General features: G+C 43.8%; 1 protein-coding gene across 2 annotated transcripts; it reads left to right on the top strand.

Moving 5' to 3' along the window:
• The first annotated feature begins 27,852 nt into the window (after nucleotides 1-27,852).
• igfbp5b (insulin-like growth factor binding protein 5b) lies at nucleotides 27,853-43,708 on the top strand. 2 transcript variants are annotated; one of them, XM_034109832.2, is made up of 5 exons: nucleotides 27,853-28,521; nucleotides 35,143-35,205; nucleotides 39,123-39,337; nucleotides 39,544-39,663; nucleotides 40,604-43,708. In XM_034109832.2, the coding sequence occupies exons 1-5, from the start codon at nucleotides 28,188-28,190 to the stop codon at nucleotides 40,739-40,741; spliced, it is 870 nt and encodes a 289-aa protein (XP_033965723.1). In that variant the 5' UTR covers nucleotides 27,853-28,187; the 3' UTR covers nucleotides 40,742-43,708. The 2 variants fall into 2 exon arrangements, with proteins under 2 accessions (XP_033965723.1, XP_033965724.1); XM_034109833.2 differs by lacking the exon at nucleotides 35,143-35,205.
• The last annotated feature ends 25,134 nt before the right edge of the window (nucleotides 43,709-68,842 follow it).

Below are 68,842 nucleotides of genomic sequence, written 5' to 3' on the forward strand. Positions count from 1 at the left end.
CTTTGCGTCCGTTTATGAAGCTGAAGGAGACTCGGTGCGTCACTGTACGCCAGTGGTTCTCAAACTTGTTCTGTCATTCCCCACTTTGAACAGGTGGGACTTTTCAAGCCCCACCTGTTCCTCATCGCTCCAATAAAATGGTAGGCCAAGCTTAAAATTGTCAAATGTATCGTTCTATAACAGGGGTCTCCAACTTTTTTTAGGATGAGGGTTACTTTCAAAAAATAAAACAAGTCGTGAGCTACTTTTACTCCTCTTTTTTGTTTTTTTGCAGTGTATATATTTAGCACATTTTAACATTATTATATGCTACCTTTAACCTTTGAGTGCTGTTTGGGTCTGTGGGACCCGTTTTCAGTGTTTACTAAAATAAAATGTATGCAATTTAATTATTTTAACCTGCTTTATTTGGTGGTGGACGTCACATCCTCGAGGGTCCGGGGGCATGCACCCCCAGGAAGATTTTTTTTAAATGTTGAAGTTGAATGCATCAATCTGGTGCACTTTGAGCTAGGGCTGCTCAATTAAATCGTATTTTAATCGCAATTACGATTTTGGCTTGCAACGATTATGAAAACAACATAATCAAAATAAAACGATTTTATTTATTTTTTAAATAGGTTTTTCAGTTGAATTATACTTAAAGTTCAGGGTAATCAACTGTTAAAAACATACTTTTCAAATTATTTTCTTCAATAAATTGATGTTTTTCAAAGTAAATGGTGAATCGTTTTTAATAATCGTGATATCAATTATTGACCCAAATAATCGAGATTATGATTTTTGCCATAATCGAGCAGCCCTACTTTGAGCCCAACATGAATTTATGGATACAGCTCTCAACACTCAGATGAAAGGGAGCTGTATACTTTTCAATAATCCAAACATCTTTAGAATATGATCACAACAAATCATTTAAACTTGTTTATTCTTATCTTATGTTACCTAGTTAGCATTCTTTCTTTTTATTTATGCATATTTGACTAATCACTCCCCTTTTAAACTTTTTACTGTCCTATAGTACACATTGGAATGATTTCTTACTTTATTTTGTACAACTTTATTAAATAGATAAAGGTGTGCTCTCTCTCTTGCTCTCTCGCTCTCTCGCTCCACATTGCTTTTCTTCCCGACTGCAACGCTGTTGTGTGTGTCTGTGAGAGCGTTTCACACGTGTGTATGAGAGATTTTTACCAGTGGCGAGCCTGTCTCTGAGGGCCTAAGATATTCTACAAAATAATATTTAAAAACATTAAAACAAATTATATTTTTCTTTATATATTTTTTTTAAATATGTTTTTAGTAATATTTGTCAATAGTTTTACCAAAAATAACTTGATTAAATTGTATTTAAAATAACATTTCCAAAGAAATAAATCCTTTCAATCTGCCGATTCAGTTTCTGTTTGAATGTGAAGGGTTAAATGAAAGAAGCTCCTCTCTGCGAGTCTGTGAAGACAGGAGCTGATTGGACGTCCAGCTATGCATTCACAGAGGGCCAGCTATAGTAACTGAACGAGAGTAATGTCAAATGACAGTAGAATTAACCAATCATATCTTCCCTCTAAATGGGTGGGCTTTATTATCGCGGACTTTATGACAAGTTCCGCCCACTGTGAAACGTTTCTTGTTTCCATAGCAACAACAACTGTCAACAGCGTAAACTTGCCTTCAAAATAAAAGCATGCCAAATTACACTTAAGACATACAACTGCAACGAAAGTAACAAACACAATGCAATATCCTTTTCAATTTCAAAGAACACAAATTGGGTTATCTACAGGTGTTGTTTTGTGTGGTAGAGGGTCGCTTTTCATTGATACGTTGTGCACCCCGGGCGTGCCGTAGTTTTGATATTCCACCAGTGTATAAATAATAAATAGATGTGGATTTTTAAATACTTTTTTTTTTTTCGCAACCCACCTATCACATCTCTGCGCCCCACACTTTGAGAAACGCTGCTGTACGCCAAAGGACCCTGACCAAGCGTCGCTCCTGGACGTTCAGGGAGTGAGACTGTTTTGTTGTAACATGTGTAATCTGAACGTTACAATGTGTTTGTATTTATATTATTATGGGTCCCCTCGGGAGGTACCTGATTGGTAATACAACCATCATGGTGCTACATATTTGTATCATCATTGTAATATGCAAGAGTAAGCCTACTGTATACCTAAGAATATATCTAGGATTAAAAGACTAATTGTCACGATCTGTCTGTGTTTTATTTTTGTCCTGTGTAGATCTGTTTTTTTGGTTTCCTGTTTTAGTTTGAAAAGTGTTCACCCCCCGTCTTGTCTGTTGCTTCCTGTCTCTGTGTTCCCTCCTGTCTGATTACCCGATTGTGTTCACCTGTGTTTTCTCCTTCCTCATCACCTGTCTTGTTTGTTTGATTATTCCTGGTGACACCTGTTCTGTCGGAGGTCCAGCCAGCTCCGAATCCTGTTCAGTCAGAGGTCCCACTGCCACCAGATCCTGACCCGCCGGGGGTCCCGCCTACACCATGTCAAGTTATGTTGGGGGTCCCACTGACACCTGTTCCGCCAACACTGTGTCCTGTTCCGCCGGCTGTCCCGTCGACACCAGCCCTTGTTCCGTATGGGGTCCAGTCGACACCAGCCCTTGCTCAGTCCGAGGTCCCACTGACACCAGCCCATGTTTTTTTTCCGTCTATGCCTGTCCCGTTGGGGGTTCCGTCTACATCTGTCCCGACGGCTCCGGTTCCTGTCCGGCCAACACCAGTTTCTGTCCCACCGGGTGTCCCGCCATCTCCAGCTCCCAGAGCTCCCGATCCCTGTACTCCTGCTCCGGTGATCCAGCTGACCCTGGAGGGGCCCCATCGTGGCCTATGCCATCTCCCTGCCCGTCCTCTGGAGCTGTCCCGGCGCTGCACTCTTGCCCGTCCTTGTGCCCAGCCCCCTGAGTTGCCCAGCCGTGGCCTTCGCCCTTGTCTCCGTCCCCCTGAGAGTCGCCGCAACTGCCTTCGCCCTCATGCCTGCCCCCCTGAGTTACCCCGTCGAGGCCTTCGCCCAAAATACATTTCTGACCTCCTGCTAAATTATGAACCATCCAGATCTCTCAGCTCTTCAGGGACTGGTCAGCTTTCTGTCCCCAGAGTCAGAACTAAACATGGTAAAGCAGCGTTCAGTTATTATGCTCCAAATATCTGGAACAAACTCCCAGAAACCTGCAGGTCCGCTGCAACTCTTACTATTTTTAAATCCAGGCTGAAGACTTTTATTTTTGCCGCTGCTTTTAATTGAACTATTCACATCTTAAACTGCACTGTAACTTTTATTCATGTATTTTTTTCTTTTAATGTTTATTTTATTATCTTTGCTTTTTACTGTCTGTTTTTAAATGCCATTTTCTTAATGTCTTTCATTTTTGAATTGCCTTGTGTTGAAAGGTGCTATATAAATAAACTTGCCTTGCCTATACCTATATCATCATTTATTGTGGCAAACATTGGATCACGATTGTTGGTGTGTATTCCAGGCACCATGAGAAAAAACAGTCTTTAATTATTACAGAGACAATAAAGAAAATGTAATGTTCATGTCCTAAAATGACTTTTTTTTCTCATTATCGCAAGACATACTTTTCTTGTTACTGTTACATACCAACTTATCTTATAAAAACAATGTTTCACCTCGTAATGAGATAACGAAAAACATTCATGTGTGGCTCTAATGAAACAAATTGGATACACTGACAGTAACTAATTGTTTAAATGATTTTGTTTTCCATGCTTCGGGTCAGATGTGTGTACTCTGTACGCTGTTATTGTACACCGTAGAGGGTATTGTCTCAAGTGTATTATGAAATCACAGATCAGTTGTCCATTATAACATTGAGGGGCATTGGGACCTATAGTAGCAAGAGTAAATGATAAGATTATCACAATGTTGTCAACACAACCCAATCAAAGACCAAAACCAACAATGTTGTAGCCTATAATTCAATCACTTCTTACTTAAATTTAAAGGCTGACAACGTCCTTTTTTATAAAACGTTACTCAATCAGGACTAAATAGTGCATTTATTGGGGACTATTTACAGCCATGGATTACTTCACATTTGGTGCAGTGTTCTTTGTAATAAAGGAACACGTTTTTGGACAACAGATTCTATGGCACAGAGAACTATCATGTTTGAGTACGCAGAAAACACTTATGTTTTCCCCTGTGTATGAAATGTTCTATATAAATACTTTGTACAAAATGAACTTTGTAGATTCTAACTGGTTTAAATTGTTGGAGTAATGATAGGAATTGTAATATATCACAGTTAAACAGATATAATTTACAACTCTTTGCACCTCCAGTTTAAACTCTTCTGGGCTGTTTTCTGTCAGCCTTGTAAGCAAAAGCTGCCTATTGGTGATAAAGCAGCACATACAGTCGCCTCCCTCCCTCACTGCTGATCTATGGTCTGCTCCTGAACACAGAAACAGATGTTCTACAGGTTTCCCCATTCCCTGAATGGGACCTTTTGTTGGGAATAAAAAAACGGAGCAAGTGTCCACAGCAGGTCGAGGGTCGGGTTAGGCAAAAGGCACCAGGTTCCACAAGTCTTGACCTTTTTAAATGAGTGCAATGTGATACAATGCATGGGTCAGCAGTCACATGCTGAAAGCAGGCCCACATGTTGATGAAGACCCCCTGACCCCCACTACTCCATGACGTGTGGCGACTGAGACTCTGCTGGGATAACAACCCCCCGAGGCTTCTGGGTAATTAGGGGACCCAATCAAGCAAGATTGCGAGGAGCCTAGTTTCGACATTTCGTTCATCTTTGATTTACAATGGGAATGCTTTACTAGTAAATAATAGAAGATGAATACTGAACCAGCTCCAAGCACGAGTCTGTATAACATTTCATCGCTGTAATTTGACCACCAATTAATTGAAGGCTCTACAACCAATGTTTTGCAAACAAAGAGACATTTTGGATCATTTCATACTTGGCCCCGGTCTTGTTTCTGACCATAATAATTTCCCTTTAGAGACATCTATTTGGCTTCCACTGTATTAAAATCGATGTAATGTTTGAATTACAGTTTTGGCTCAACTCGCAATGGTTGTTCGGTTGAAGGTTCTCAACTCTCATATGCATTCATTAAGGCGGAATGATACTCACCACTAATAAGGGACTCTGAGATGACGTATGACAAATGTTTGGTGTCTGGTGACAAATCTATTGCGTTGAGTTAAGGCTGAAGCAGAGCAGATGCACTGTGGAGAGTCCAAAATAGCCCCACCACGCTGGAGGTTTTTCTGCCTTAATAATGTCAACACCAGAGCCCTAAGAAAACCAGATGGAGCCACTTTATTTGTTGGACTGATTTCGCCTTCTCGAGTTTATCTCCAGCAGTTCTCATAGCGGAGAGGGAGCCTAGATGTTGGGTCCGGTCAATGTCGTAATTTATGAAGTGCTTTCAAAACCAAGGTTGCCACAACGTTCTGTGTAACAAAGCACATACATGCATGATAACAACATCAGACAACACTGCATACATCTCGACTTATGAGGCCACTTCACCCTCTTTCTTTCTCTGAGTGGAAACATGTGAGAGGAGGATTATTAAGGTGCCCAAAGATCAGGCAGAAATATTTTACCAGGAATGAAAGTTGGGATCATTTAAACCTCTCTTTTTCATTATCTAATGAAATTGTAAGAACACATTTACTCAATAGAAGCACTTTTATTTTACTTTTGACGTACTTCTATTTTATGCTGCTGTATTCACTCTTTCACATATTTATATGTTACCTTTAAAAAATGAAAATGGGTTTTCCTTTTCCGTTAGTGTAGGTTTTTGTGCATGTAAATGGTCTGCAAAGGCAAAAATCTGAAAGTTTCCTCCAGAGGGAGTTTCTCTCAGCTCCATACTGTTTCAGAAATAATCTGAATAATGTGGTTTTGAACATGATATGGCATTTAATCCCGGCAGCATTTGGCTGTATCTGGGTAGAATTCTCCTGATAAAATACCAAGCATAAGCTCTTTTTTTGTATATAAAGCTTTAGACCCAGAATCAGCACTTCTCTAACAGGGATGAAATAGAAGGGTAGGAGGCATGGCTAGAATGGGTGATCTGTTTGGTATTTTGAGCAAAACACTTCATAAACATGATTTTTATATGTTTTTTATATATCGGAGACCTATAATATATGCCTAAAAATAGCATAATAGGAGCCCTCTAAAGCATGGGAGGCTGTGGCTCAGTGAGATAGGTTTGGGAGAGGTTTCTCCCATGTTCCCCTTTAAACTGTGGGTTTTCTCTGGAAGTTTTTCCTTGTACGATGTGAGGGTCAAAGGACAGAGGGTGTCGTATTGTCATACTGATATTCTGTACAAACTGTGAAGACCACTGAGACAAATGTAACATTTGTGATATTGGGCTATATAAATAAACATTGATTGATTGATTGATTGATTGATTGATTGATTGATTGATTGATTGATTGATTGATTAATTGATTGATTGATTGATTGATAGTCCACTGATCTTCGGATCAGGGGAGAGTAGGTTTGAGTCCCACTTCAGTCAGTATGTCGTTGTGTCCCTGGGCAAGACCCTTCACCCCAAATTGCTCATGTGGGGATTGCCCACAGTATTGAATGTATGTATGTCACTTTGGAAAAAAGCATCTGACATGTAATGCAAACATGTCACAATAGAGGCACAAAGTACGAATATGAACCTGAAAGTGAGCAAAAGATGTTTTCTTTAAAGCAGTGACTACTGAAATCCCCCTTGTCCCGTTACAGATGTTGTTAGCAGTTACAACAAAGAGACATTTCCCATTTCCCCTGGCCCATTAATCATTTCTCGACCCCTTAGATTTACCTTGTGACCCTTTGGAGGTTCCTGACCCCTAGGTTTGTTACCACTGAGCTAAACTTTTCACTGTAAAGTTCACATTGTGGAATTTGTACTATAACTTAACTTTGAGCACTTTTTCCCACTCAAAACCAGAAGCAGGTGTGTATCTGAAACACATGTTGACAGATCGGAACATGTGGCCCACAGAGAGCCGTACACATTCTTTGGCCCCTTTTTTTAATCATCCAGTTTTTATTTTAGTTGTAAAAAATAAAGATCAATCCAAGCTGACCCAGGTGAAATCCATGGACATACTCAAGTTAACCATAAAGTTAATGGCAGTGTGATATCATGCATTGCTAAGAGCGGAGTGGGACTCACTTTAAGCATAGGGGGGAGGGGTCAATGTCGAGGAGTCAGAGAAGGATTTGGGACTTCACTGCAACTTGTCGCATAAGCATTTAGGCAACTGCTACTGAAGAAACATTTTAATGTTCTGTAGCTTTTTGGAAACTTGGAGAAAATATTGGTGGTTCCAATACAACCACAAACAAATAAACAGCAAAGCTTGGTAGTTGACAGTCCACTCCAAAACAACAAACACATATCCCATTGACAAATGGAAATAGACAAGCAAAACAATCTGAAATCTGTTAAACTTGTAATAGGACTCCGTAGTCACAATGTCTATAGCCTCAAGACAATAATAACAAACAGGAACTCTGACTTACTACACCAAGTGATGTTTTATTTTCTTCAGATCCTTGTTTAGCACTTTCTTAAGGCTAAACTCACCGGGGATGTTGTTGTTTTTGTAATAAATTATTCACACGGAAACCTTTTCTTTGCAACAAGGTTTCTCAGAGCATTCGCAACATGAATAAAGGCAACAACCAAATCACATTGTGAAGAATGGAGATATTAACATATACTATAGTGTTAAGGATTAATAAAACGTATTACAAATTATTACTCCTTTCGACCTTGAAAAAGGCAGAGAATACAAGATCCAATTATTACATTTCAAAATAAAATTACCATGCCTGCCATAATGGATAATTCCGATGGTGAACATTTAGCATTTTCGTGTTGTGTGTGTAAAAGCTTTTAATTTTATAAAAGCCGGTAAAGCCTGCTCTCAATTATTTGATGCCAACACTCAGAACGACACACTTTAAACGTTTTTTGCCACCTTGTACGCACACTTGCCAAAGCATTAATTTCACGTATTTTCAGTATGTAGTTATTTCGGTATAATTTTGAGAGGTATTACAATTAAATAATGACAAAATATAGAAATGTTGTTGGTGGTATCAACATGGAGATACGCCCCGCCTCCTCGCCAGCGCTCTAGTTTGTGTGACCAAAGTAAACACAAATGCAAAATACACTTGTGCGAATAAAGCGATCAAAATCTTCCATTCGCGTCAGGCGACCTCACACACCTTAAGTGCTACGTACAAGAGTTTTGTTTTATTAGCCAAGGTTTTCAGTCTTGGATTGAAGATGTGTAGAGTTCCACCGTTTTGGAGCCATGATAGCAAACGTGTGATTTTGTTATTGGACATATGGGCCTTACTCTCAATGAGGGACTAGTGAGCCGATTGGTTGATGCAGAGCAAGGTGCACGTGCTGAGGTGTATGATTTAACCATGTCCTGGATGTGGAATCTTTCAGTGTTTCTTGTTTTATGAAATGAAATGTGTTCAAAACATGACTATGACGTCCACTGTACACACATCAGGTCAAGGTGGGACTGGCCACTCATTGGTGAAATCAGCCTAACCCTAGTTTGAATTGGTGTGGACAGGATGGAACAGTACTGGCATTCCTCCTTCAATCCGCCTCTAAGCCTGGCACATATCTTTCCACTTGTCCTCACTATCACCATACATAAATATAAAGAAAGGCTAAAAACCCCAAGACAAGTCAGTCATTCAGAACCAGTAGGCATCTTTCCATGTTATAACTGTATTCAGCGGAACCTCCGCAATCAGAAATCCATAATTTTTTTATCAGATACATTTGAGAAAAGCAATATCAGACAGGCGTAATAATTAATAGAGCAGCAGAGGTCATTTTAAAGGTCTGTAATTAGAATTATAACCACAGACCCTGAAGTCTCTAATGTGATATGAATCTTAAATCCTGTGTCATTATTTCGGCAGTCCTGGAAAACCCAACAAATTCATCTTTCCCTAATTATTGTGTTAGGTAGAGGATGTTCAACTCGGAGAGGAATGCTGAACTCAGTGCAGCAGTCAATTGTGCCTCGAATTATATCCTTCAGACACTGGATCCAAGGGATACTTTCTGCCTGAACAAACACTCCGAATCAAAGTCATGGCCAATCCCATCAGTCGCACATAATATATCTCCCTCTTCCCCTCACTTGCTTTCTGTCATCGTGGAATGTATGCAGTCCCTTTTATTCCAAGATAGGACAGTGTTCCCTCCTGCAAATACAGTATGACTTGTGTTTACTTTGTCATAATTGAGGGTGTTTCACCGTAGCCACGTCGATGAAGAATGCAAAACTCCACGCTCATTCTTAACAAAAACAATAAACCACTTCCAGGTACATGCATACGTAGAAATTCGTTTTTTTTTTTAAACAGTGTCTCTGCACTGCCAGAGGCTTCCTTGTAAGCTGGTTTTGAAAATGAATGCCTTTATGTTTTGGTTTGGACCCACTGAATAATTTGCTATGTAATTACATACTCTGCAAAAGCCTCTGTGTCCACTCGGGCCCGTTTGGGAATCTCCGTAGCACTGCACTCATAACCAGAGCCTTGACCAAATCAAAACTCAAAACCACTCTCTAATCAGAAAACTGGAAAACACACATCCAGAGGCAGAGCTTTATGTCTGCAGTTTGCTAAATACCCTTACACCAACAATTGGGGTGTAATTTATGATTTGCAGCTTTGCCAACCCTTTTTTGTTTTTAACGCGAGGCCCTGCACAACAGCACTCGGCTGAGACGCTGCAGTCTGAGAAGGAAACATGTCCCATTATTACTGCTGGCAGGGGTTTGCTGAGAGAAATGACATCACGCTGCAGTAGAGTTATCTCTGTGGCTGATGGGAAGCACATGCGAATTTAAGACCGGGATAACTGCTGTCAACCTTTGTCACACAGGTTTAAGCACGATTGAAACAAGGGTCGATCAAAATGAATGCTTATTGGTCAGGTGGATGAAAGATCATTCAATCAATCACAGTTTATTTATATAGCCTAATATCACAAATATCACATTTGTCTCAGTGAACATAGAATATGAATATGACTATGACTATGAATATGTACTTAGACCCTCAAATCGGACAAGGAAAAAGAAAAAACTTCAGACCAAACAACAGAGGAGGGATCCCTCTCCCAGGACGGACAGACGTGCAAATGATGTTGTGTTTAAATTAAAAGATAATACATTTACAACATGGGTAGTCCAAATGCTTGAAAATGAATGTTTCTAAAAATAGTAAGATGAATCCAGGTGGATGTCAACAATCCTATGGGATCCATCAAAGAAGTAGCAAGGTGAACATCAGGTAAGACTACAGCAACAGGCACAGCCAAGACTCGTGTCTCAAATAACCCTAAAGCAGTAGAAGAGAGAGATATACGGTGAGGTCAGTGGATGGGGAATCAGAAACAGATTTAAACACATCTGAGCCCAATAGAGGTAGCTTAAATGCACCATTCAATTGGGAGGTTGCACAATGATCAGCCTATTGGTTAGGTGACCATGTGTTTCAAATTTGATATCAACATTGATTATAACACACAAATAACTACAGGCAAGTTACCACTCCATGTGCATTGGTCATCCATGTTTATCATTTCCTGTTTTAATTGAACATCACATTTAGAGACGTTTTTAAGGTTGGATATAATGTTTTCCATTTTGCGATTGCGCTAAATTGTGCCTGTAAGATATGATTGGAATCTTACAGAAATTACATTGATAACATAGTTAAGTGGAAATCTTAGTATTTATTTTATTGAATGACAGTTGAGGCTCTACCTTCCCTTCCTCACCTGACCCCATGTCACTAATAGAAGAATATTCCCATATTCAGTGTTAAAATGAATCCTATACTTTAGTTGTAAATGCAGAAATGCAGTCCAGCTGTTCGTAATGGCCTCCACATGTCAATTTGATGTAGTTTTATCAAATCAACTTGACATCTGCTGTAAAGTTGGGAAAACACAAACAACTTTTATAATGTGTCACAAGCAGGTACAGAGTTTCCTTTGCTGGATGTTATAAAACAAAAAATAACAAAACACGGTAGGAAAATCATGTAACTAGCTAGTCTATATACATCAATAACTAGTGTACTATTTAAACACAAGTTTTCTGAATCATACCCTCACTACACGTGTTCAAAAATCACAAACACACCATTGATACTGCTGTTGATTAACACATGTAAACTGGATGTATTCTTAAATATATCAGACTCTGGGATTATCTAAATTCCACTCACTGAATCACTTGCCTGTTGAAAATCAGGTCTGTTGTTGATTTGTCAGTACACTGTGTAAACCTGTTAGAACTGAGGTTAACCATTTTTAGAACAGTGCCTGTGTAAACAAGGTGAATAAACCATAGACTGTATATATAAACCTATGATATAAACACAGAAAACACGTAGTCTTGGATTTATCCTCATACACAGAAATTACAATTTAGTCTACAGTGCAAGCAAACTTAACTACACTATATTACTTTTTACTTTTTGTGAGATTGTAACATCTTCCCAACAACACTGTCTATTACCTGTATTAAATACATATGTTTAAATGTATTTTTAAAACGGCAAACAATACATTGAAAAGAAACAAGTACACATTCATGGGAAAAAAGAGTAGCATCATATAAAAATAAATAAGTGAAGAGAGTATTGAAGAAGCAGTCAGCAATACAAAATAATAAATTGTAGAAAAGTGTATACTGTATAGCACATAACAGTGATTATATATTCAACAATGGCGAACCGTCAGGGCCTTCAAGGTATTCAGAGCCCTGGGACACTCAGATAAAACAAACAAAACATCGATTTAATTATATAAATAAAATGTCATAACATGTATATACAGTAAGATGAATAAATGAGAATCGTATCTGTGTTGTTGATCTGTAATATTACAGTGTTACGTTGATTTGTTTGTCCTTCTCAGACCATGCACTACGCATTTCAGTGGTTTTGTGTTAGAAAAGAAAGCAACCAATCAGATCTTGTTCTGGGTCTCTGGGTAGAATATCCTTCAACAAGGTATTCTACATCCTTGATCGAATGCCCTGGCCGTTGCACTGAATGAGAGCGTACGTTTGGACTGACAGTTTGATCAACCAATCATATATTGATTTGTAGCCAATGGGCGTATTCTTTCAGAGTTTCCCTCGGCTCCAGGGTATTCTAGAAGGCCCGCTAGTTAACTGGCTCGAGACAGAGTTATCTAGATAAATGCCACGAAGCAATTCATGCCGTTTTATTGTTTTTAACGTTGAAATGACAAGTGCAACAGGTGAAGATGAAGTTGTTGCGGAATTGTTGTGAGTACCCTATTCAAGACGACAATTCAGTGAAAAGACGGACATTATAATGCCGCGGAGGGGGCGGGAGGGGGGGACTGCGGCTGGGGGTGTGTGTGTCTACAGAAGGTCCAGTTGTGATAGACACGCTTCGCCACTGATCTTCAACAATGGTGTGGTACAAGTCTGAACATTGTATAAATAAATATGAATGAAATATAAGATTTAGCAACTGGATGTGAGTAAAATAGCCTACTGTTTCCTACAGGTCAGGCAGATAACAGGGTAACCGTTTAGCAGGGCTGCCAACACTCACGCATTGAGCGTGAGAGTCACGCAATTAACCCATATCTCACCGCACTCACGCCACACTTGCCTTTCCTCACGCTAAGTTTTCGTCCAAAATAAATGTATATAAATTAGGGCTGTCAAGTTAATGCGTTAATGCAAAACAAAATTAACGCCACTAATTATTTTAATTAATGCGATTAACGCATGTGTATTTTTTGTCCTCTGCCGCCCCGTAGTTTCAGAGCACATCGAGTTTAAAATACCATCTACAAGCTGATGCTGACAGCCCCGCTCCTGCCGCCCGCTTGTGGCAGACCACACTTCCACGCTCACCGGCAGGCACCGACTGGCCATCTGGAGGACCGGGAGGGTGTGTGTATGTGTGGCCCGAGCGAGCGAGAGAGAGACCTTACGTGCATTGTTGTTGTTAGCATCTGGTGCTAGCTAGCTGCGCTAACGGATATAAGGAGCTGTTTCAATGAAAACAGAGGAGCGACATTTCGCCGAGCACTTGACTTTATGCAGGAAGCCAGACAGCGGGACATTGTACGAAAAGTCAGCACACTCAGCACGGATAGTGCGCGCAACATGATTGCAGCGTCCAGGCAGCTCCCGTTCGAGCATATGCCTTGAGTTGCACATAGCTCCAACGATCCATCACAATGTCTCTCTTTTCACACACACACACACACACACACACACACACACACACACACACACACACACACACACACACACACACACACACACACACACACACACACACACACACACACACACACACACACACACTGTATTGTATTATTGTATTGTATGAGAGAGGTTCCAGGTTGAAATGAGGCGGATATTTGTAATGTTCAGAGGTTGTTATGTTTAATATTCATGAGAATATTTGTCATTGTTCAAATGATAATAAACAAACATTTGCATAAAGCACATTTGTCCACTCATATGTTGATAAGAGTATTAAAAACTTGAAAAATATTCCTCTAAGGTGCATTTAGAACAGATAAAAAATGTGCGATTAATTTGCGATTAATCGCGATTAACTATGGACAATCATGCGATTAATCGCGATTAAATATTTTAATCGACTGACAGCCCTAATATATATATAAAAATAAAGTGAAGGAACAGCAAACCGAGCGGTCTACGAAATGAGACTGTCTTCTGACTTAATTCAGTAAAGTTGGAACGATATTGGGAGATTCTGATTTCACGGATCAATAACTCATGAACAAAACGTTATTCAGACACAAATGACGTCTCCTAAGTACCGTGGTAAGGTTGACAACGAACTACAGTCTCATTTTGATCAAAAAAAGCCAATACGCGCCGTCTTCCGAGCTGGACACATTACATTGGTCTCTATCCGCAGCCGGAGAAGAAACGAGTGCTCAGGGACCGTCTGCAAAGTGCAACTCCGAAAAAAGAGAATACAATAATATTCAATCACTATTATAAAGCTTATTACTACCAAACTCACCACACACATCAATAGTCTCCTGGTGGTCATACTACAGCAGAGAGTTTTGAAGAATATGTTTTTGAATAATTTTGGGGAATATTTATTATGTAAAATCATCTTCAATAACTTTACTATCATACTGTATATTTCTACCAAACTCACTAATTGCATTGTTGTTGTTAGCATCTGGTTAGCTAGCTGCGCTAATGGATATTAGAAGCTGTTTCTAAAACAAGGAAAGGGAGAGCTCTGTCCTGTCAGACTGAGAGAGATAACTACAGCTCAGTGAGGTAAGGGACTCTGAGTGTTTAGATAGTTAAATTTAGTCTAGTTATCTCAGTGGGTCTCAAACATTTTTGTCACCATTTCTGAGAATAAATGAAAAATAGATATGAAATACTATGTGACAGTAAAACAAGAATACAGTTTAAAAGGTGAGTGATTTGTAACATATCCATAAAGAAAAATAAAATCTGTTTACAGTTCTGTTTCATATGGGTGTTGAGAGATGGGTGCTCTCAAAGTGCACCAGATTGATGCATTTAACTTCAATATTAAAAAAAAAATATTCCCGGGGGAGCATGCCCCGGGACCCCCCTAGAGGAGGTGAGGACCCCCCCCCCACTTATAAAATAGCACTTACACCTATATGCCATTGTATATTCTGTGAGCTGATTATCGAGCCTTCATTGTAAGAGTCGCGGTTACACTGTGTATGTGCGTATACCACTATAGCGCCCATTAATGGGAAACCCTAGTTTGTACATGTGCAATACATTTGTAACACTGTACACATGAATGTTTCTTTTTTCGGTTCACCAAAAAAAAATCACTCCAAGCTGAACTCAAATGTTGGCAGCCCTGCGTTTAGTAGTAATTAACCTACTGACAAAAGCTCCACTTTTGTGGAATCAGCTTCCAGTTTGTGTTCGGTCGGCAGACACCCTATCCGTTTTTAAGAGTGCGCTTAAGACCTTCCTTTTTGATAAAGCTTATAGTTAGGGCTGATTAGATTCAGCCCCTAGTTTTGCTGATATAGGCTTAGTTTGTCGGGGGACATCTTACTTCTTCCTTCTCTCTGTCTGTACCTGTGTACTCTCATGTTCCGATTAACCCAGCTTCCCCACATTTCTTTTTGGTGTCTATCTACGCTGGGATCCGGAGTCCTGGCTGATCCTGAGTCCCGATCTGAGTCCTGGATTTCGAGTCGTGGCTGAACCGGTCTCTGTGGTCCTGCCTAACTCTCATCATACTACTTCCCTGATGGCTCCCTCAGGATTGTTGACATCCTTGTGGATTCATCTTCTTATTACAGACACATGCATTTCCTAACATTCGGTCTATATGCTGTAAAATGTATTATCTCTTCGATTTACACACGGCATCTATTGCACGTCTGTCCGTCCTGGGAGAGGGATCCCTCCTCTGTTGCTCTCCCTGAGGTTTCTCCCATTTTTCCCTTTAAACTGTGGGTTTTCTCTGGAAGTTTTTCCTTGTACGATGTGAGGGTCTAAGGACAGAGGGTGTCGTATTGTCATTCTGATATTCTGTACACACTGTGAAGACCACTGAGACAAATGTAACATTTGTGATATTGAGCTATATAAATAAACATTGATTGATTGACCGTCCCCCCAGTCCCCCCCCCACTCTGCATTGTATCTCCACTGCTTCATTGGAGTTGCACCTGGCCTGCAGCTCCCGCCAGCTAAGCATAGTGAATGTTACAATTATTAACTTGTTGTTTCTCGCAGCTGATTCTACTTTGACCGATTGTATAACACCTGCCATGGTGAGGAGCACACAGTTACAGCACATCTCAGTTATACATTCACCTCAATTTTGGCCGGCAGATAGGTGGTTCTGATAAATCTGGACAGCTGTGACCTCTTGACCTGCTGGTGGGTCAATCATTCATTACACACGTGCTGTGAAGCCAAACCAACTTAATTTTTGGGCTGGATTTAGAGACAATGTGAATAAATTAATGCAGAATATAGCAACACATAAAGCTACAATGAAGAGCTGGAACATGCTCACACAGAATGCATTTGATACTTTTAGACAGTGCAGATAAAGATGATTTAAGACGTCTTAAATCACATGAATGGGGAAATAAAAGTGGAAACTGATAAAAGGGTCAACCTGCAAACCTCTTTGATAACTCTTGTGATTGCCACATTGCTTATTCTGTGATGTCACTGTAACCCCATATATCATCTTTTCAGCTGGCTAAGTAAAATGCCTATGAATGATGTCAGAAACTACACAAATAACACCCAACAGATGGCCGCTCCCTCAACAAAATGGGAAAATTAGTCAAAGATGTTTCAGAAAATGTTTGCAGCAGGGTGAGTTTGATGCATATTTTCCTTTGTGTATAATTGCATGTCCATGAAATCTTGAAAAAGCTGTCCTGCTAGCAGCATTGCTCTGTGGAGGGCAATGTCAGTCCAATGTAGTGTTAATTTCTCCAGCTATTTTTTAATTTAGTTTTAGTCTTAGTCCTGTGTTAAATTTCCTTTTTGGTTTTAGTCATATTTAGTCACCTTCATCCTGTTTTTATTTAGTCAAGTTTTAGTCGACTAAAAGTCTGAGCATTTTAGTCTTATTTTAGTTAAAGAAAACTAATTATTTTAGTCTACTTTTTATCAATGAAAACTGAGTCTTTTTTAGTCATCAGATTATATAGAACATTTCAGTCAAACTAGTCTAGCCAAAACTAATAATTTGTCATTTTAGTCAAACGTATTTCACAATAAGATTATCTTGTCCTTAGTTGATGAAAAACACAGGCTGAATGATTAAGAATGCAGCTTTGCAGAGAGTATCTGGTCAGGTTTGTGGTGTTTTTACCAGCTGTGTTATGGCCACATTGCTTCCCTTCTGATAAAACAATGCATTCGCTTTTTTCCCCGCCTCATTGTAGCGAAAATGGGCCCAAATATCACGTTGTTTCTTTCTCCCAAGCAGTGGTGGCTTTAGACTTTTTCGTTGTCAGTAATTTTGACGGACAGGATCGTACAATTTCCTTCATAATCCATTATTATCCGTCGAGTACACAATTTATCAATCACTCGCGCTGACGGGGGAGTATTCGGTTAACGCGAGTGCGACCACTGCTCCCAAGCCCTGTTGTTGCCATTTTATTTTCTGTTAAATAAGGTTAGTTAGACCATGAGTTAGACCCGAGTCTTCCTGACAGTTCATATGTTGCCGCTGCCCGGTGTAATTCAAATCTACCGCCGCGCGCACCGCAGACACACAGCTGCTGCCCAGCCGCAGCACCGGAAATGGAACTGCTGGGAGAAAAACTGACTATCAGAGATGTAACGTTATCTTTGATAATATTTCGTTTCCTCATTTTTCATCAACGAAAGTAAAGAGAGATTTTGGCATAGTTTTTATTTAGTAAACTACATTTTCTGTGTCCTGTGAACGAACAGGCTATACAAAAGAGAAAAGTAGCAGATACAACCCGTTTCGTTCCCGTGTAAACAGCACCTAAGGGGAACAAGGTAAACATCATACCTGCTAAACATCAGCAGATGTACTATCCTCCTGCTCAGCTCTAACTCGCCTACAAGCATACACACTGAGCCTGGCAGATCACGCTCAGTTAATCTGTTTGTTCTGCTCTCCAGCTGAGTCCTGGTTCAAAGGTTCTCCTCTCTGCCAGCTTGTCTCCCACCATCCAAAATGCCATTCAAACCCAAAGGTTGGCACCAGAGGTCGCGTTAACCGAATATTTTCCGTCTATGACCATTTTCTTTTAACAATGACGGAAAAATCTGAAAGCAGTCCGTCATTTTGACGGATTAGAACAGTGCCAAAGCTTCCCTGGCAGCAAGGCTCCAGTGTTATGCCGTGTTATTATGCATGCCCTCCAAAAAGGAGATGATATCGTTTCCAAACCTAACTTTGCCGTACAGATCATTGAAATGTCTGAGTGCTTTACGCTGTGGCGCGCTCCCGCGAGGTGCAGTGGCACCAGCGCTAACAGTTCACGAGCGCCACCCCCCTGTCCCCGTCCCCCGTTGACAGTTCACGAGCGTGCTCCCCCCCCTCCCCCCCCATAATGGATTGTGACGGAAATGTTACGATCCTGTCCGCAGCGAAAATCTAGCGCAACCTCTGGCACACCCCGAATCAAAGCAGTTACCCCGAAAGCTGATAGGTTGGCTACCATGCAGCACCTGGCACATGTTAGCATGGCCTGGATTGAGGTAACATGCTAGCTTTAGCCTCAACAAGGAATGACAGGAACCCTACAGTACATTGTTTTCTCTAGACCAGGGGTGTCAAACTCAAGGCCCGGGGGCCAAATCCGGCCCGCGACCTAATTTTATGTGGCCCGCAAGAGCTTGCAAAGAACATAATATACAATACAATTGGTGTAATTGTTGAATATTTACTTTAAATTATTTGCCCTAGATTTCTGCTTTCAGACGTAGTTATCTAGGAAGATATTACCAGAACTGATAATAATCCAATGCAGGGCCAACAATGTAATAGAATACATTATTTCATATATATTATATATTTACATATGTATAATTATATATAATTAAAATTACAACCGGCCCTTTGAGTGCAACCATAATGCTGATGTGGCCCGGGATGAAATTGAGTTTGACACCCCTGCTCTAGACTGTAGACATGTTATTACATTAAAATATTTTTTTTATAAATGCATTTGACTGCTTTCTCTCAATTTCCACCTTGACATTAGCTGTTAGCTATTTTTAGATCTTAATGTTAGCTTAGCACTTCTCATATTATATATATATATATTATAGCCTACTGCCGATTAGTGAGGATTGTTTTGTTTTACTGTGTGTGTAGGTTTTGGCCTTCATGCTCTCTTGGAATATTGCCAGTAGAGGAATTTAGTTTAATTTATAGTAGAGGCATTTTAATGTTGATCTTAGTGTAAGACATTATAGATAAGAGCATGAGCTAAATGCCTAAACTGACAAATTGGGGACATTGTTTGGAAGTGTTTAAAGAATACTCAAGGCGTATTTGATGTGGAAATTCAAATATTTGTAAGTATGATTACTCACTTTTGACCTGCCCCCAGGCTCACATTCACACATACACACCCTTATAAAAAGACATTTCTTTAGTCAGGTTTATTGCGTTAAGTGGCCTGCCAATAACACGCATGAGGAATAAGATGGGGAAGAGAAAATGTAGCCGAAAGTAAATCATCTGTGGCGTTGTAAGAGTGAAACAGCGGGGAGGAGAAACCACAAATACATCACCTTTTAACAAACCCCAACGTTAGCCATTTTAAGCTAAAGGGTTTGGCCTGGGACCAGGCCACAAAGCAAAACCATCCCATAGTGCATTGCTCACACACCGCTCATCTCTTCGGTTTCATGCACATGTTTGAATGGGCTTTGTTTTGGAAATGCCTTTAGCCAACCATACATTAATAGACTATAAAAAAGACCAGCACTTGTGTAAGGTTTTACACTTAGCGGCCAGCTTATCTTCATCTGCAGAGTATCCATCGCAGCGCTCAGATAAGCCTCCGCTCCGCCTCACCTTACAAGATCCTGCAGGTCTTCTCATGGTCATATCGAGGTGATCGCGGGATCACCTCGGTTAATGGAAACCCGCAGGGCGCTCGTCACCACAAAGTTCACCGTGCTGTTGACAATGCCTACAGCAACACTGTCAACTGTACGTGGGTGCAATCCAAGTGGAAGCAAGTCTCACTATTTGGGGAATTCAAAACTTTGTGCTTGCTTCCAAATGACCACAACATTAATTTCTTGTTTTTCAGAATTGCAATTGCTTTTATTGAGCACATATACAGATAAAACCACAGACTGACCATTCCAGCTTATAATGAAATTATTTGTTGTCAAGTAATGTGGATTTGTAATGTTTCAAGGCTGATTCAGAATCCTTTGGTATTGGAGAAGTAAATGGCTCATTCCTTGTAGTGATTTTTAGACAGCTCAGTTCAGCGGACATTCGTACCACAAAAAGTAAATGTTTTTATTTCTGACTGAGAATAAAAGACTGTTAAATCTTATAATGGCATGCATGCTATTTCAAATTGCTTCATTGAACCCCAAATAAATGAAATGATTTTAGGTTTTCTGTATACAGCAGATACATCCACTGATTTACAGAATAAAACCGACCTCGTCCATTATTTCTCTAACTCAAAGCTCTTTATAAGCTTGGTGTATTATATAAATCTCTTCCTTCCTTTCTTTACTTGCTCACTCCCATTTAGACTTTCTTGTATCTTTCTCATGCACATGACTCCACACAGTTTAAATGACAGCGGAGTGCTAACAGGTTCGTTCCTGGAGCCATGCTGTCTGGTCTCAACAGATATACACAACACCTTTCTGTGTGTGTCCTTGGGAAAGGCACTGTTTGTGTGCCTGGGAGTGTTTGTGTATCGCGCACTCCTCTTGTGTATGTAGAATGACGACTTGACAAAGTGGAACAAGAAAATGTACAAGCCCCATTCTCTGGTGTTTGTTATTTTCCATCTATGCGGAATGCAAGGACATAAGACTCATGCCCACGCAGACATACACAATTTGTAGCACTAAGTGCCATCTTTAATATGCAACACACCCACAAAACCAGCATTGTATGTGATCTCTAAGCAATGTGCAAACAATACTTGTTAGCATTTAGCTAAACAATATACAGATAGTGTCCAACAATACTGACTGTATGCCTTGTGTACCTTAAATGATAAGAGATGCACAAAATAGAGGCAATTAGCTTTCCAAATAAAAATGGGTATAGGGTTAGGAACATTTAAAACAGAAGATACCTTACATTACAACTGCTTAGGTATTTACATCCAGGTCAACCAGCCTGCTGCCTTTATTACCTCTGTAAAGGATCGTTATGTCTTTGTTTCGGTGGTTTGTTTGTCAGCAGGATTATGGAAAAAACTACGGCCAGAATTCCATAAACCTTTTTTGTAGGGTATAGCATGGGCCAAGGGAGAACCCATTACATTCTGGAGCACATCCGAATCACGGGGCGGATACACACACTATTTTTCACTTATGGAAATGGCCTTGGTGAAGTTTAAAGAGTGCCCTTACAGTCTTTTCCTTCTTCTGTAATTTCAGGGGAAAATGTCATAACTAAAAGTAAAGGCTGAGGTGCAATTTACTTCTGCAGTGATGAACTTCCTGTACATTTTCCTGTTTATTACGCACCTATTAAACCACTACATAATACTCAAAAAAAGAAAAGGGTGAGGGTATTGAATTTGTTTAGATTCATTATTTTTACGAAGCCTAAAACTAATTAGAATCAGCAATATCCTCACAAAGAGTTGAACATGATTGTGTCCACTCTGACGTTCTGGAAAAACCCATAATTGGAAGAATTGTATGCACACAAAAAACAAACAAATCCGAAACTTCTGTTGTATTACCTAATAAATTGTGGTCTATATTTGTTAACATGAGACAACTAACATGGCTGCTCAACTCTCAAGGATTCATTTACCAAGCAATCTAACCCTAACCCGCCCTGCACTGGCTCCCTGATCTCAGAACCCAATTCAAAATATTGGTCTTCACATATAGAGCTGTCCATGGCCAAGCCCCAGCCTACATTAATGACCTGATCGACCCTCACAGCACAACCCGGGCCCTGAGCTCCTCTGAGCAAGGCCTCCTAAGGGTGCCCCGAAGCAGGCTAAAGACCAAGGGTGACCGTGCCTTTGAGGCGGTGGCCCCAAGGCTTTGGAACAAACTCCCCCATGAAATAAAAGCCTCAAAATAGATTTTTAAGGGGCAGTTAAAGACCCACCTCTTCAGACAGGCCTTTGGGTCGTCGGAGGAGGTGAGTTAGTAGCTGTCGTGCATTGGTGTTTTATCCTATGTATTACCTGCTGTTGTTTTATGCCTTTTATTCTACATTTTATAGTTGTACTGTGAATTGTACTGTAAAGCACTTTGTACATCCGTGTTGAGAAGGGTGCTATATAAATAAAGTGTTACTTACTTACTTATAATCAGAGTATTCAACCAAACCAAGCAAGTTTTATATTACAAACAGCAGCGTATCCTAAAAATTACAATAATATGTTTGCGATTTTGTAAATAATTGATGTCAACATTTAGTGCTGTTGGCTGCTCTTTAGTAGTTTAGTTTGCCCTTATTTGTTTTTGTTGCTTCTTTCGGGGCTGGAGGGTCTGGTATTCCAGTTTTCACAGCTTTGTTACGTTGTTTAGTTTTAACTGTTTAGTCTACGCAGGGGGAGCTCTGGCTCTTAAGCTCCTTAGCAGAGTTGGGTGTAACACGTTACAAAGTAACGCATTACTGTAATAATATTACTTTTGTCGGTAGGAGTAGTGTAACGCGCTACTTTTATAATTCAGTAATCACACTACAGTTACTCACTAACATTGCCCCGACACGCGTTACTTCGTTACTTACTAAAATCAGTCATAATCAAACCTCAACAAACACCTGCAAAGAACACATGCTAAGGTGAAGCTAACGCACAGCTATTTGTTGTTTGTTTATATCACGTAGTCTGTTCTTCTTCTCTGTTTTCCGGTTGTTGCCTGTTTTGAATGACGAATACACACTACCGCCGCCTGCTGGTAAGGAGAGTTATTGCCACTCACGCATGCGCAGTTCGTACGTGCTCGGCTGAAGTCTTTGCGGTGTCTGGTTCCAGTGACCAACACGCAGGAGAACACGCCGACACAACAGCGTGAGCAGAGATAGACTGCGCAAAATATACAGATAGCAGGAGACAGAGGACAGCCATGGTCAGATAGGAAAACATTCAGGATCTGGATCAGTCTTATGCGACAATGGAAACTGAACTAAAGAGAACATTTGAAACTTTAGCAGTCTGCGTGATCTGCCTGCAGGGAGGGGCGGGCTGGCCTGCGAGTAAAGTAACGAGTTACTTTATGTAGAGAGTAACGAAGTAGTGTAATATATTACTTTTTTTTAAAGTAACGACCCCATCTCTGCTCCTTACACACCAAACTGACACCAAAGAACACCAAAGAACACGTCCCGACGGAACGTCGCCTCACGTCTCCTGCGTCTTGGCCATATTTCGCACTGGAACACACCGCAAAGACTTCAGCCAACGGCCAAGTTGCACGTACGAACTGCGCATGCGTGAGTGGCAATAACTCTCCTTACCAGCAGGCGATGGTAGTGTGTATTCGTCATTCAAAAGAAGCAACAACCGGAAGACAGACTGCGTGATATGAACAAACAACAAATAGCACGTGCGTCGTGCGTTCCATTTTCACTCTACAGCGAGAAGCTCATGGGGCTTTCCCGAACCTGTGTCGAGAGCTGGAGTCAAATGAAATCTCAGATTTGCCTTCTTAATAGTTTGTTTGAGTCCCTCACTTCCGTTTCGCTTCTCATGCACTGATTCGCTAGCTGAACAGCCAATCAATTTCTTTGGCCAACGACCCGGCGGCGGAAGGTGTCGGCACGGCCAAAAAGACACAACGGTGCAGTACACACCAATCTGAGTAGGGCGACACGACGCTCATTGACGGCCCTACATCTATCGACGCCGAAAATTGGCTCGGTGTGTAAGGACCTTAACTCCCCCTTGTTTGGCTGGCCCAGGCTTCCCTTATCTTTTTGGCCAGTCCTCCAGGCTTGCATAGTTTTGATTTAGTTTGATTTAAATGTTATCATAAATAAGAGTATTTTGTAAACAGTCTCTCGGGTTTGGCATCTCAAATATGTTGCGGGTCAGAAAGCTGAGCCACAAAGGTTTTATGTTGTCTTTTGGTCCTCACAAGTTTCAATGCAGGGAGTAAAGTGCCCAAAAACTATAATGTGTCCATTGTCTTCACACTATACCTTGTACATTGATATGTCATTTAGTCGGCTATTTCTTGCACACTCAATGTTAATATTACAGTATCCTTCTTATTGTTAGATTGGCCCTTCATAGCGTAGATAGTATTCAGAAGTATATCTTTCACTGTCAATATGTATATATTTGACACTGTTTTATTTTATATTTTGAGATGTTTAGAGGTTATGTTAATGTCGGTTTTTTCGTACTTTTTTTCATTTTCACATTGTGTGTAATGCCTTGTTTACATCTTGCTGTGACGGAAGTAATTCCCAAATTGGGATCAATAAAGTGTACCATATCTTATTATGTTTTATTTATCTTATAATGTTGCAAGATTGAAAGTTAGTCTAAATGGTAACACTTGTGAGACTCGTTTCCCCCACAACTTATTAATTGACCGTTTGATGCCAATGCTCAACTTTTACCAACATAGCAAGAGTTTCGTAAATTGAGGGTTTTCATCTAGACAAGAACAAGTAAGAGTTTGCTGTGTTGGAGCTAGCAGCTAACGGCTGATGTTGTTTTTCTGTGGTTGCATTGTAGATGACGTCACGGCTCCGCCTACACTGCGTTACTATAGTTACTGCCCCAGCTACTAAACTGTAATGGAAACGCAGCATAAAGTGAGCCTGGCCTAACTACGCCTAACTACTTACTAAACCGAGTGAGGCCCTGCAATGGAAATGCGCCATAACATTATGATGTAACTAATTAAGCATGGGGGAAGTTCAATCATAAATCCCCTCCACTGTGATTCATTCACAAATATTTCTCTCCTCATCACTCTCATTAGTAATTTTATCATCATTTAATCATCAATAATTTGCACTTTTCCTATGATGACAGAATAAAACCGAGGGATGGGCGGATGGATTAATGCGTGCACAGATTCTTGGGGAATTAAGATGTCTCATTGTGCAAATAAAGAGAAGAGACAGGAAAATAACACTGTGTCCTCGAAGTGAGTGACTACACGATGAGTACTGTTCATCCTCAACTGGAGCTTGAACCGGGTGGATAGTTTCCTTGTAATTTGTCATCCTCATCCACCGTCTCATGCCCAGCTAGAGGATGCACCATTAATCCACGCTGCTTTAACGCCTTAATCCCATTCATTATCGCTGCCCAAGTTCGGCCAAAGTAGCTCGGCTTTACGTCTTAGTTTCGTTGTCGCTGGGTTATGTCGCTCCTGTTGGTTTTGGAGGGAACACTGACTCACCACAAGTCATTTCGGCCTGGAGTTTAAACATCACTCAGGGCACTCTCTGCGGCTGCTGGATTCATTCGTGACCTCGTTTTTTTTCTCAGGATCTGTCCCCTTTAGTGTGAAAAAAGAGTGTCCTCTCCAGATGTTAATGGCTGAATGCAAAATATGGGAAGTGATGAAGGCATGCAAGGGAAACCAAAAGGAAAAGACTTGGAAAAAAAGACAGTCCAGATATGTAAATGGTGGTTATGGAACCGCTTCGACATCCTCTGCAAACCGAGTTTTAAACAATCATGGTGTAACGGAACCGCTCAACATGTGCCATATTAAAATTGTGGTGAAAACAAATCACATTTCTGCAAGTAACTCCAAAGAAATTAAAAAACGCCCATGTGAATTACATTTCATGAAAGTGACAGTGTGTAATTATCCACTCACTAATTCCAAAGAGAACATTCTTTGGAATAAAATCCTTCAAGAAGCTCTATTTTTAGACAAAATCAACACAGTGCTATATTATGCTATTACCGCTATCATTTACTCAGAGCTGTAAGAAGTACTCAGATCTTGTGCTTTAAAGTGGACCTATCATGCTATATTTGAAAAATATATTGTAGGGCCATACCTATACAAAACATGTCTGTGAAGTTTTTTGCTTAAAATAGCAAACAGATCACCCATTGTAGCCATGCCTCATGCTGCTCATACCCCTCTTTTACAGCCCTGTTCCAAACAGGCTGATTCTGTGACCGTAGCTTTAAATGGAACGGCTGTTGCTGCTAGCGTCACGCAGCTTTCCAATGCCAAGAGAGTTTTCTACCGGGAGAAACTCAGCTAAACGCTGCCGTGATTAAATGCCACATTATGTTCCCAACCACTTCAAGCATTATTTCTGGGGGGAGAGAGAGAGAACGCTCATGAACTGTTAGCGACATATCAATGATTTGTACGGCAAAGTTAGGTTTGGAAACAATATCATTTCCTTTTTGGCGGGCATGCATAACACCGGAGCCTCGCTGCGGGGAAGCTTTGGCGCTGTTCTGAGTTTGTTCTAATCCGTCAAAATGATGGACTGCTTTCAGATTTTTCCGTCATTGTTAAAAAATATCCGTCATAGACGGAAAATATTCTGCCCTGCAGTATACAAAATCATTAAAACTAGCTGCACCTTTACCAGCTTTGATAACACTTTAATGATCAATCATTATAAAACATATCATATATATTATTCTGAAATGGGCCAATCTGTAAAATAAATATTTGTGGTACTAGAATTAAATGTTGATGCTAATACTTGTACTTGAGTAACATTTTGAATGCAGGACTTTTACTTGTAATTGAGTATCTCTACACTGGTACTTTTTTTTTTTACTTAAGTAGAAGATCTGCAAACGTTTTTCACCTCGGAATGTGTCCTTCGTATATCAGTTAGTGTGTGTTCCTAATATATCAGTTAGTGTGTGTTCCTAAGTATGCAAAGAGGACATGTGAGTCAGCTCTTCTGCAGCTTATCATTGCTAACAGTGCCTTCTAGTGGTCGTCCACTGCAGTAAATCCTCTCTCTGTGGATCCTCAGCCTCAGCATGGTTAGACAACATGATGACTTTCAGGGAATGACCGTGTGGCCGTTTATCAAGCCGTGAGTGGACAACCAATACAGTTTCCTGACACTGCGCTTTAACTTGAGGAAGAAAAATCTGCCCTGAAAAAGCTGAAGAGACGGGAATAACAGCTCCCATCCAGCGTTGATTTAGAGTGCATATGTGGGGCAAGTTAGAACACACGCTGAAGCAATCAGGCATTATTCTGCATGCAGGCTATAAAATAATAGAGCCCAGTTGCACTTAAGTTGTCAGGCTGCTGCTTCAAATCTCAAAGTTCGTGACATGTTTCTCCCCCCCCTTTCTTTCTCTCTTTCTTCTGGCTCTCTCTGTATATGTGTGTGAGAGAGAGAGAGAGACAGAGATACATGTTGGTGGAGTTCCCTTCTCACTACATTTGTAAAACAAATTATGTCCAATGGAAGCAACAGGTGCAGGATTTAAAGGTGACTTATAGCCCTGAGCAGGCATGTTAACCAAACAAAAAGCATGGAAAGTGTAAAAAAAAAAATACACATATGGTCATTCCGGTTCTTCTTTTTCTCCAACCATGGATAATGGATAAGGATATTTTTGGGATATTTTTTGATGCAGGCAGGGGCTACTTAGGAGTTCTCTCTTATGCATTTTACCTTTGGGAAAATGGTCAAATTATTATAAATTTGAGAAGTAATTATCATTATTCTCATTATTTAAGCTGCTTCTCCAGGAGAATAATCCCCCTTGTGTAGAAATAAGCGTGTTTGACTTGTTGAAAATATAATTTCTTGCAGTGTGACGCACTTGAAAGCTCTACTATGAATAATATGAATCTACAGACAGTGGAAGCCTGCAGATTGGTCTCTATGCTGAGATGTGTTCACGATACTTTGTGTTACTGTTGTCTCTTGCACCTCGGCATCAGTTGAGCCTTCAGGGTGAAAGAGCGATCCTCCTGCTGCTGAAAAAAAGAGCTGGCCGCCTGCCAAAGAAACAAGTGCCTCCCTTCCCTGCTGTTTAGCGTATTCATAGTTAGGGGTTTGGGCTCGGCTGTTTTTATAAAGGCAAGGCAGCGCTTCAGTTGATCAGTCTGCTCAGGAAACTTCTGCTGGAGAAAGTACTGGAGTCCAAAACCTGAAGAGGAGAGAGATTGTGTGCAGAGTATCCCTTCTCCTGCAGAGGACAACACCTTGGAGAAGAAAAAAGCACATATTTGACTTTTTTTGCAGAGTGCACTGCAGAGCCTGTAATTAATGTTTTTGAAACAGATAGCAACACTCTTCTTGGATAAAGACTATTGGCTTTAGCTTTTTTTAAAAAATCGGATTATCTGACAGAGGCATTGTGCTCATTAGTCTACTTTCCCCCCATCCTCTTCGCATTTGAGGTTTTATGCTAAAACTGAAGAACAATGTTTCTGAGTTTCTGTCTCTTGGTGACATTTATATTGGGGCTGTCCGGGTGCTTGGGCTCATACGTGCCGTGCGAGCCGTGTGACCAGAAGGCGCTGTCCATGTGCCCTCCGGTGCCCGTCGGCTGCCAGCTGGTGAAGGAGCCGGGCTGCGGCTGCTGCCTCACATGCGCCCTGTCTGAGGGGCAGGCGTGCGGCGTGTACACCGGGACGTGCACTCATGGGCTCCGCTGCCTGCCTAGGAGCGGGGAGGAGAAGCCCCTGCACGCGCTGCTCCACGGCAGGGGAGTGTGCACCAACGAGAAAGGATACAAACCTGCGCACCCGCCCATAGGTAAGAGCGCACCGGACCACCGTCTCCATGCATGCTCCGGATCAACTTGTGCAGCGTAAAAGTGCATCATATTATGGGATAAATAATGCCACTATCTAGTTTTTTTTCATCTTAAAACGTTATTATTTTGCAGATATTACATTTGTTGTCATGTGGTTCCCTTCTTTCTCCATGCTGTCTGTCAGAGCGCGTGTTTGACAGATGGTTTGAGGTGCCATATGATTAACTTTTATCCATTGATTAAACTGGCTGCAGGAGCTTATTCCGCCTCAGAAAATGCACCTCAGGTTCATCATCAAGCTGTAACCCTGTTGATTTGGTTGTCGGTTATGAATCATCACATTAGAAACACACAAGGTGGATAAATAGTCCGGGTGTGCGCACGGTGTTTGTGGTTAATCTGTTGCGGGCGGCTGGTCGCTTCGCTGCGGGTAAAACGCATGAGGTGTCCCGGCTGATTTGAGCCTTTGGTGGGGGGCGGCGGCTGTCAAACTGCGGTCTACAGAGACCCAGGAGATCGTAGCTGACAATGATCCAGAAAATATTTCCATGTTAAAGCAGAGCCGATCATTACACGCATTTTTCTCAAGAGGTTTGTTATCCTGATGCCAAAAAAATGTCTAAACACTTAATGAAAAGGTGTGATAGTGTATTTATATAAAGGATATTAAAGGGGAAATTGTTGGAACCCTTAAAGTAGAGCTCATTCTGCTAATTGCCGTCTTTTTAATATCCACTCGTGTAACAAGTGTCTGTCAAACCTCACTATGTTTCCATCCCCGCGCCAGAGCGCATTAGGTTTTTTTTATCTTTCATTTCTCGCCTTTCAAATATCATTCGCACCTTGAGACATGCAGTCTACGGAGGCACGACACGAATACAGAGCGAGTAGATTGACATTGGAAAGAAAGAGGTGCCTCTGCGTAGTTGAAGCTGAATTCAGATCAGATAGGTCTGCAGGTTACCCTCAGAGTCGGATTACCTCTACATTTGTATCAAATCAAATCAAGTTCATTTATAAACGATTTTTGGCCGAGCCAAAGTGCTGTACATATAATAAAAATAGCCTACAGTAGAGACACTTTACAGCAAATACAACAGCACAGATTGTTCAGAATATCAGTATGAGAAAAACGACACCCTCTGTCCTGTATGCGTGAGAGAGACGCGGGAGAAAGACATGGAGATGTTCAGACGGAAAGAGTGGAGGTAGCAGCTTTGAGTGATTTAAGGCATTTCTCGGTGTAGCGGAGAGCTTCACTGTCACTCAGACTTTTAGCAGCTTGTCAACAAGTAGATAAGTAGGTGGTAACCACAAAGGGTTTGGCGACATGCCTCATTCTATAAAATGGGCTCATTTTGGCTGTTGACAGTCATTAGGCCCTTTGCACCCATGAGCCGAACACCTCTCCTTGTAATGCCATTACAGCACAATGATGTTTGTCTGGGACTGCCATTCTTCCAATTGCTCGGAAAAATACAAATGACAGCTAGCAAAGCTAAAATTAACTGATCATTCCCAGTTGTGTGTGTGTGTGTGTGTGTGTGTGTGTGTGTGTGTGTGTGTGTGTGTGTGTGTGTGTGTGTGTGTGTGTGTGTGTGTGTGTGTGTGTGTGTGTGTGTGTGTGTGTGTGTGTGTGTGTGTGTGTGTGTGTGTGTGTGTGTGTGTGTGTGTGTGTGTGCGTGCGTGCGTGCGTGCTCGGGTGTGGCTGTGCATTGTGTGTGATTGTTGTGAATGATGACACCTCGGGCAGCTTTGTCTCACTCCTGCTTTGCACACACACACGCACACGCACACACACACACACACACACACACACAGAATCTGACTTCTTTGTTGGCCCTCAGAGGTAATCAGAGCATCTTTTCATGCCTCTGGCGCTGCATTCATTGCATGGGCGCTCAGTCACAACGCAGTGATTCAGCAGAATGCCTCTGGCCCTCTCTGTCTTCCCTCTAGGGCCTTCTGTCAAGCAGCTCCGCCCGACGGGTACTGGTGAGGTGAGCTTCTGGTTTCCTGTGGTGTGGGGTTGCAGCTGTCTCTGTGTGCTTTACCAGCTGAGCAAAGCCAAACACAGGGAGGAGGAGCTCAAGTGTCGCAGCCTACTAAATATTGACTGGGGCAGCGAAACAATGGGAGAGAGGAATCTTTGCTATCCTACAGCCCTAACCCCCCTCCCTTCTTCACTTGTAGAAGAAAGAGCCCAGGCCATTTCTCTGTGTCCCAGCAGTGCATTAATTCACGTTTTGCTCTTGGACTATGAGCCCAGGGGTTGCTTAGATTGTAAGGCTGTGGGGGCACTCAAACTGTGTTAGCCCCCTTCGGGTGAATCAGACCCGGGAAAGCTTGCCAACAGATATGACTTCATAGCAGCAGGCCCCTCGTCCTTCAAGCTTCTGAAAGGGCCCTATGTTTTAACGGATTGCTCTGTGCCAAGAAACAAAAGATGATTAGGGAGTGCATGGTTCCAACTCAAGAACACTCCACACATACGGGCAGAAATACTATGCCCCTTATTAGCATTGCAACCGGAAACCTGGTGCCTTAACTGACAGCTGTAATATTTTACATTTGTCTTGGCTCTTTACATGTGCATTTTAAACTTGTTGCCAGACAGTTTTCAGACACATTTCCATTGGTATTTACAATCAATCGAGCACATCAAGCGACTGCATACTTTTCAAGAGAACTCTACATATGTATGGCCACACTGCCTTGTCATATCTAAGCAGCATACATAATCGCTTGTCATCACTTTAGTTTAGAAAGCTTTTTAACATTTAGAACCACCATCTGCTTTTTCCATGTCTGCAGCCTCACCGACGCAGCTGGTTATTGCGTCGCAGCCGAGAAACCGAAGCCATTGGTAAAACGCTGATTTTCTCCGACCATACACTCGGGCTAATGACAACCAGCCACCGTGCTCCGGCCCCTGTGGGCGTTGCGTACTCATACAGACATGCCACATTAGATATAGCCAGGTCACGTGTGGCCCCAGCTGCCCGACAGCTTCATGACGGGCTCATGCGAAAGGAAAGACTGTATGTGGCTTTTCATCCGTCTCACCTTGAACATCTGAGATAGCGCAGTGAAAGCTTAGCATGCTGCAACTGATCTGTTGCAGGTGCTTGGGAGAATTATTAGAAAGGTCACTTTGTCGAGGACTTCAAGATAGAAAAGAAGCATGCAATTGGTGTAAAATGCGACGCCAAGAAAATAAAGAGGACCTGGTTCCTTAGATGTGACATTGATACCATTGTATAACTGCTTTTGTCTGCACATAGCATTAGGTGCATGGCCATAGGGTGTACAGCAGTAGAGCTGTCGCTGGCAAACGCATAACCTTTTTGGCACACTTGCCTGATTTCTCCCTGTAAAACTTTACAGTGGTATTTGTACAGCTTATTGGTCACTGACACCTAGCCTGCTGGTGGCACCAGCTGTGGAAGAAATCAGCACTCACTGTAGTCTTTCTATGCTATAGAAGCATGTGATTCAATAAGCACAGGGATGGCCTCATGCTGGGCTCACGTGTTAACCTGACCTGAGTACTGTAACCCTGCAACCAACACCTTAAGGGCTGTTCTACAAAACTAGTTCCAAAAGCCAGGCTTTCTTTGCCTTAGCTAGCTCGGAGATATCGGGAGCAAGGATCGTTGGTTCTTCGATCCTGATTGCTGCCTACTTTCGATTTAAAACAATAAAGTCATTATTTTACCACTTGATTGTCCCTCATTGCCTCTCGTTCATTTCTAACGTACGAACGCATATTCGTCAGCACTTATACTTTTAAACAAAGTATCAATAGACTAATCCCTGCAAACCAGGACTACACTGATGACTGTTCATCTGGGTACAAACATCTAATCAGAAGGCATGGGGATGACGGGTTCATTATCATTATCGAAAGACTCCAGGTTCCATTTCAGCATCAACCACATGTCCAGAGTATCTCAAGGTCAGAGCTTGGTCCGATACTTGCTACTAATTGATTCATGATTCATTCACAATTTTGCCAACTTTGAAGCCATAGTCTCCCTTCGCATTGGCAAACAGCACCACAAGCACAGGGTACAACACTTTAAATGATGCATTCTCTTGTTTAGCTTGCCAGATCTTTCTCATCTAAGTGCCCAGAGTGACCCTTAGAAACCATCCGTTTGCCAAAGTCCAAAGATGGCAAACATGCTCTTGGTCATTAGCATGCACGCTTGAGAAGAACTTTGTAGAAACCAGGCCAGGCCAGGCCAGGGCATCAGTTGTTGAAAAGAGAACACAGTTGTTTCCTGGACTCTAATCTAGGTCCACTCAGATGGCACATATTCATCAAGCTAACGTTCGCCATATCCAACACTGTTGGTATGAAGGGCAACCGTGGTAAAAGTCTCCATATTGAGGCAAGGCAGGATTGAAGGCAAGACCTAAAAGTTCTTGTAAATTACAACCAGAAGTTCTAAACTCTCGCCAAAATATATATATTTGTTATGCCACTGTAGGGATATAACATTGTTGCACCCAGCAATTGTGTTGTGGTGAAGTTGACCCAAAAAGAGGTTGTGTCCATCCATGTTACTTTAAAAAAAAAAAAAAAGACATTGCTAGGAATGTACAGTAGAATTAATATGCACCTCTCCCTGATTATGTGATTTTCACATGACCGGGTTGCAACATGAACCAAGCTTTTATCAGCGCAAGCTGTAAATCAAATCAAATCAAGTTTTATTTATATAGCACATTTATAAACGATTTTTGGTGGAGCCAAAGTGCTGTACATATAATAAAAATAGCCTACAGTAGAGACACTTTACAGCAAATACAACAGCACAGATTGTTCAGAATATCAGTATGAGAAAAACGACACCCTCTGTCCTTAGACCCTCTGTCCTTAGACCCTCACATCGTACAAGGAAAAACTTCCAGAGAAAACCCACAGTTTAAGGGGAACAATGGGAGAAACCTCAGGGAGAGCAGCAGAGGAGGGATCCCTCTCCCAGGACGGACAGACGTGCAATAGATGCCGTATGTAAATCGAAGAGATAATACATTTTACAGCATATAGACCGAATGTTAGGAAATGCATGTATCTGTAATAAGAAGATGAATCCACGAGGATGTCAGCTACAATCCTGAGGAAGCCATCAGGGAAGCAGCATGGCGAGACCCAAGGCAGGACCGCAGAGACAGGTTCAGCCACGACCCGAAGTCCACGACTTAATCCAGAACTCAGGATAGAGGATCCAGGACACAGGACTACAGCAAGAGGATCAGCCTCGACTCCGGATCCCGGCGTAGATATAGATACAAAACAAGAAAAAAGATTTGGCTGGGTTAATCGGAACAAGAGAATACACAGACACAGACAGAGAGGGAAAAGGTCATTGGATAAAAGTTATTCTTGATAACCCTCTAGAAAGATCTCATGAACTTCCCCACTCAATCTATCAAGACCCGAGCAGTTCTATTAGATATAGATAAGAAACAGAGATAGGGAGCACAACAACCTATCTCTTCGTCAGATGCACTCCCCCGCTTATCTAAGCGACTCTGTACCCCGTTACCCTCTACAAGGCCATAGACCAGCAGAGGGAAAATGGGGGGTGGGTAAGGGTAAACAGGTCAGAAAGTTTGCTTTCAGCATTTCCCTCTTGGAAATATTTTGCATCCTCTCATAAATCCTGTTTTGTGATTTACAATCCTTGAATTGTTCTTGTTGCTATTTATACCGTGCATTCAGAAAAGCAGGAAACCTTTTGATAGCAACAAACATATTATGTGTGCACAATACCATGGGAAGAGTTATTTCCTGCATTTTTCAGAAGCTGCCGGAGACCACGCACTGGGTCCAACAACTGAGATTCCATGGCAACAAAAGTACATGAGGGTCAAAAACATAAGTCCCTTGCAGTCGGGGGTGATCAAAGATGCAACTCATGGACACAGCATTTGATGAAGCCCATATGTTCCTACATCTCCAACTGGTTTGGAATAGTCTGTCTTCTCATGTAACCAGGCTTTGTGCACTGTTGTCAGATGTGCACAGGGTGTATCTTATCTGTCATGAAAATGAAACTGACCATCCATGTAGGGACTCCAGAATTGTTACTGACCTTGTCATTGTATCTGCAAATTATTCTGCTACTGAAGAGTTTTAGCAAAGTTTACATTTACCCCATGTTTCAAAAGCCTCTAGGACCTATATTCCTTTGGTCATTGGAACTTCACTTTTGTGCAGCTGTGAATGCATCCTCTGTGACTTGCACAACTCTTCTGGTTTGTTCACACCTCCCTTTCTGCTCTAGAAACTGCAGGGCTATCAGGCCATGACCTTGCTTTCAAATATTAAGTAGCGGAGGCTGTCTGAGGCGGAAGGATGGTTTACTCATGCTTCAAGTGACACAGGCCCACAGGCTCATTTGTTCCTACATTATCTTGTCTTACCCCCTGTTGAGATTAATCGGGACATCTATTCAACCGTCTCTTATGTCTTGTAAAGATGTAATATCAGATGCAAGCGCACTTAATCAAAGGCAGGGTATAACAGTGTTGTAATGGTTGGAAGAGGGATAACGAAAGGTGGGATAATCTATTGTCTGGTAATACTTTTTTTGCTGTATTGTTAGGTTATGGAGGAGAGGAAAATCTAAAGACGAGGGAACTTATCTTTCATGCCTGGACTGTTGCCGGTAAGAAACTTGGAATACTCATGAAGCATAATTGTGTGCAGATGTTAATTTTTAAACAGAGAAGTATCAGGTGCACCTCCTTTGGCTACTCTGCTCCTCTCGTCCTAGTGAAATGTTTAGCCTGAGCAGAGAGGGGAGAGAGATAGCAGCTCAGCTTTGGGCTCAGCTGAATGGCAGAGCTGCACATGACTCGGCTCACTTGGCTCCTGTCCAGCGTCTTGGCTGAGTTTCAGGAGTTAAACACAGACCCTCTAAGCCTCGTTTACAAGCTGGGTACCCTCAGCATGGAAAAACTGAGTTTTTGTGGCTGCGCCGGAGAGCCTACTTCAGAAAAGATGAATTTGGTGATTTTATGAGTGTAGGAGAAAAAAAGTCAAACATCATTGTCTTCAGAAAAGCTGCTTTGTTTTTAAAGATCGAGACAAAAACCCTTTTTCTGTCCTTACACCATTCTAAACGTGAGTGACTTGTAATATGATAGAGAAATAGATAGGTACAGATATTATTAATCCCAAATTGGGAAATTGTTTTGTCAGAGGAGCATTTTGACAGTTAATGTACAAGAATTACAGAAATGTCTGTAACAAAAGAAACTCATATATTCAGAAGACTATCTAAACACTATACAATATACAGATTATAAGAATACTCTCAAATATACCAATCTACTCAACATATACAAATAGTGTACTTTATACATAAGAAAATAGTTTGCAGTTTTTTTAATTAAAAGTAAAATATATCCTGTGAGGTAAGGTGGATAAAACTGATGTGGCACGGCTGGACCTTTATTAGTCTGGCCATTTATATGCTCAAATTAGATTACAAATGAAGCAAGAATGCATGTAAAAAAATAACGCCGCAAATATTTTTCAACAGCCAAATATGTGGCATTTTAATCAAGCAGTTATTGGACTGGGCGGCTGAAATGAAGAGTTTTTCCACAGTGGTCACAGCCCCGGCGTGCATCGGAATGCTTGTTTGACGTATTTATTTATAGCGAGTAATAGCCTCGTACTCTGAGCGGGGGAGACACAAGGACATATCTAAACACAAACCAAGGCCTGCCAAGTCATGAGTTGTGCGATTAATTTCAAAGAGACGGCAGTTCAGCGCAGAAGCCAAAGACCCAATTCTGGTAATCACCCTGCCCCCCCCCCCTCTTCCCCTCCCACAGACTCCAGACGCTCATGCTGTGTCAGGCTCTTTGAACATCAGTTTCACGGAGCCCGTGTCCTTGTTACGTCTCAGTGCCTTTCTCTATGGTGGCTGTGTACTAACAGGCCAGTCAGCAAAGTAATGGCAACAATCGTATTACCCGTGTTTCTCTTTCTCGTCCGTATACAAGTATGTCTCTCAGCAGCAGTTGGCCTATAGTCAGTAGCCAACATTCCTCTCTGGTTCAGTGCGTCTGGCCGTGTGCACCACGGCGGGTTTCCTTGTCAGATAAAAATAACCAGGGTCATCCACTGGCACCGTGGCTTCAGCCAGTTGGGGCCTGGCAGAGTCCCCACAATAACTCTGTACTTATGGTACAGCTAAGCCAGGGGGGGGGGGGGGGGGGCGGGGAGCTCAGGGCTTCTTTCTGTGCCCTCAAAGAACCTCTGGTTGGGGGTCCAAGATTAAGAGGCTGAGCCCCAAACATAGGAGTAGGGGGGGGATAAAGGACCTAAACCTGTGAACATCCTATCAAGAGACTATAGTGCCCCCTGGAGGAGCTGATCTTACGTCTAAGAGGCGCATACAATGGGACAGAAATGTGAAAGCATTTATATGAGTCCACGGAGCAACTGGATTTTCCTCAGCTTGACATTTCAATCAGTGTAATGTGGGCCACGTCGCTGCAAAGTTACCACACTCCGAGGCCTAAGTCCCTGTTGCAGTGTTCCAGATCACGTGTTAGCTAATCTTCCAGATACTCCAATGCAACATATGATGCAGTTTTCCAAAGTTGACATGTCATTACATTACATGTCATTTGTTAGACACTTTTATCCAAAGCGACTTACATACATTCAGTTCTGTGGTCAATCCCCACAGGAGCAATTTGGGGTGAAGTATCACCAGGGAGGGAGTTGAGCAGGTTTCACGTTTTAAATAGTTGGGGATTTATTTTGATGCTCAGTTAGGCTGGGCCCATCAGGTGGATCAGGTATGCTCAAAGATAAGCCAGCGCCTGCATTTCCTGCGTCGGCTCAGGGTTCATGGAGTGGATACATGCATCATGTTAATGTTCTACAGGGCAGCAATTGAGTCTATTATTCGTTATGGCATCACAACATGGTTTGGTAACTTGTCAGTTCAATCTAAATCACAACTCCAGAGCTTGATAAAAAGGGCTGGAAAAATAATTTGCATGCTTCCACCATCCTCTCTTCAGGAGGTATTTGAGGAGATGGTGAGAAAGCAAGGCCGTAAAATCACATGCGACCCCAAACACATCCTGTATAGAGAGTTTGAGTTGCAGAAGGTATAGATTACCAAACTGTAAATTGAACAGGTATACGTTTTCCTTTGTTCCGCTGTCACTCAAGCTGCTGAACAGTCAGAAACAATTGTGATTATGTTGTTGGGAGGTACAATGTTTACAGTGTAGTTTGTGCAATCGAGAAGGTTAACTAGGGGAAGTGCATTATGTGTAAATAGGTATGGACACAATAGGGATGTGTGCAATCTGACAGACACTATGCATAGGTGCAATTTGATTATGCATGTGCAATAGGGAAAGTTCTGTACCTGTATGTTTCTTGTTTGTTTCTTTGCCATGTGATATGTGATCTCTGTTCTGTGTCTATGACTGATTGACCTGAATGTTTTATGTGTATTATCTCGATGCCCAAAACACATTTCTCCTAAGGGAGACAATAAAGCTCTATCTTATCTTAAGTGTCTCAGGGACACAACAACATGCTGACTGCAGTGGGACTCGAACTTGCTATCCCCTGATTCGAAGTCCAGCACACTAGCCACTGAGCAACAGCCTCATAGTTGTAGAGATATGTATGCTTACAAATATTTGATATATCTGTGTTTATGTGCGACCTTAACTGACTTTAAGACCAAAAGGAAATCTCTGTTGTTATGGATGCAGACCAGCGCTGAGTGGTCTTACATGGAAGGACGTTTTGCATGACTTTTCAGATGTTTTAAGAGGTAGAATAAGGAGATTGGGAGGTAAAACTCCTGTGTGAGCTGTAGGAGTTCATCAGATGTCAATGTCCCCTCCTCCATAAACAAATGGCAAGCAACAGTTGGTGGCACAGACCCTGGGAAAAGCACCAGAGATTTATGGTAGAGGACCAACTAGCTGCAGAACCTTTTCTAAATTATGCAGATAGCATTTTTTTTAAGTGACTGTTAAACATTGTAAACATAAATCCTACATCAACATTCTACTGGTTCCTCGTAATACTTAATTACAGGTCTATGATGACTATAATTAGTTAAGACATTATCCTTTCCAGAGACATTTTTCATTCCTGAATTTTATGTTCTTGTTCAAATAAAATTGTAAGACTTGTTTCATCATGAAATAATGACGCTAGGGATTAAATAAACGAACACAGGGGAAATTCCCAGCAAAGTGGGGAACAGCTCTATTTTAAATATAGATTTAAGGAACTTAACGGTGAGTTTGGTGTTAACCATTTTCATGGCTCTAGTCAATTACAAACTTACATTTAGTCATTTGTGTTTACAGCTTATGGAGATTAACGTGAGGCAGTTTTATTAAATCCATTCAAACCCCTTTTTAATTTCCAAAAGAGGGCAGGCATAACAAGCCAGCCAGTGGGAAACACTTTTCATATTATGTGTTATACACATATTAACGCAAATGCATTAATGTAAAGCTGAAGCTTGGTTGTGGGTTTAAAACTGTGACATTGATTGACCGTTTTGTATTTGCTCTGCTGCAGATCGTGAGTCTCGGGAGCATGAGGACACCATTACCACAGAGATTACAGAGGAGCTGCAGCCTGCTAAAGTGCCACTCCTTCCCAAAGACATTGTGAACAGCAAAAAAGTCCTCGCGCTGCGCAAGGAGCAGAGGAGGAAGCTCGGCAAGCAGCGCTCCATTGGCTCCCCCATGGACTACTCCCCTCTGCCCATCGACAAGCATGAGCCTGAATTTGTAAGTTTTCATTGTCAGTTTGAGCCTTTATCATAATGGTGTACTGTAGGTTGAACTACTTTGCAGACTCCTAATAGTAGTATCTTAGCAATGAACACCTTCATTGTTATATCTATAAGTGCTTTTAATTTGAGTTTTGAATTACTAAGGGTTTGTTTCATCCCCTTTGCTCACTATTTGTAACCCAAATCTGTCTTTCCTCAAAGGGTCCATGCCGGAGAAAACTGGATGGGATCATTCAGGGAATGAAGGACACTTCTCGTGTAATGGCCCTGTCTTTGTACCTTCCCAACTGTGACAGAAAAGGTTTCTTCAAACGCAAGCAGGTGGGTTTGCTTCAGAAAAGTCTTTACACTTAGAAGGCTTTCCAAAATAGTTTGGGATTTTGCATCGATATTGTTGTCTTTTTTTTCACCCTCTTTCCAAGTACTGTACCTAAAAGGTCACACCAGCATTTACAAAAAATGTCAGTTAGTTTGCTTGCATTGGCAAGCAAAATAAATTAGCTAAATTGTTTGTTCTATTAACTGTTGGTCATTGACCTGTTAGAAACCAGTCAAGGAGCTTCTTACCTTGTTAGCTGGCTGATAGTTTGCTTGCAAGCTACTGTAGATTTAAAGAGCTTTTGTGGCCGCCATTGTGACTAACTAGTGCAAACATGTTGGTTAGCTGGCTAGCCTGTTAGGTACAAACGTTTAAAAACTAGCAATTCAGGAAGTAACTAAAGCCACATTTCCACTGCATGATATGACTTAGCTTAACTTAACTCCACTAGCTATTACATGGTTCACCATAAGCAAAAGTTGTCTATACTCCCTATTACTTCTTTGCTACCATCTCAGTCCAGTCTCCAAGCAAGCTTTGTGGATGCCAGATGGTGAAGTTTAAAGACTGCAGACCACCAAGTCAAACTTCACTGGCTCAACCAGGGCCAAAACTCGCCAGTTCTGAATAGCCAAGTTACCATCAATAGTGATTGGATTGAAGATCTATTAAAGGCCGTTTTCATGGAGCACATCTATAGCAGGAGTAGCAATAGCAATAAGGACATAATCCCCAATAGAAAAAAGGACCTGGCACAAAAAGTGAGTTGAGTCGAGCGAAGCAAAAACCATTCAGTGGAAACGCCATATATGCTACCAAGCTACTAGCAAAGATGTGCAAATAAACTTTGCTGCACCATTTTCTAGATCTTTACCCTTTGCACGTTTTCTAACATTTTCACCTCACTAGATCACAACTATAATTTTGTTTTCTGTCCCACAGTGCAAGCCATCCCGCGGACGCAAACGAGGCATCTGCTGGTGTGTGGACAAGTACGGCATTCAGCTCCCCGGCACAGACTACAGCGGCGGAGACATTCAATGTAAAGACCTGGAGAACAGCAACAACAACAACGAGTGAAAAGGGGAGGACCACCCTTGACCCCCACCCCCCCGAACCCTAACCACCACGTGACCCAGGGCCCACGCCTCCCCTCTGTATCACATCTGTATGCTCCGCCCTCCATTCACTTCAAGATTTTTTCAAGTTGAAAAAAAAAAAAAGGAAGAAAAAAATCCAAACGAAAGAACAGGCTGAAAAAAAGACACCTGTATTTGTTTTCTTTTATATTCTTGTTTTGACCAAGTACTCATCTCTGAATGAGCGGAACAGTCCCAGAAGATTTACTCGATCCCTTGAATCTTGCCCATGGGACCCCTTTGTCTGAGGCGGGTCCCCTGGTTGCAGATCAATGAAAATATATGCACATTACGGAAATATTTGTATGGAAGCTGGGGGTTTCAATACTTGTATGATGTAAAATTATCGCAAAATCATTGTGAAGAAAAAAATGTATCAGGCACATGGGTTGAAAACAGATCCGTTTTAGACTGTGCAACATGATGCCACTGTGGAACTGAAAATTGGCAGAGTAATTGGGTTTTATTTGAAAAGGAACAAATAATAGATAGGGATATGCTGTAACAGTTGACTCTATCTGGGTATGTGGTTTTGTCAGAGCACTTATGAATAGGGGAACCTGCTTAGATATGTATAACTTCACAAAATGATGCGTGCATGAATGCGTGGATGTGTACAGTGCGTGCGTGTGGTATGTATCCGCCTGTGTTGGTGAATGATGGAGTGAGCCTACTATGAAAAGAATGTCCTTTTTTTTTCTTTCTCTTTTGTTTGATTTTGTCACAACAAGTATTGATAGCGCTTGAAGTAGTCTCGGGGCTGGCCTTCTCTTTAACCGATGTAAAGTTTTTCTCGGGGACAGTGATTGGTGGAAACAAAAGAGTAAAGCAGATGGTCACAGATGAACCTATGTTAAGTGGCTCTTCGACAATGTAGCTAGCCTGATATGCCAACTGTGCCTATTGAAACAGACACTGCCATGCAGGGCGACACAGAGCTCAGAGTCGGGCCAGTTGCTTCTCTGATCCAGTTTTGTGAAGTGTAGTTTTGTATGGTTTTTGTTTGTGCTGTTTTCTTTGCCTTCACTTTTGAGCCATGTTCCTTATCAAGTGGTTTCCCCTCAGTACTGCTTCTACAGTGTAACCATGGTGTATTACTTTTAAATATAGTTATTGAATGTTGTTTTTTTTCCTGTAGAAACATAGTATGACAACAATGTAATTGTGCTTGGAACAAAAAATATGTTAGCCTGTAAAGAATTTGAATAGGTCCTTGTAGCCTTGTCAGGAGAATGACCCAGAGTCTTTAGACTACAAGGCGGTCAAACAAACTAACACTCTGCAACCCTTTGCTAACATGCTTCCATGCTAAGGCTATATATCTAAAGGGAGCATGATTTAAGTAGAAAGGTTACAGGTTATAACAGGGTCATTAAGTAGAGTTGTTCTCTGTGTGCAAGTCACAGTGCCTTCCTTCATGCAAATACATTTAAATAGTGACGTGAAAGTGACATGGATATCAAACGGGGCAATTTCCTCTTTAGGACAGCCAGCCTGTGCCAGGGCTGATACAGCGATCAAGAGGTCTAGGTTTTAGTTCTGGTTAGGAGAAGAACAATGAATGTCCTGTAAATGGCGTCAGCAAAACATAGCAAATCCATTAGTAATCTTTGTACCTCGGGGCAATTCTGGATAAGAATGATGTTTGGGGAGATGCTGTGTTAGCACACTCAGTTAGCCTCCCTTAACTCTTTCTTTGACAACCAATAAGCTATGATTCTTGCTTTTTTCATGTAAATGCCAATGTATATGATTGCCAGAGAGGGGAAGCCAATGGATGTTGAATCAAGTATTTCAGAAACGCTATGTACATCCTCAATGGCTTCCGGTTGTGAATATTTTATCAAGGTTCTTTGCCCCACTTCCAACACCAAATCCCCACTACCACTTTCGAAAAAAGAAAAAAAAAGCAGCTTGCACTTATTTCAGTTACTCATTATTGATATTTACACACAACGACGTCCTTAGATGTGGTATCATGAAGTTGGTGGAACGGAAAAAAAGTAATACAAAAAACAGCCACAAAAGCTAAATGTTGGGTTATCTTGTGCTTACCTTTTTAAAGGTGGTGCTTTGAGGTGATTTTTGTCGACAGGGGCTGTGCAGCCCATGCCTGGGACCTCCAATACAGCAACATCCTTTAGGGAAAAATAGATTTAAAGTAACAAGCAGCTAGAGATGTTCTCATGGCCAATTGCACAGAGAGTTGAGATAAAAGAGACGGAGGGGAAAGGGAAGAAGAAGAGTGAGCGCCATGGGCCTAGCCAGTTCCCCAATATGGGGTCACCAATTGCATGACATTAGAAACAGTTAGCAGGACAGTTGACAGGAACCACGGAAATCTGGGGAATACAATACTTTAACTAGGAAATATCTGGGACCATTCACTGTCCGGATCAATCATCTGTGTGAATACTTCAATGTTCCATGTGTTTCTTTAATCTGTTGTTTGGATTGCAGGTGGAGGTTCAGGCTTAAAAAAGTATAATAATGACTTCCTGTTCCCCACGCCTGTTTGCGAGTAGTGACTTCCTCAGGTTTCTCCTACTTGGTTTAAACTCATATTTCATACTTTTGTAGTACAGTAACAACAATACAAAACAACTTTTTTCTGAGTACATAACACTTTCTGGATGTAATGGGTCAATACAATTGGTTTTCATAATTTGGTGATCACTGGCTTGTAAAACGGACCCATCGGTGGCAGGAGGACAGTGGGAAATAAAAATGGTCAGTATTTGGAACTACATAAAACGAATAAGAAAAAAAAAAGAGGAAAAATCTCAAATTATTAAAGTGAATATCACTGTGTAATATTTATTCAACTTGTAATTTATGTACTCTTTTAACCTTTGTCTTTGTTATGACAAAGCATTTATTTAAATAAAGTTATGTATTCATTTAAGAACTCTGGTGAGGTTTCTTATTTCTGTTGGTGGCTTTTTTTCAAGACGGGCCACTGAAATGGCTTGAAAAGTACAGTTTGGAGTACAATTATCCTGCTAGTAAGCACTGACTAATCTCTGAGGCACGAGCTGATAAACCTCTTAGACATACGTCTGAGACACCCAGGCTAGCCCACAAGGATCTCATGCAGCATGCAGGATGTGACTTTATAAAGCCTCGCCCGAGGGCAAGTCACCTGGTTTTCAACACCATAGTCAGAAAAGATTGCACAGGAACAAGGAAGTCATTTAACATGAGTTTGAACTTCAAGGGGGGGGGGGATAACATCTACTGGGACCAGCTCACTATTCAAATGACTAGGAAGAAGGGATTTGTAGCCCTGGGGGGAATTCATCATGTTATGGAAAACCTTTATTACAACTTAAGGCAGAATGGACTCCTCTGAGGCACGTCCATTCATAAAGACATGCACTAAAGCCTAAAGTGCATACATAGACACAAGGTGTGTAGGCAGAAAAGCTGTAGAATGTCTGGTAACATAGCTATTGATGATATGGTAAGGCTAAGGTAAACCCACTCACAAAGCCATATGTTTGCAACAGTGCATTAAGGCCATTGTAGGCTTGGAGAAGAATAATTGCAGATCTGGGGGAAGGGTTTCATATTTTTATAAAAAACTCACACATTTTAGAGAAAACAAATCTAATATTCTCAAGGATTGTGGTGAAGTGTGTTTCCTTGAGAGAAATACACAAATGTTATGACATTCATATCAGAAAAGTTTTGTCGTTTTTACTTATATTAATCTATGAAAATATACAAGTTATAATAATTGAATTTACACTCTGAAAGTTATCCCCCCACCTTTGATCCTTTAAAAAAAGCACCAACAAATGTATTACTCTATATATCTGTTTTACATATTGTCCAAATATCCATTTAAAAAAACATGTTGCATGTAATGTACAATATACACAAATGATATCAGCTATCTATTTTAAATTCCTTCAGCATGCATAGACACTCTAACCCTAAGGATAACATTTGGAAGGGATCTAGGAATCTTTGTGTGCATCTCCACAGGGGGATGTCAGGTAATTTTTCATTCCCGTATGGATTCCAGGAAGTGACAGAGTTGGACTTTTCTTTTTGGGGGGCCACTAAAGTCTTTCCCTGGGGAGCTCAGGACTTTGACCAACTCCAGATGTGGGTGAGTGCAGCGGGGCATGAAAGGGTGGAGGGCCCGGCAGACCCTGAGCAGCGAGCAGATCAAGGCTGCCGTAAAGGTTGTTGTGGTGTGCGTACATGCAGAAGGGAGGGCACAGACTTTGACTTCGGGGGAGAAGGAAACATGTGTAGAAGATTTGATTTGCGAGGCAGTGAACATGACAATTACTATTTGCCTTCAAAGAAACTGACAACTGCACTTAGGACTTCAAAGCATTTATGCCCCTTTTATGACATAATTAGGCCAACAACGTCGGATGGCTCCATCTGACATCGACTCACGCACCTCACTCCTTCAAAACCCCAGTCCAAATGCCACGCGGACCTCAACTTTTCTCTCCCCTCAGAATGTCTGTAAATATGTGAAAAACAAATGCTCAGTCTGTAAAATCACATGCATCAGATTTGTAGATTGTTTCATTTGCTTGTGCATCGTTTTGCCCGTGGCCCATATCATTAAATGTGACTTTTAGTAACAATGCGTTTCAAGACATGGGGGGTGGGGGGGAATTAATAAAGTTGACCATCTACTTCAGCTTTGGTAAAATGAACTTACCAAAGCTGAAGTAGATGGTCAACTTCATTCATTTTCTTTCCGTTTTACTGATTTTAATCGCTATACGCTGCTCTCTCTCATCTCCTCTTCACTTCTGGGTGAAAACTACACTTTTCGCGTCACACGTACTTACAGTCAATCAGCTCTCTGAATTATGAGATGACGTTTGGAAGGTATGCCAGCAGTATGCCCCACTGGTGATTATTTTTTTGCCGCACACATTGAATAGAAAAATACTCTGAGCATGCACAGTGTAGTTTTTACAGCAACCATTCATTTCTACAGCAGAGAGAGGGGCTTGCCCCACATTGTTCAACACGGCTCAATAGGCACACTGTGGACACTAATTGGAAGAACTCAGACTAAAACAGCAATATACAGACGAATCAGATGACTAAACATGATCTTGAAATACATTTTAACTAGGGCCGGGACTTTAACGCGTTAATTAAGATTAATTAATTACACAAAAATGAACGCGTTAAAAAAATTAACGCATTTTAATCGCACAGCGGAACGTTTCTCACTGGATGAGTTTCAGGCGTACCGATTATACTGGAGCACCAACTAACGTTCATGACTTCAGCATGGGACTTCAAACAACAACAAACCACGGTGAACAATAGTCAAACATGAACGAACAAGCTGATGAGACCGCTTTGGTCGGCCCCGTGGATGAGAAATTTTGTTTTAAAAAACGGACGGATGGAAGCGTCGATAAGAGCACGGTTGTGTGCAAATTATGCAAAAAAGAATTTGCATATCACCGCAGCACATCAAGCCTAAAGTATCACCTAAATGCAAAGCATGTAGCAGCTAGCGTGGACGTTAGCCCGACTCCGAGTGCAAGGAACCACACCCTGACCCAACCCACACTCAACCAGATGACTGGTTTCAGGGCCAGGATAAGTAAGTCCACATCTGAGAAAATAACCAACTCCCTGGCTCACTGGATTGCACTCGACTGTAGACCACTTGGAGTAAAATCCATGTGAAAATTGCTTCTCACTGTTCTCAGGTCAAATATGTATATTTGATTAAAAATGCGATTCATTTCGATTAATTAATTACAAAGCCTCTAATTAATTAGATTATTTTTTTTAATCGAGTCCCGGCTCTAATTTTAACATATATATTTTTTGCCTATTTTTTGAATTATTATTTGCATTACTTTCTGCTGACACTAGGTGGGGCTGTCTACAAACATAAAAGGAGCGTTTACTATGAGGAGCCGTGTAGGCCAAAATTCAAACGAACCTCGCACACACACATTACATTACATTGCATTTAGCTGACGCTTTTGTCCAAAGCGACTTACAATAAGTGCATTCGACAAAGAAGATACAAACTTGAAGAAAACAGAATCATATAAGTACATCAGGTTTCAGAGAGCCAAAACATTTCAAGTGCTACTCAACTGGCTTTAGATAAGCCAGTCCTTTATTAGTATATACAAGTGCTTTGTTAGTAATTGTATTGCTCGAAGTCGAAAGAGATGAGTTTTTAGTCTGCGCCGGAAGATGCTTTCTGCTGTCCTGATGTCAATGGGCAGCTCATTCCACCATTTTGGAGCCATTTAGTCCCTCCTCTAGTCCCTCCTTTAGTCCCTCATTTAGTCCCTGCTCTAGTCCCTGCTCTAGTCCCTCCTCTCGTCCCTCCTCTAGGTCCCCTTGCGAGTCCCCTCGTGAGTTCCCTTCTCTAGTCCCTCCTCTAGTCACTTCTCGAGTCCCCTCTCGAGTCCCCTCTCGAGTTCCCTCTCGAGTTCCCTCCTAGTCCCTCCTCTAGTCCCTCCTTTAGTCCCTGCTCTAGTCCCTCCTTTAGTCCCTCCTCTCGTCCCTCTTCTCGTCCCTCCTCTAGTTCCCCTCGCGAGTCCCCTCTCGAGTTCCCGTCTCTAGTTACTCCTCTAGTCCCTCCTCTAGTCCCCCTCTTGAGTCTCCTCTCGAGTCCCCTCTCGAGTTCCCCCTTGGTTCCCCTCTCGAGTCTCCTCTCGAGTCTCCTCTCGAGTCCCCTCTCGAGTCCCCTCTCGAGTTCCCCCTTGGTTCCCCTCTCGAGTCTCCTCTCGGGTCCCTACTCCGGGTCCTGTCCCGTTGGAGGCCCCGCCGACTACTCTCCTGCCGGGGGTCCTGCCAACCCTTTGTCCTGTCCCGTTGGAGGTCTCGCCGTCTACTCTCCTGCCGGGGGTCCTGCCAGCTCCATGTCCTGTCCCGTTGGAGGTCCCGCCGTCTACTCTCCTGCCGGGGGGCCTGCCAGCTCCTTCTCCTTTCTCGTCGGAGGTCCCGCCGTCCACTCCCCTGCCGGGGGTCCTGCCAACCCTATGTCCTGTCCCGTTGGAGGCCCCGCAGACTACTCTTCTGCTGGGGGTCCTGCCAACCCTTTCTCCTGTCTCGTTGGAGGTCCCGCCGTCTACTCCCCTGCCGGGGGTCCTGCCAACCCTGTGTCCTGTGCCGTTGGAGGTCCCGCAGAATACTCTTCTGCCGGGGGTCCTGCCAACCCTATATCCCGTGCCGTTGGAGGTGCTACCGGGGGCCCTGCCAGCCCCATGTCCATCACCTGTCTCGCCGGGGTTCCTGCCAACTCCTGGTCCACTTCCGTGGGGGATCCTGCCGAAGCCTGTCCGACCGGCTCCGGTTTCTGTCCGGCCGACACCGGGTCCTGCCCGGGCTCCGGAGCTGTCCCATCAGCGCTTTCCTGCCCGGCCTCCGGATCCGGTCCGGTCGACACCGGTTCCTGCCCGGCCTCCGGAGCTGTCCGGTCTTCGCCCTTGAGCCCGGCCCTCTGAGAGCCGGAGTCTTCACCCTCAATCCCGGCCCCCTGAGAGCCACGGCCTTCACCCTCGATCCCGGGCCCCTGAGAGTCACGGCCTTCGCCCTCGAGCCCGGCCCCCTGACTTTCCCGGCCGCGGTGGCCTTCGCCCTTCCATAACCCCCACCTTGGACTCTGTCTTGCCCCCGGGCCGTCCGCCCGAGTCCCCCTTCTCGGCTTCTACCTTGCCCCCGGGCCGTCCTCCCGAGATCCCTTCCGGGTCCTCCGCGGTGCTCCTGGGTTGTCAGCCCAAACCCGTCCTCCTGACCCCCTCCACCCACCCTGGTGGCCCTAGTTGTATGTCCCTCCTCCGGTACCCCTCCACCCACCCTACTGGACATTGTTTTTTGGACGTTTATGGGACTGTTTTAGTATTTTAGGGACGTCTGGAATCCGTCCCTTGAGGGAGGGGTTCTGTTACGATTATTCTGTTATGTCACGTTTTCTATGTCTTGGTTTGGGTGTTTTGCTGTTCTCCCCGTCATGTTTTCCTCTTGGTATATTGTCTGGTCCTTTTCCCTGTGTTTTTCCTCCTGTCGTTAGTTACCCTGGTGTGTCTAATTTCCTGATTGTTTTCACCTGTCACTCCTTGTGTGTCTCCTGTGTTCATCAGTGTCAGCCCCACCCCTGATTGTTCCCACCTGTGTCTAGTTACCCATCCATCCATCCATCTTCTCCCGCTTATCCGTGGTCGGGTCGCGGGGGTAGCAGTTCCAGCAGAGAGCCCCAAACTTTCTTTTCCCTGGCGACATCAACCAGCTCTGACTGGGGGATCCCAAGGCGCTCCCAGGCCAGCGAAGAGATATAATCCCTCCACCTGGTCCTAGGTCTACCCCTTGGTCTCTTCCCAGCTGGACGTGCCTGGAACACCTCCCTAGGGAGGCGCCCAGGTGGCATCCTAACTAGGTGCCCGAACCACCTCAACTGGCTTCTTTCGACGCGAAGGAGGAGCGGCTCAACTCCGAGTCCCTCCCTGATGACCGAACTTCTCACCTTATCTCTAAGGGAGACACCAGCCACCCGGCGGAGGAAACCCATCTCGGCCGCTTGTATCCGCGATCTCGTTCTTTCGGTCATGACCCATCCTTCATGACCATAGGTGAGGGTAGGAACGAAAATGGCCCGGTAGACAGAGAGCTTTGCCTTCCGGCTCAGCTCCCTTTTCGTCACAACGGTGCGGTAAAGCGACTGCAATACCGCTCCCGCTGCTCCGATTCTCCGGCCCATCTCACGCTCCATTGATCCCTCACTCGAGAACAAGACCCCGAGATACTTGAACTCTTTCACTTGGGGTAAGGACTCATTCCCTACTTGGAGTGGACAGTCCATCGGTTTCCTGCTGAGAACCATGGCACTTCACACTCGGTTGCGAACCGATCCAGTGAGTGCTGAAGGTCGCAGACCGATGAAGCCATCAGAACCACATCATCTGCAAAAAGCAGTGGTGCAATCCTTAGTCCACCGAACTGCAGACCCCCCCCCCCCACGACTACGCCTCGAAATCCGATCCATATATATTACAAACAGGATTGGTGACAAAGCGCAGCCCTGGCGGAGGCCAACTCTCACCGGAAATGGGTCCGACTTACTGCCGAGGACCCGGACACAGCTCTCGCTTTGGGAGTACAGAGATTGGATGGCCCTGAGTAGAGACCCCCTCACCCCATACTCCCGCAGCACCTCCCACAGTAACTCCCTGGGAACCCGGTCATACGCCTTCTCCAAGTCTACAAAACACATGTAGACCGGATAAGCGTACTCCCAGGCCCCCTCCAGGATCCTTGCGAGAGTAAAAAGCTGATCCGTCGTTCCACGACCAGGACGGAATCCGCATTGTTCCTCCTCAATCTGAGGTTCGACAATCGGCCTGACCCTCCTTTCGAGTACCTTGGAGTAAACTTTCCCGGGGAGGCTGAGTAGTGTGATGCCTCTGTAATTGGCACACACCCTCTGATCCCCCTTTTTGAAAAGGGGAACCACCACCCCGGTCTGCCACTCCTTCTGTACTGTTTCCGACTTCCACGCAACGTTGATGAGACGTGTCAACCATGACAGTCCCTCAACACCCAGAGCCTTCAGCATTTCCGGGCGGATCTCATCCACCCCCAGGGCTTTGCCACTGTGGAGTTGTTTGACGACCTCAGTGACCTCCCCCCGGGAGATTGGCGTTGATCCCCCGTCATACTCCAGCTCTGCCTCTAACATAGAGGGCGGAGTTGTCGGGTTCAGGAGTTCCTCAAAGTGTTCCTTCCAACGTCCCAACACTCCATCAGTTGAGGTCAACAACGTCCCATCCTTACTGTACACAGCTTGGATGGTTCCCTGCTTCCCCCTCCTGAGGTGTCGGACAGTTTTCCAGAACAACTTTGGTGCCGCCCGAAAGTCCTTCTCCATGTCTTCTCCGAACTTCTCCCACACCCGCTGCTTTGCCTCGGCCACGGATGAGGCTGCTGCCCTTCGGGCCTGTCGGTACCTTGCAACTGCCTCGGGAGTCCCCCGGGATAACAAATCCCTGAAGGCCTCCTTCTTCAGTCGGACGGCTTCCCTGACCACCGGTGTCCACCAGGAGGTTCGAGGGTTACCGCCCCTTGAGGCACCTAGGACCTTGAGACCACAGCTCCCCGCCGCGGCTTCGGCAATAGAGGCTTTGAACACCGACCACTCTGGTTCAATGTCCCCAACCTCCACAGGAATGCCCGAAAAGCTCCGCCGGAGGTGTGAGTTGAAGGCCTCCTGAACTTGGGCCTCCTCCAGACGTTCCCAGTTCACCCGAACTACACGTTTGGGCTTAACAGGTCTATCCAGAGGCTTCCCCCGCCACTCGACCCAACTCACCACCAGATGGTGATCAGTTGACAACTCCGCCCCTCTCTTTACCCGAGTGTCCAAAACATACGGCCTCAGGTCCGATGATACGATAACGAAATCGATCATGGACCTTCTGCCTAGGGTGCTCTGGTACCACGTACACTTATGAGCATCCTTATGTTCGAACATGGTGTTTGTTATGGCCAATCCATGACTAGCACAGAAGTCCAGTAACAAACCACCACTCCGGTTCAGATCAGGGGGGCCGTTCCTCCCAATCACGCCCCTCCAAGTGTCTCCATCATTGCCCACATGTGCGTTGAAGTCTCCCAGCAAGACTAAGGAGTCCCCTTCAGGAGCCCCATACAGGACTCTTTCCAGGGTCTCCAAGAAGGCCGAATACTCTGAACTGCTGTTGGGTGCATAAGCACACACAACAGTCAGAGTTTTTCCCCCCATAACCCGCAGGCTTAGGGAGGCGACCCTCTCGTCCACTGGGGTAAACTCCAACAACGAAGCACCTAACCGGGGACTTGTGAGTATCCCCACACCCGCCCGGCGCCTCACACCTTGAGCAACTCCGGAGAAGAATAGAGTCCAACCCCTATCCAGAAGTAAGGTTCCAGAGCCGACGCTGTGCGTAGAGGTGAGCCCAACCAGATCCAACTGGTACCGCTCCACCTCCCGCACAAGCTCCGGCTCCTTCCCCCCCAGAGAGGTGACGTTCCACGTCCCCAAAGCCAGCTTCTGCCGCCCGGGTCTGGTCCGTCGAGACCCTCCGCTTTCACTGCCACCCTTCTGGCAGCGCACCCGACCCCATCGATGTTTCCCGTAGGTGGTGGGCCCGCGGGACGGAGAAGCGGAGGTGTTGCCCACGTTGCCTTTTCGGGCTGGGCCCGGCCGGGCTCCGTGGCAAGCCCGGCCACCAGACGCTCGCCGACGAGTCCTCCTTCTGGGCCTGGCTCCAGAAGGGGACCCCGGGCTTCCTCCGGGCCGGGTATCCTCACTTCCTGTGTCGTCTTTCATGAGGTCTTTTGAACCTCTAGTTACCCTGTGTTTAAATTCCCCTGTCTCCCAGTGTTCAGTGTCGGTTCGTCTTGTGTCATGACCTGGGTCACCGGTGAGTGTTCTGTCTGTCCAAGTTCTATTCGTTATCCTTTAAATAAAGGTATAATCAGTTTAATCTGCATTTGGGTCCTGCTTCCTTCGCTCTACCGTAACAACGAGAGCCTGGACCAGAAGCTGCGTCGCTTTCTGGGTCAGGTGGGGACGTATCCTCCTGATGTTGTAAAGCGTGTATCTGCAGCAGCGGGTTGTAGCAGCGATGTTTGCAGTGAAGGACAGTCTGTTATCTAGGATCACACCCAGATTCCTTGCAGTCTGAGTCGGGGAAACAACAGAGGGGCCGATGTTGATTGTTAGGTCCACTGAGAGATGTCAGCTAGACAAGCAGAGATGCGTGCGACGACCTGGGTCTCTGAGCGGGGAAAAGACAGAATTAATTGGGTGTCGTCAGCGTAGCAGTGGTATGAAAAACCATGCAGGCTAATGACTGATCCGAGCGAGTTTGTGTACAGAGAGAAGAGGAAGGGACCAAGGACAGAACCCTGAGGGACCCCTGTAGTTAATTGACAAGGCTTGGACTCAGACCCTCTCCAAGTTACCCTGTAGGTGCGGTCTTCGAGGTATGAGGTGAGGAGGGAAAATGCAGAGCCTGAAACTCCAAGTTCTTGGAGAGTGCGAAGGAGGATCTGATGATTCACCATGTCAAATGCAGCAGACCAAAAGGATGATGACAGAGGAGAGGGAGGCTGCTTTAGCAGTGTGCAGTCCCTCAGAGACAGCAAGGAGAGCAGTTTATGTGGAGTGACCTGCCTTGAAACCAGACTGGTGCGGATCAAGAAGGTTGTTGATGGAGATAACAGGAGAGTTGTTTAAAGACGGCGCGTTCAAGTGTTTTAGACAGGAATCGGAGGAGAGAGACAGGCCTGTAGTTTATAACATCAGACGGGTTGAGAGTGGGTTTCTTTAGGAGAGGGTTTACTCTTGCCTCCTTGAGACTGTTTGGAAAGTGACCAGAAGTTAGAGAAGTGTTGATGAAATGGGAGAGAAACAGTAGAATATCAGGAGCGATAGTTTGAAGGAGGTTTGAGGGGATAGGGTCCAGAGGACAGGTGGTAGGGCGGGCAGAGGTAATGAGGGTAATAACCTCACTTGGAGAGAGAGGGGATAAGGAGGTCAGTGTGTGGGTGAAAGGTGGGTCTGGTGACCCAGTGGTATGTAAAGGTGAGTCAGAAAAAGAAGAGCGAATATCATCAACCTTTTTCTCAAAGTAGTTAACAAAGTCGCTTGGAAGAAGGGAGGAGGGGGAAAGTGCTCTGGGGGGTTCGAGGAGGGTGGAGAAGATGGAAAATAGTTTTTTGGGATTGGAATCGGAAGAATGGATCTTATCTTGAAAGAAAGTGCTTTTTGCCTGAGAGATCGAAGCAGAGAAAGAGAAGAGGAGAACCTGATAGGTTAGGAGGTCGTCATGGTGTTTGGATTTCCACCGTTTCCGCTCTGCTGCCCGAAGGATGGTTCTATTAGCACACAGTGCGTAATTTAGCCAGGGAGCAGGAGGGTACTGACGAGCCTGCCGAGATGTGAGAGGACAGAGAGAGTAGAGAGAGGATGAGAGAGTAGAGAGGAGAGTTTCTGCAGCAGAGTTTGGAGGCAGGAGTTGGAACGAGTCAGGCGAAGGAAGGGCTGAGAGCACCGATGAGGTAAGAGTAGAAGGGGAGAGGGAACAAAGGTTGCGGCGGACAGGTGCAGAATTAGAAGAGATTAGTTTGTTATGTTTGGAAAGGGGCAGAGAGAATGATATGAAAACACTACTGAAAACATCTGGCCTTGCACACACACTACTGACATATTCTCACATTCACTACTGAACACCTCCCTCTCACACACACACACACACACACACACACACACACACACACACACACACACACACACACACACACACACACACACACACACACACACAACTGAAAACATCTGGCCTTGCACACACACTACTGAAATACACTCACATTCCCTACTGAACACCTCACACACACACTACTGAAAACATCTGGCCTTGCACACACACTACTGAAATACACTCACATTCCCTACTGAACACCTCACACACACACACACACAACTGAAAATTAAGCCTCACACATACCACTCAAAATTAACCTCAGACACACGCAACTGAAAATTAACCTCACACACACTATTGAAATCCTCTCACATTCATTACTGAACACCTCACACACACACTACTGAAAACATCTGGCCTTGCACACACACTATTAACATCTTCTCACATTAACTACTGAACACCTCACACACACACACTACTGAAAACATCTGGCCTTGCACACACATTATTGAAATACTCTCACATTCACTACTGAACACCTCACACACACACTACTGAAAACATCTGGCCTTGGACACAAACAACTGAAATACTTTCACATTCACCACTGAACACCTTGCACACACACTACTGAAAATTAACCTCACACACACCCAACTGAAAACATTTAACTGAAAGGTTCTCAGTCGGGAATGTGCATGTGTTTCACCTATGTGTGTGAGGGGGATTCTTGTTGTAACATAAGTCATTGTAATCAAACGGAAGTCATTGTAATGAAACGGAAGTAACAAAGAACAATGCTGCAGTGATACAGTAGGTGACGATAATTCTCATCTACTCTGTTTGGAAGTCGCCATTAAAGAAGAAGAATGAAACAGAAGGTCCAATTCAGCATGGATTTATAGAGAAACAGCACCGCAGCCGTAGGCTGGAGCCTGGACCGAGCAGTCTACAAACTGAGACGGTCTGGTCTATGGAGGTATTCTTGTTTACATCACCTGGCGCAGCTCGTGAGGTGGCCTAGTAACCCGCTAGCAACATGCACAGCTGCAACTGTGCAATAAGCAGCAGACTTTTACTTTTTTATCATTTCTACTGGATCTTAGATCTGCGCATGCGCAATACGGGTCGGGGATTGACCAACCGGCTCCCACTGCTCTGCTGTCTGTTAACGTTGTTAAGAGTGGTGGGGGAGGATCGACAGCTTGAGCAGCTGTCAACTCAACATTGTAAATAACCAACCAAAAACAATCGCCGGTTTATCTTGTTTTTGGCGTGAGAATAGTTTGGGCAGCGTGAGAGCGTGTGTCACACGCCAGGAGTGGAGTGCACCAGCTGGGCATAAGCTGGGCGTAACTCTACGTCCGACGTAGAACCGAAGGTTAAGACCAAACTAAAGTTATGACTAGTGCACCACTTAGACTTAAGCCCTGTATGCGTTGCGCCCGGGTGTAACTTTTACGCCTAGTATGGAGCAGGCGTAAATCGGAAAGACAGACTAGTATCCATAGTAACGTAAAACAGGCAAGAAGGATATTAATGATGGCAGGGCGTCTTGTTTACATGTTTAACAATGAAAGGGCATTAAGAAGAGAAAGAGTCGTCCGTGATCGAACAAACCCACTGGACATCTATTCAGACAATGAACTGATAGAGAGGTTTCGTTTCGGCAGACAAGCCCTTTTTGATTTAATCGAGGAGATCTCCCCTCAACTCCAGCACGGATCAGATCGAAACGCTGCGCTCTCCCCAACCTTGCAGGTGCTGATTGCGCTCAGATTCTACGCGAACGGGGCCTTTCAAAAAGATTGTGGGAGACATGATTAATGTTCATCGCACAACTGCATGTCGGGCTATAAGACAAGTTTCATTGGCCCTCCAGCACCGATTTCTTTCTCCGTCAGTTCCCGCTGTAGCTCTGACAAATCCCTCTTTCTCTTTCGGGGTGTGGCCATTTGGGATTCCCCTTGAGTCATCGCTGATGCTGTGGGTGTGGGAATTCCCTCTTCTCTGCGGTCCTCTGAGTCTGTAAAATGGCGTTGCTTGGCAACAATTACTGTTTCGCGTGTATTCACGCGGACGCGCATCTTAAGACCAGGCGCAGCTACGCCCGAGACTAGTCAGGCTTGGTGCACTCGGTGTAAATTCGAATCACTACGTCGGACGTAGCTAAGCCCGACGTTAGAGTTAAGCCCTACTTTTTACGCCCATCTGGTGCACTCCACTCCAGGTGCGTTAGAGTTGGCAACCCTGCTATTATGTTTTAACTTGTATGCTACGGATAGCATCGTTAGCACAGATGTAGCTTCGTCTCGTTAGCTGAATAAAAAGACCAGTAAGAAATAAAGTGCTTGAATTTCACTTACCGAATAAACTGCATTCATGGACGGTCTGTTTGAACTGCAGAGCCATAAGATAAGTGCGATATTTCAATGAAGAATACTCCACCAGGCATCAACACAACAAACACGTCCGAGTTCAAGTTGTGTTCTCTGTTGCGGCTTTCACACCAGCGCTTTTCCCGTTCTAGCTCCGTGCTAGAGCTTTTCTGGTTCAGCTCCGGTTTCCCTTTTCTGCTCCCGCTTTGTTCACACCACACAGAGCCGGGGTGGTACTGCGTCATTGCCTCATCGTTTGCATCATGACGTAACCGTTTACGTGCCTGCTTCATAAAAGCCAAACCGCGCGGAAATCCCTCACATCGACAACAACAACAATGGCCGATTGTATTGAAGCGCTGTTCGCTTTGGTTATGCTCTTACGAAACGAAATGGAAGGCATGGGACGACTTTACAAGGATAAAACGCGGGCATTTTGTTGTTCAGGAGGTTGATCCCGCCCCTGCTCCCGCCTCGACGTAATAGAGACGTAAGCGGACGTAGCTCCGGAATCTGAATATGGTTGGACGAGAGAGTCACATGGAGTACTCACATTGATAAAGTAGTAGATACATGTAAAAAGGTTTTAAATGTTATGAGGTGCTTGGCAGGCACTAAGTGGGGGGCTGATAAAGCTGCTTTGAGGAACGTATACACAGCCTTAATTAGATCAGTTATAGAATACGGACTAATAGTGTATGGTTCAGCTGCATACTCTTCTCTTCAAAAATTAGATAGAGTCCAGGCACAAGCACTAAGGATAGTGGGGCAGTCAGATCTACACCAGTGTTGGCACTTCAGATAGAGGTCGGAGAAATACCATTTTTTTTTTTAGGAGAAAACAGTTAATTACTGTGCAAATCTACAGGGCCATAAAGATACTCACCCTACTAAACAAACTGTAAAAAACAAGTTGGGAAAGTAAGACAAATAAAAAAAAAAGTGTTTGTGTTGGTGTTTCAGAATTATGTAAGGAATTCAAAGTTAAAGAATGGAATATTAGTCCGACGGTCTTGTTATCAGCTGTTCCACCATGGTTGCTACCTCAACTTATAGTAGATGTATCCTTATTGAAACGGTTACATTCAATGAAAAGTAAATCAATGTGCAGGCTTATGTGAACACTGTTCTACATGAACAATATGGGCAGTTTATACAAATATTTACTGATGAATCCAGAAATGGTCAAACTAGTTGTGCATGTTCTGTTCCTGAATTCAAAGTGGGAAAGCGAACGAGTGATCACATCGCAGTATATACAGTAGAGATGATGGCTATCTCACTAGCACTTCAGTGGGTAGAGGAATACAGCCCATGCGAGTGGTCATTTGCTCTGACTCCAGTGCAGCTTTGGAGAGTATAAACAACTTCTCTTCAGAATTCAACAATGCATCTGATTGGAAAACATCCAAATGGCAATTGTGATGGTTGCCAACAACCAGAGACAATACATCATGTATTTTTTTAGCTGCCCGGATTATAACAGACAAAGACTCATTCTGAAAACTGCACCGGAACACCATAACATCAAGGACATGGATTTCAAATCAATATACGAAAGTAAATGAAGAAATGACGTAAACAAGCTGATCTTCAAGTTCAGCCCCACCTAGTGTCAGCAGAAAGTATTACAAATAATGATTACAAAAAAGCAAATAAAAAAAATATAAAATATATTTTAAGATCATGTTTAATCATCTGATTTGTCTGTATATTGCTGTTTTAGTCTGTGTTCTTCTAATTAGTGTCTACAGTGTGTGCCTATTGAGCTGTTTAGAGCCATGTGGGACAAAACCCGATCATGCCCCTCCCTCTCACTGTCTAAGTCAATGGTGACTGTAAAAACTACACTGTGCGCATGCTCAGAGTATTTTTCAATTTAATGTGTGTGGCAAAAAAATAATGACCATAGGGGCAGTGAGCTGCGATCCCCACCATACGCATCCTAAAACCCGGAAGTAAGCTGTGCATGGGTTCCCTCGACAAAAAAGCAATGAGATTTCTCCATAGGATTCTAGAAAATAGCTCCAAATAAGATCTGTGGGAAACGTACCTGTTAGATAAATGCACGTTTTGTTCAGCCGGATAATATCCACATGTCTACCCTACTTTTATAATTTTCTAATCATAAATCTATCGATTAGATTTATGATAGAATTTTGAAACTACAAGAAGATAAGGAGGACTTTTACAAAAAAGTAAGAGATTTGTGTCCAGAAGGATAGGCAAATGGACTTCATCTTCAAGTCAAGGTAAGACCACAATTTTATTGAAAATGGGATCTTACTAAGAGAGAACAATTACATATTTAAATGATAAAATTACATTTTTTGGGTATCCTTTTGTTGAACTGTCTGTTTAAAATTAATCGAAGCATCATGTGTGTGTGAGAGAGCATCACATGTGTGTGTGAGGGCGTTTCACATGTGTGTGAGAGCGTTTCATGTGTGTATGAGAGCGTTTCACATGTGTGTGTGAGGGCGTTTCTCATGTGTGTGAGAGCGTTTCATGTGTGTATGAGAGCGTTTCACATGTGTGTGAGAGCATTTCACATGTGTGTGAGAGAGCATTTCACACTTGTGTGAGAGCGTTTCACATGTGTGTGACAGCGTTTCACATGTGTGTGAGAGCATTTCACACTTGTGTGAGAGCATTTCACATGTGTGTGACAGCGTTTTACATGTGTGTGAGAGCGTTTCACACTTGTGTGAGAGCGTTTCATGTGTGTGTGAGAGAGCATTTCACATGTGTGTGAGAGCGTTTCATGTGTGTGAGAGCGTTTCACATGTGTGTGTGTGAGAGCGTTTCATGTGTGTGTGAGAGCGTTTCACATGTGTGTGTGAGAGCGTTTCACGTGTGTGTGTGAGAGCGTTTCATATGTGTGTGAGAGCGTTTCACGTGTGTGTGAGAGCGTTTCACGTGTGTGTGAGAGCGTTTCACGTGTGTGTGAGAGCGTTTCACGTGTGTGTGAGAGCGTTTCACATGTGTGTGTGAGAGCCTTTCACATGTGTGTGAGAGCGTTTCACATGTGTGAGAGAGCATTTCACATGTGTGTGTGAGAGCGTTTCACATGTGTGTGTGAGAGCATTTCACATGTGTGTGAGAGCGTTTCACGTGTGTGTGTGAGAGAGCATTTCACGTGTGTGAGAGCGTTTCATGTGTGTGTGTGAGAGCATTTCACATGTGTGTGAGAGCGTTTCATATGTGTGTGAGAGCGTTTCACATGTGTGTGTGTGTGAGAGCGTTTCACATGTGTGTGAGAGCGTTTCACATGTGTGTGTGTGTGTGTGAGAGCGTTTCACATGTGTGTGAGAGCGTTTCACATGTGTGTGAGAGCGTTTCACATGTGTGTGAGAGCGTTTCACATGTGTGTGTGTGTGTGTGTGTGTGTGTGTGTGTGTGAGAGAGCGTTTCACATGTGTGTGAGAGCGTTTCACATGTGTGTGACAGCGTTTCACGTGTGTGTGTGAGAGAGCATTTCACATGTGTGTGTGTGAGAGTGTTTCACATGTGTGTGTGAGAGAGCATTTCACATGTGTGTGTGTGAGCATTTCACATGTGTGTGTGTGAGCGTTTCACGTGTGTGTGTGTGAGCGTTTCACGTGTGTGTGTGTGTGTGTGTGTGAGCATCTCATATGTGTGTGTGTGTGTGTGTGTGTGAGCATTTCACATGTGTGAGAGAGCATTTCACATGTGTGTGTGTGAGAGTGTTTCACATGTGTGTGTGAGAGCGTTTCACATGTGTGTGAGAGAGTGTCAGGGACCAAGCAGTAAGACAACAGGACACAGGAGTGGTTTAAATAAACTAGGGTTTTTATTTACCCAAAAATCCACAAAACATCATATAAATAGCAAGGCCTATAAAAGAGGTCAACAGAAAATACCTCAAAGAAACATAACAGGTGTTAACTCAACAAACGGACCTGTTACAATGAAAAACCAAGGAACCTATATAGTGGCTTGGCCAAACCAAGTTGAACCCAAGGGATAATTAATAGTCACATCATACACAGGACACTGACAAAACCCAAATCCCCCCTTTGACATGGAAGCAGGTGGTTTGTCCCAATCTGTCCCAATTGGCTCCTTGCAGTATTTATGAGCCCTCAGTGCTCGGCCACGCCCTTTGCTGAACCAGGAAGTAACCTCCCCCAATGGACATGGTAACTCAAGAGACAAAGAAGGTAATTAATACAAACAAATACTTGTGTTTTAGCTGTGCTAAAATGTTTGAAGCAATGTCAGATTACAATCAAATAAAGAGTTTACCATCTAGAGCAAATGTGGTGTTAATTGGCATGTTTTATTGTAGCTGCACTAAAGCAAAACTACTGAAGATGAGGATGCAGTGTAGTTGGTTTACCCTGTGTGGCTGTGGCCATCACACACTCCCCCCCTTCAAGACTCTCGCTGAAACAGCGAGAGAGGTAGTCAGCTGTGACATTGTCCTTGCCTGGGATGTGCTGAATGTTAAAGCGGAATGGTTGCAGTGCCAGGTACCACCGGGTAATCCTTCCATTGGTATCCTTCATCCTTCCCATCCACTGAAGCGCTTTATGATCAGTCTCCAGGGTGAATTCTCTACCCAGGAGGTAATACCGGAGAGAGTCGAGGGCCCATTTGATAGCCAGTGCCTCCTTTTCCACGGTTGAATACCTGACCTCCCTGGGGAACAGTTTCCGGCTGATGTAGGCCACTGGATGGCGTTTGTCTGATGACCCCTGGAGCAGCACAGCGCCCAGACCCCTATCAGAAGCATCCGTCTGCAAGATAAAATGTTCATCAAAGTTTGGACTGTAAAGAACAGGTTTCTTACTCAATGATCCCTGGATGTCGTGAAAAGCTGCCATAAACTCCTCTGTCCACTGTATCTGATTTGAAGACCGGGATCCAGTCTGGTCTGTGAGTAGAGCTGCCCTGGCAGAGAATTGTGGTACAAAGCGGTGGTAGAAGCCTGCCATGCCCAGACAAGATCGGAGCTGCTTCCTTGTCTGTGGCACAGGACATGACTCAATGGCCTGAATCTTGCTGACCCGTGGCCGTATCACCCCGCGTCCAATGATGTGGCCCAGGTACTCCGTCTCTGCAGCGGCAAAGACGCACTTCGATGGATTGATAGTCAGCCCCGCAGAGTAGAGGCGATCCAAGACAGTGTGCAGATGTTCCATGTGCTCCTCCCAGGTGGAGCTGTAAATGACAATGTCATCCAGATATGCTGCAGCAAAACCAGATAAATCACAAAGTACCTGATCCATAAGCCTCTGGAAGGTCGCTGGAGCACCATGCAGCCCAAATGGCATGACCGTGAACTGGAAAAGACCCAATGGTGTCCTAAAGGCTGTCAGCTCCCTAGACCGCTCAGTCAGTGGAACCTGCCAGTAACCCTTGGAAAGATCTAATGTGGTTAAGTATTTGGCTTTTCCAAGCCGTTAAAGCAGTTCATCGATTCTTGGTGTTGGATAAGAATCAAACAAAGAAATTGAGTTCAGGTACCTAAAATCAATACAAAACCTAAGACTGCCATCCTTCTTTGGCACAAGGACCACTGGGTTGCACCACTCGCTTTTCGAAATCTCAATGATCCCCAGGGACAGCATCAGATCAACCTCCTTTTTCAGTGATGCCAGCAGGCGTTCCGGAATCCTGTAACTCAGCCGTCTCACAGAAGCACCTTCTCTAACCACAATGTCATGCTCAACAATATCTGTTCTCCCAGGATTCTCCTGAAATAATTCTGACCTACAGATTGTTCTCACCTGAAGCTGTTTGTCTTCTGAGAGGTGGCTGAGGTCATGGCTCACCGTAGCCCCCCCTGGAGATAGGTATTGCTCCTCCACTTCCTCTTCCTCTTGCACATCCCTGATGAGCATCACTCTTGCTTCTTGTTCAGGTCGCGGCACCCACTCTTTCAAGAGATTTATATGTAGTACTCTACTGGAGCGTGGCTTCCCAGGGGTCGATACCTCATATGTTGTGGGCCCGAGTTGCTTCTTGATCTCAAATGGTCCCTGCCACTTTGCCAACAGCTTGCTGTTATCACTTGGGAGGAGAACTAGTACCTTTTGTCCTGGGTTGAAGGATCTTTGCCGAGCTGACCGATCATACCAGGACTTCTGCTGTTGCTGGGCCACTGCCATGTGAGATTGGGCAAGCTGACTCATTTTCTCCAATCGATCTCTCATCTGAACAACATAGGATACAATGTTAACAGAACCCTCCCTCGCCTTGTTTCCCTCCCAAATCTCCCTCAACAGTGAGAGAGGTCCTCGTACTTCATGTCCATACAAAAGTTCAAATGGAGAGAAACCAGTGGAGGCTTGGGGTACTTCCCTATAAGCAAAGAGGAGGTATGGCAGCCACTGGTCCCAGTCTGTGCCACTGTTGTTGACAAACTTCCGTAGCATCTGCTTCAGGGTTTGGTTGAAACGCTCCGTCAATCCATCAGTTTGGGGGTAATATGGTGTGGTCCTCAGGCTCCGAATACCCAGCAAGTGATACACCTGTTTCAGCAGAGTGGACATGAAGTTAGTTCCCTGATCAGTTAATATTTCCTGAGGGAAACCTACTCTTGAAAAGAACTGAACCAAACAGAAAGCAACTGATTTTGCTTTTATGGATTTTAATGGAAAAACTTCTGGGTACTTTGTGGCGTAATCTGTTATGACTAGCATGTACCGGTTTCCCCCCTTGCTCTTCTCAACAGGACCAACAATGTCCATCCCAAGGCGCTCAAATGGGGTGCCAATGATGGGTAAAGGCTGGAGGGGAGCTCTGGAGGGGGTTCTAGCAGATGTTATTTGGCACTGAGGACAACTTCTGCAGAATTGAGTGACCTCTCTTCGCAGGCCAAGCCAGTGAAAATAGCGTTGGATGCGAGCTATGGTTTTATGCTTACCCAGGTGGCCAGCCCAGGGGATAGAGTGCCCCAAAGAGAGAATGTTGTCTCTAACTGCTTGGGGAACCACTAGCTGCAACACCGACCCCTGCTGACGGTAGAGAATGCCATTTTGCAGAACATACTCGTCTTCGTTGAAGTCCAGCTCAGCCCCTGGCTCTTTTTCCTTCGCCGTCTGAAAAAGAGAAACTAGGGATAGATCAGCTTTCTGCATTTCCATGATATTGGCTGGCATTTGAAACTGTAAGGTTACATCTGGCTCAGTGCTGGATGGTGGGTTCACAACTGTGTGTTGGAACTTTTCCTGCCTCCTCTGTCTGCGAGTTTTCCGAGGTCTCCCAGATGCTGCGTCAAGCTCCTGATTGAAAAAAGGTAAAGCAATAAGAGTCTCAGAGTGCTCATTTGGTGATTTTGCCTGTGCTCTAGTAACTACAACATTACATTGTTGGCTTTGCTTCCCCTCCAATAAATCAAACAGCACTGGAAGATCTCGCCCCAGCACCGCTGGATAAGGTAAGTTATCAGCAACCCCAATGTTCAAGAGGTAAGTTTGACCCTCTACTTTTATGTACATGTCAGCTGTTGAATAGCTTTTCTCATCTCCATGCACACAACAGATTGGGATTGTGTCTCTTGTGCTAATAATGTTGGGTGGTACAAACTTCCGGTGTACAAGAGTCTGACTACTCCCAGAATCCAGCAAGGCCTTGATAATCTGTCCATTAACTTCTATGAGTGTCATCTTAATAGACTGGTCATCCTTACGCACATGCTCAATATGAGGGCGAGGCACAAAGCACATTTGTGTCATTTTGGCTGCATTTTGGGGGCACATAGGTTTTATATGGCCTTCTATTCCACAGAGATAACAAATTGGCTTTTTACCAAGAGGTTTAAATGGGCTGCTAGCTGACTGCTTTTCCCACATGGGAGGCTTACCCCCACCGGAGGGTGCCTCCTGATCGTACTGTCGAGCTGGTTTGTGTCGATCCTTTGAACTCCATGAGTTATAGCTCCATTGCTGTCCTTTATTACGGGCAGCAACAAAGACGTCAGCCAGTCCAGCAGCCTCCATCGCCGATCCTGGGTCACGCTCTCGGATCCAGACTTGAAGCTCAGGGGACAACATTCTCAAATATTGCTCTAGTATGATTATTTCACCAATTTCATGTATGGATTTACCTTTTGGTTGGATCCATTTCCCATAAAGTTCCTTGAGTCTTACATACAACTCCTTGGGGCTCTCGTCAGGGTTAAACTCCAAGGAACGAAATCTTTGCCTGTAGGTCTCAGGGTTGATGTCATACTTAGAAAGAATAGCAGATTTTACTTGGTCATAGTCAAGGGAATCATCAATGTCCATATGCACATAAGCACCTCTAGCTTTGCCAGTAAGCAATGGTAACAAGTGAAAAATCCAATCTGCTTTCTGCCACCGGCATGCTATAGCAATCCGTTCAAATGTAATCAGAAAGTGTTCAATGTCATCATTGTCCGTTAATCTTTCCATTCTGGGCTCATGGTGTGTGCGAGACTGACCTGCAAGGTTTGGATGGGCAGCCATGGTAAAAAACTCCGCTTGCACCTGAGGATGGTTGCTGGTGGATGGTAAGACTTCCACCTCTGATGGATCAGGGTCTGCGGACAGAGAATCTGGTACTGGAGATGTTCTGGCCTGAACTTCTAACTGCAAAAGCTGAAACTGCTGTCGCATTGTTTCAAACCGCTGTTCCTGTCTTGTAGTTATCTCGCTCTGCTTTGCCGCTTGAGCCTCCGTCTGCTCCATATGAGCCTGAAGCAGGGCCACCAGGTCCGACATGGATGGCTCCTTACCTTCACCCTCAGTGCTTTCTACCACTCCAGAGGCCCCATTGTCCTCCTCTTCACTACTGGCTTGCTTCTCCTGGACATTTGAAAGGCTTGTCGGTCCTCCCGGTTTCCTTGTAATTCTCCCTCCACGTCCCGGACGCTGCATCTTTTTTTGTTTTCTTTTTTAAAAAGAAAAGGTGGAAAAAAAAACACCCGTGTCCTCCACTGAATGATCCCACCACTGCCACCAATTGTCAGGGACCAAGCAGTAAGACAACAGGACACAGGAGTGGTTTAAATAAACTAGGGTTTTTATTTACCCAAAAATCCACAAAACATCATATAAATAGCAAGGCCTATAAAAGAGGTCAACAGAAAATACCTCAAAGAAACATAACAGGTGTTAACTCAACAAACGGACCTGTTACAATGAAAAACCAAGGAACCTATATAGTGGCTTGGCCAAACCAAGTTGAACCCAAGGGATAATTAATAGTCACATCATACACAGAACACTGACAAAACCCAAATCCCCCCTTTGACATGGAAGCAGATGGTTTGTCCCAATCTGTCCCAATTGGCTCCTTGCAGTATTTATGAGCCCTCAGTGCTCGGCCACGCCCTTTGCTGAACCAGGAAGTAACCTCCCCCAATGGACATGGTAACTCAAGAGACAAAGAAGGTAATTAATACAAACAAATACTTGTGTTTTAGCTGTGCTAAAATGTTTGAAGCAATGTCAGATTACAATCAAATAAAGAGTTTACCATCTAGAGCAAATGTGGTGTTAATTGGCATGTTTTATTGTAGCTGCACTAAAGCAAAACTACTGAAGATGAGGATGCAGTGTAGTTGGTTTACCCTGTGTGGCTGTGGCCATCACAGAGAGCGTTTCACATGTGTGTGTGAGAGCGTTTCACACTTGTGTGAGAGCGTTTCACACTTGTGTGAGAGCGTTTCACATGTGTGTGAGAGAGCGTTTCACATGTGTGTGTGAGAGCGTTTCACATGTGTGTGTGAGAGAGTTTCACACTTGTGTGAGAGCGTTTCACATGTGTGTGTGTGTGTGAGTGTTTCACATGTGTGTGAGAGCGTTTCACATGTGTGTGTGAGCGTTTCATGTGTGTGTGAGAGAGCCTTTCACATGTGTGTGTGAAAGCGTTTCGTGTGTGTGTGTGTGTGTGTGTGTGTGTGTGTGTGTGTGTGTGTGTTTCACACTTGTGTGAGAGCGTTTCGTGTGTGTGAGAGCGTTTCACATGTGTGTGACAGCGTTTCACATGTGTGAGAGAGCCTTTCACATGTGTGAGAGAGCCTTTCACATGTGTGTGTGTGAGAGCGTTTCACATGTGTGTGTGAGAGCCTTTCACATGTGTGTGTGTGAGAGCGTTTCACATGTGTGTGTGAGAGCGTTTCACACTTGTGTGAGAGCATTTCACATGTGTGTGTGAGAGCGTTTCACATGTGTGTGTGAGAGCGTTTCACACTTGTGTGAGAGCATTTCACATGTGTGTGTGAGAGCGTTTCACATGTGTGTGAGAGCGTTTCACATGTGTGTGAGAGCGTTTCACACTTGTGTGAGAGCATTTCACATGTGTGTGTGAGAGCGTTTCACATGTGTGTGTGAGAGCGTTTCACATGTGTGTGTGAGAGCGTTTCACACTTGTGTGAGAGCGTTTCACATGTGTGTGTGTGAGAGCGTTTCACATGTGTGTGTGTGAGAGCGTTCACATGTGTGAGAGCGTTTCACATGTGTGAGAGCGTTTCACATGTGTGTGTGTGAGAGCGTTTCACATGTGTGAGAGCGTTTCACATGTGTGAGAGCGTTTCACATGTGTGAGAGAGCGTTTCACATGTGTGTGTGTGAGAGCGTTTCACATGTGTGTGTGTGAGAGCGTTTCACATGTGTGTGTGAAAGCGTTTCGTGTGTGTGAGAGAGCCTTTCACATGTGTGTGTGAAAGCGTTTCATGTGTGTGAGAGCGTTTCACACTTGTGTGAGAGCCTTTCACATGTGTGTGTGAGCGTTTCATGTGTGTGTGAGAGAGCCTTTCACATGTGTGTGTGAGCGTTTCACATGTGTGTGTGAGAGCGTTTCACATGTGTGTGAGAGCGTTTCATGTGTGTGACAGCGTTTCACATGTGTGAGACAGCCTTTCACATGTGTGAGAGCGTTTCACATGTGTGTGTGTGAGAGTGTTTCACATGTGTGTGAGAGAGCATTTCACATGTGTGTGTGAGAGTGTTTCACATGTGTGTGAGAGCATTTCACGTGTGTGTGTGTGTGTGTGTGTGTGTGTGTGTGTGTGTGTGTGTTTCACACTTGTGTGAAAGCGTTTCGTGTGTGTGAGAGCGTTTCACATGTGTGTGACAGCGTTTCACATGTGTGAGAGAGCCTTTCACATGTGTGTGTGTGAGAGCGTTTCACATGTGTGTGTGAGAGCCTTTCACATGTGTGTGTGTGTGAGAGCGTTTCACATGTGTGTGTGAGAGCGTTTCACACTTGTGTGAGAGCATTTCACATGTGTGTGTGAGAGCGTTTCACATGTGTGTGTGAGAGCGTTTCACACTTGTGTGAGAGCATTTCACATGTGTGTGTGAGAGCGTTTCACATGTGTGTGTGAGAGCGTTTCACACTTGTGTGAGAGCGTTTCACACTTGTGTGAGAGCGTTTCACATGTGTGAGAGCGTTTCACATGTGTGTGTGAGAGAGCGTTTCACATGTGTGAGAGCGTTTCACGTGTGTGTGTGAGAGCGTTTCACATGTGTGTGTGTGAGAGAGCGTTTCACATGTGTGTGAGAGAGCGTTTCACATGTGTGTGAGAGCGTTTCACATGTGTGTGTGTGAGAGCGTTTCACATGTGTGTGAGAGCGTTTCACATGTGTGTGAGAGCGTTTCACATGTGTGTGTGTGTGAGAGCGTTTCACATGTGTGTGAGAGCGTTTCACATGTGTGTGTGTGTGAAAGCGTTTCGTGTGTGTGAGAGAGCCTTTCACATGTGTGTGTGAAAGCGTTTCATGTGTGTGAGAGCGTTTCACACTTGTGTGAGAGCCTTTCACATGTGTGTGTGTGAGAGCGTTTCACATGTGTGTGTGTGAGAGCGTTTCACATGTGTGTGAGAGCGTTTCACATGTGTGTGTGTGAGAGCCTTTCACATGTGTGTGTGTGAGAGCGTTTCACATGTGTGTGTGTGAGAGCGTTTCACATGTGTGTGAGAGCGTTTCATGTGTGTGACAGCGTTTCACATGTGTGAGACAGCCTTTCACATGTGTGAGAGCGTTTCACATGTGTGTGTGTGAGAGTGTTTCACATGTGTGTGAGAGAGCATTTCACATGTGTGTGTGAGAGTGTTTCACATGTGTGTGAGAGCATTTCACATGTGTGTGTGAGAGCGTTTCACACTTGTGTGAAAGCGTTTCATGTGTGTGAGAGCGTTTCATGTGTGTGTGTGAGAGCGTTTCACATGTGTGTGTGTGAGAGTGTTTCACATGTGTGTGAGAGCATTTCACATGTGTGTGTGAGAGCGTTTCACATGTGTGAGAGCGTTTCACATGTGTGTGAGAGCGTTTCACATGTGTGTGAGCGTTTCACATGTGTGTGTGAGAGCGTTTCACATGTGTGTGTGAGAGCCTTTCACATGTGTGTGTGAGAGCGTTTCACATGTGTGTGAGAGCGTTTCACATGTGTGTGTGAGAGCGTTTCACATGTGTGTGAGAGCGTTTCACATGTGTGTGACAGCGTTTCACATGTGTG

The sequence above is a fragment of the Pseudochaenichthys georgianus genome, chromosome 21, assembly GCF_902827115.2.
Source record: "Pseudochaenichthys georgianus chromosome 21, fPseGeo1.2, whole genome shotgun sequence".
Classification (NCBI taxonomy): domain Eukaryota; kingdom Metazoa; phylum Chordata; class Actinopteri; order Perciformes; family Channichthyidae; genus Pseudochaenichthys; species Pseudochaenichthys georgianus.

What these genes read in the sequence shown, in the direction of transcription:
- igfbp5b (XM_034109832.2), top strand. Translation starts at nt 28,188, where the DNA reads ATGTTTCTGAGTTTCTGTCTCTTGGTGACATTTATATTGGGGCTGTCC. An exon ending in ACCTGCGCACCCGCCCATAG is followed by an intron (nt 28,522 to 35,142) that starts GTAAGAGCGCAC and finishes CTGTATTGTTAG; the next exon opens with GTTATGGAGGAGAGGAAAAT. An exon ending in TCATGCCTGGACTGTTGCCG is followed by an intron (nt 35,206 to 39,122) that starts GTAAGAAACTTG and finishes GCTCTGCTGCAG; the next exon opens with ATCGTGAGTCTCGGGAGCAT.